We start from the raw sequence: 72,089 nt of genomic DNA, 5'->3' as shown, positions 1-72,089 counted from the left end.
TTGAGAATGTCTTTCAAATACAATTGCCAACCCTATACAAAGAAGAGGGAGGAATATTTATATAATCATGATTCAGTTATGAGTTCTTGTATGGACAACCAGCTGTAGGAGGTTTTCTTTTACAAACTTGTCTTAAACATGACAACTTTTCCAAACAATCAAAACAACTTTTGTTGCTCCAAATGACATTTTTGAGAAACCTAACTTATCTATCCCTCCTAGACACTTAGGAATGTTTAAAAAAACTCATAAAACATTTTTCAATGCTTTCCCAAAGCATTTGTAGGCCTATAAGGCAATTTTCCACTTTTTAGCCTTATTTGGCCTAGAAGCACAAAATTGACAATCCAAGCCCTAAGAAGCAAAACTTGATCTCTCAAGCACAAAATGAGATCAAACACTTATGAAATGACTAAACACAACCTATGAAAACATTTAAAAACTAACAAGACACTTAAGCATGAAAAATGCCAAAAATGAAGAGTATAAGCAAAACTAGGTGCTTCTGCACCATACTCCCCCAAAGACAAAGAAGTCATGTGACTCCTTGAGGTGGAAAAGAAGAAGGAATTCTAGACTTAGAGAACTCAGACTCAGGTACCCAAGTGGCTTCTAAAATTGGTTTATCTTTCCACTTGATGAGATGCTCCATGTACACTTGATGACGAGTCCTCTTGTAAACTCTTGAGTCCAACACTTGTTCAGCTTGAGGAATGGATGGAGGAGGCAAAGGCAGGTCTGCAAGTGACTTGTGAACATCTGAAACTCTATCATCCTCCTTAGGAAGCTGACCCTTGAATGCCACCAAATCTAAAACATTGAAAATAGGAGACAAAGAAAGATCAGTAGGCAAATCAATTTTATATGCATTAGAACCATACTTAACCAATATCTTGCAAGGACCTATCCACCTCATTTAGAGCTTTCTAACAACTCCCTTTTTTAATCTAGACTTGTTCAAATGCACCATCACAAAGTCCCCAACTGAAAATAGAACATCCCTCTTTGATGCATCCACTCTAGCTTTCACTTTTTGTGAGGTATCTCGAAGAGTCTTTTGCTGCATGTTACCAAGATCCCTTAACTCCATGACACCCCATGGGTGCATACCATAAACAATCTCAAAGGGACTCTTACCAGTTGACCTGTTGACACTATCATTATATGCAAATTTTGCCTGATGGATGAGCTGATCCCAAGTTTGGCCATATTCCTTCGTCAAGCACCTTAAGAGGTTTCCAAGAGTCCTATTGACCACCTCAGTTTAGCCATCAGCCTGTGGGTGATAAGTTAAACCAAAATAAAGATTAGTACCCAATCTTTTCCACAATGTCTTCCAAAAATGGCCAAGAAACTTAACATCTCTATCAGAAACAATGGTAGAAGGTAAACCATGGATTCTAATCACTTCCTTGAAAAATAAATAGACTATATGACTAGCATCATGTGTAGTTTTTCAAGGAATGAAGTGTGCCATTTTACTAAATCTATCCACAATCACAAAAATGCTATCAAAACCAACTTTAGTCTTAGGTAAGCCTACCACAAAATCCATGCTAACACATTCCCAAGGCCTTGTAGGAATTGGAAGAGGCTGATAAAGACTAGCATTAGAAGTATTACCTTTTTCTTTCTAACAAACCATACATTGCTCCACATACCTTCTGACATCTCGCTACATTTTAGGCCAATAATAGAAACGTTGCACCAACTCCAATGTCTTGTTGAGACCAAAATGTTCACTCAAACACCCATTGTGCTTTTCTTGAATTAGATTCTCCCTCATTGATATTTTTGGAGCATATAGCTGCCCACCTTTAAACAACAAACCATTTTGCAAACTATAATCAGCATATTCACTATGAAAAGAATTATCAAATGCTTGGAAAACCTTATAGATGGCTGCAAAATCTTCATCATCGAGATACATTCCTTTGAAACACTCTATGCCAATACTCTGAACCTATACTTCCTACACTGTTAGAAGCCTTCTACTCAAATCATCTGATACCTTATTGCATTGTCTGTTCTTGTGCTTAAGAGTAAAAGTGTGTGATTGTAAGTACTCAACCCATTTGACATGCCTATGATTTAACTTATCTTGTGAATTCAAGAAACTCAAAGCTTGATTATCTGTATAAACAACAAACTCCTTTGGAAGAAAATAATGTCTCCACTTTCTAAGTGATTGAACTAAAGCATAGAGTTCCAAATCATAGGAAGAGTACTTCTTCTTAGCATCATTCAATTTTTCACTAAAGAAAGCTACGGGTCTATTCTCCTGACTCAACATTGCACCTACTACAATATTACTAACATCACACTCAATAGTAAATAACTTGTCAAAACTAGGAAGTATAAGCATTGGTTGAGAAGCAACATTGGTTTTCGAAAGTTCAAACCCCTTATTTTCTGCATCTGTCCATTGAAACTTTACCTTAACTCCACCTTTTATAGTATCTATAATACCCTAAAAATGGTCATCTAAACCATCGGCCCCTAATCTTGACAACGTCACCAAGGTCCTAACCAAAGGCAATTAAATAAATCTTGACCGCTCATCATCAATTGATCTTAGCCGTTGGTTTCTTTCTGAATTTTCTATAAATTCAGGTTCATCTCTCATTCAAAAGGAGGCTAGAGAATACATCGTTATTATACTATTTTTTCTCTAGACTCATTGATATATTGCATATTAATTATTTCATATTGATTAAATCATTTAGCTTAATATTGCAAAAATATTGTTAGATTAATATTGCATCCATCTAGCATTCATCATGTTCATATAGATAAAATCCTTCATCTTGATGTTGTCTAGTCACTGGTATTGCTTATAATCTGAGAGCAATCTTATACTCTCATCTTTTAGAAGGCAAGCGATTGATTTGTTATGGTTTATTATTCATTGATTATATATGATTAACCATGCATTTAATGACTTGATTGAAGTGTTATGCTTACAGATACAGGTTCACTTTTCACACACACATTTCTGGCACCCACCGTGGGGCTCAAAACCACAACCACAAGATTTCTAATGCTTCTTGAACAAATTTAATGTTTGGTTTTCATAACTAATAAACATGTGTTAAATTTGCAGATAAAAATATTTATTTTTGTTTGTTCTTCTATGACAGTCAAAAAAGGGTCTCGGTTTGGAGAGCATAACATTTTATTTAATTGTTGGATCTCAACCAATTTTTGATATGTTGTTTAAAACCAAGTTTTATATAGGTACACTGAATGGATTTGCCTAAATATTTTGAGTTTGAAAGTTATGATTGACAGAGTGCAGGACTGTCATTTTACTTATTCTTCTGTGACAGTCAAAAAGGGTCTCGGTTCAGAGGACATAACGTTTTATTGAACCGTTGGATCTAACCCAAATTTTAATATGTTTTGTAAAACTAAGTTTTCCACATTTCTACCAAAGAGATTTTCCAAATTATTTCTGGTTCAAAAGTTAAAAATGACAGAGTGCAGTACTATCAAAAATTGTCATAACTAGGATAGTCATAAAATGAAAATTCTTGTTAGATTAGTTTAATTTATAGTTTACATGATAGAATTTTCTTTTGATGATTTTTTTTTATGTTATTTTGGTAACTAATTTTGGGCTTTTAATTTTTGTAGGACGCTTTTCAAAGAACCTATCAATCAAACATACACTTGCCAAAGAATCAAGAAGAAAATGACTACTGACATATTGGTTTTGCAGGTTGCCTAAGGAGAATCGACTAAACATTGTGTAGTCACATAAATCTGTCCACTTAATTAAATGAATATTTAATATTTATTTGATTATTTAACCATCAATTAATAATTAATTAAATTAATATATTTAATTAATTCATCTTAACCCTCTTCTCCTATTAATTAAATAAATTATTCAATTTATTTGATTTAATTCACTTAACCAAATTCATACCATTAATTAAATAAATAAATCATATTTGTTTAATTAAATCTTCTCTCACATTTAAATAAATTAATATTTATTTAAATCCCCCAAAATCCCACCTCTCACATTTAAATAAATTAATATTTATTTAAATCCCCCAAAATCCCACCTCTCACATTTAAATAAATAAATCATTTATTTAAATCACCTTTATCCTCCACCTACTTGTATTTTCCTACAAAAGCAAGTTGCACAATTATTTTAAATAAATAATTTATTTAAAATCACCTTTATCCTCCACCCACTTGTATTTTCCTACAAAAGCAAGTTGCACAACTATTTTAAATAAATTATTTATTTAAAATCCTATTTATCCTCACCCACTTGAAACCTTTAATGGTTTCCCTTAAAGTATTCAAACTTGATGGCTTTAAAGTCTTCAAACTTGATGGCTTCCTTCTATAGTCTTCTTAAGACTTTAATGGTTTTCCTTAAAGTCTTCAAGCCTTTAATGGTTCCCCTCAAAGTCTTCAAGCATTTTAATGCTTTATCTTCCTTTTTTTTCATTTAAATAAATTAATATTTATTTAAATATTTATCCAAATACAAGTTGCACACATTTATTGAAATAAATGAATTTTTATTTTAATAAAATCCTATTTTCCCTCACCCACCAAATCCACTTGCAAAATCTAATCCCCTTCTAGATTCTTCTAACCCCTTCCTAATTAACTTAATCCATCCCCTAATTATTGTCACATTCCTAAGCAAAATGGAGTCACTTCTCAAAGCCTAAAAGTCTTGGATAACCTTTGAAAGCTTCCAACCTTCAACCACTAAATGGCTCAAAGTCTTTGATAACCATTGAAGGCTTTCAACCTTCAACCACTTAATCCCCAAAGTCTCCAATAACCATTAATGGTTACCTCAAACCCTCCCACATGGTTAAAACATTTGTTTTGACTCAACCTCTACCCAACCCAAGGGTCTCATCAAGCCTTTAATGCTTTGACCATGATTATCTCTTAATCATTTGCACAAAGGTTTATCCTTGCATTAACTCCTAATCCAGTGGGTAATCTTAATTTAGACTTGACCCTTGCCTTCTAGATAACCATGAGGTCTTCTCAGGCCTTTAATGCCTCCAACCTCTTCTCTCAACCCAATCCTATGTTGAAACTTGTCACCATTTTATTGGTGCCAATTGTGCACATGGATCCCCAACTTTCAATCCTAACCCTTGTTAAGATTGCTCAATCTTAACCCTTCATTTCCCTATTTCTTCTATAAATAGAACCCTTCTCCTCAAGCAAAAGGAGAAGCATTTTAGAGTATTGTTGTTATACTGGCATTAGCATAGAGCTTTTTCATAGCATCACTATCTACTCTAGCATAGTATTTAGCTTTTCATTTCATATTTGAAGCTTAGTATTAAATCTCAATCCTCCATAAGCATCCATAGTGCAAAAAGCTGTTGAGAGCTACACTCATTTGGGACTTGGAGAGGAGAGGAACAAGGGAGGAGCAACTATGAGCATCTTGATTAGCTATTTCATTTTATGTTTATATGCTTTCTATTTCATGCTTAATATCTCTCTTGATATGCCTGTTTAGGATAATCTTTTGTTGCTAACACTAACGTTTGTTTCTTGTGCTCTTGTGTGTGTTTCCATCAAACAGATTTTCTAATCCTTTTTGCAGAGCATCATTTGGTGAACCCGACGTGAATCCAAACACCAAAAAGATCAATTTTTTTTTTTACCAATAACATGTTTGAATGTTGAAAATGTCACACAGGTTGCGATTTTGACACTGTTTTGGTGCGTTTGGCATTATTTTGGCGCTATTCCCCCTGTTTCAGTGCTTTTCCCTTCTCTGTCTTTCCCTTTCTTTTAATACGTTTGTGTTAAATAGTGCCTCTGTTCAAACGCAAACTAGCGCTATTGTAACAAAACGTTGTACAAATCACTTTGTAACCAAAAAAAATAAAAAACCAAAAAAAAAAAAAAAAAATTTAGGCTTGTAGAAGCCCACCAAATAGGCGGATTTTACTAACTATTTTTCTCTTTTGTGCAGATTTAAATTAGATTAAAGAGTAGATTTATATTTTTTACTAACTTGTTTTTGAAGTTGGTTTTAAAAATGAATTCACTTTTTATTTCGGTTTAAAATTAACTTCACATTTCAAGTTTGGGCTTTTAAAAAAGAATCACACATTTGTTTGGGGCTCTTAAAAAGAATTTCATTGTTCAAAGGTAAAAAGAACCACAAACTTATACAAAAACAACTTTATTTTTTTTGCAAGTTAGGAAAAAAACTTCGTTTTGGTGCTTAAAATCAACAAGGCAAATTTTATTTCTTGCATCAAGATAAAACTCACAATCCACACTTCCATTTTTGGTGCAAATAAAATTCACAATCAACTTGTCTCATTTTCAAAGCAATTTTACTTCATGCAAACGTGTTTTTCATTAAGTTGACCAGGATTTCAAATTCTAGTTTACTCAAACAATTGCCTTTGAAAATTAAAAAGAACACCATGATTGTTGGAGCAACATCTCCAAATAGTTAGATCACATTGCAATGATAGATTAAAAAGAACAGGTGTTTTTCGTGCTTGGCACACTTGTGCAAAGAGTTGGTCGAGTGGTCCTACTTCTAACACACACTATCCTCTCCCTTGGCTTTCGTGGTCCTAGGTGCAAGAGAAAAGTGTTAGTAACACTCACATTTTATCTTTTTAAGAGAGGCCTGCCAAGGGATCGATACTCTTGGGAACGACCTCGAGCGGTAAATCCTTCGAGCCGCTATAGAAATCAGGTGAGAGCGAAAGCTGTAGCCTTGGGTATAGCTGTTCCTACAGTGTAACTGGCCGAAAGGACAAATGGGCCCCACCACCAGTTACAAGGCTCTTAAGTGAGTCACTGCAGAATGAACTTATGTCCAAAGCCATCGAACATGACTAAACACCTTTAAGTAGTAGCCCACCTGTTCTATTGATTGAGGATATTTGAGGTATAATTTAGTGCAAGAGCATAGATGGTTTTGCTCCCAAGATACTCACCATACATATTTCCTTGAGTAGAAACATAGCTTTTTGAAAAGTCACTTGTGGCTTGATAAAAGTGGTGACTCCCCCATCATAGGGATCATCTATTTGTTATGCTCGTGCAAGACTTAGTATATCACATCCTTACCTGCCACGGCGGGATTCATAAGGTATGTAGTACCAAAGTCGAAGAAATATCAAGATGTGGGCTAAATTTATCACAACTGGCCATTTGACCATAGGGATAAAGAGTGTTTGAAGTGTGTTCGTTTTACAGACCTAGTGCAAATTGAGCCGACTTCAGGCTTTGGAAATACACCTTAAAATAAATCTAAAGGAAGGGTCAAAAACAAGTCCAAGGATTGGGTTGATCTAGACCCATACTTATTTGTGCCTTTGAGGCTACAATCTTGTGTTTGTGTGCTTGCTTTGTTTTCTTGTCAAAGAAAAATCAGAAAATCAATCCCAAAAACAAAGTATTCATCCAACATCTGTCAACACAACCAAAAACATCAAAAACAAGGTACAAACAAACAAAGAATCAAAAATTTATGACCATTCTTCACATCTTGCGAAAGAAGAAGTGTCATCAGAATATCACCTTGAAAAGGAGACCACTAAGCTCAAAGGCTTTGATCAAAAGGAGGAAATTCTTCTATCTCAATAGACAAATCTTTGTCTCACATAGAGTCTTTCTACATCGCATGCGTCTCTATCTTCAAGGTAAAACAAACGAGTTTGATTCAGAATCACTGAACCGCAGAGCTTTTATGCAATATAGAGCTCTGAGTTATCACAAAAATCAAGGAGGAAAGATTAATCCCAACTTCTTCCCAAACATCTGTATCACCTACAACACAGCTCGAGAAGTGCCACCAACGCCTGAAAGGGAAGAGGTAGAGTTTGTCCCATCTGTGACACAGAGTTTTTATTGAAGTTGAAAACAAAAACATCCATCATCTCACTCATACATCATCACTTCATCATCAATCCATCCCAACTCTCAAAACATTAAGAGGTTCTTGTCCCAAGATTCTTTTTTAGATATTGCTTGAAATCAAAACACATCACATCACTTTTTAGATTGTTTCTACATCTAGGATAAGCTCATCCTAAGAGACACATCTACGCAGGTTAAAACTAGTTCATGAGTGAATCCTCTCATTGCTAGGTAGTTAAATCTGTAACACATCTCAGATTTCTCTGCACCTTATCACATCCAAACTTATCAAACAAACAAGCAAATCAAAGAAGGAATTTTGGTTACATCTACCTTAAAGTGCTAGAGATCCACATACAACACAAATCACCAATCATCAATCTTTCATTTCATCACCAACTCATCATCATCTTCAATCAACTTCAAAACAAACTTGCAAACAAAATGGCTCAAACCCGATCACGATCAAGGCAATGAGAAATAGAAATTGAGGAAGAAGAGGACAACCTCAATGAATTTCAAGAAGCACTTGGAGGAAATGTGAATGATGAAAACCCAAGTACTCCCACTCCTTCAACAATCGAAAGGGTTCAGCATAACCCTCATTTTAATAGATTATTTGATGAAATACTAAGGAGCAATGCGGATGCTCACTTCTTCAGACTTGCTCAAGAAGGAGCCAAACTCCCCTCAGACTTTGATCTTGCCCAATTAAGACAAGCATCAGAAAGACAAAGTCACCATGAGGAGGAAAGGCGTAGAGATCCCATCAGATATAACATTCCTCGAGGTAACCCACCACCTCCTCCTCCAAATGAAATAGAGATGTTGCGGCAACAAGTCGAGAATCTCGCCCAACAACTTCATAGTGGTGTTAAGACCAATCAATTTTCACTTAACGACATCTGTCCCTATCCATTTGATAGGAATCTTTATATGCCACCCTTTCCACGCGGGTTTGAAACACCAAAATTCGAAAAATATAGAGGAAAGGGAGATCCCCGCGATCATGTCCGAGAATTTCATTCCGCTTGTCTCGAAGTCGCTTATGAGGACACATACCTAATGCGCCTTTTTCCCCAAAGCTTGGGAGGAACAACCACATCATGGTTTTCCCGACTACCAGGTGGCATAAGAACATTTGAGGAACTCATCCAGAAGTTCCTATCTCATTACTCTTATAATATTGAACGCGACATCACCATGGTTGATCTATGCAACACCAAACAAAAACCAGGTGAATTATTCTCAGTATTCCTGCAACGATGGCGCCAAATGTCTAGCAGACGTTCTCTTCAGTTACCTGAACGAGAACTAGTGGAAATTTTCATTTCCAACTTAAACGAAGAAATGGAATTTCACCTGGATGTCAAAGATACCGATTCTTTTAACGATATGATCACCAAAGGTATAAAGTGTGAACGGGCACTCATCAAAAAAGGACTCATCAAAATCTTTAATGAACCCAAAGATGGTCCTCACCCGCGCTTCAATAGTGATAAACCGAACTTCTGGAACAAGAATAAGAATATCATCAACGATGGAGTTGTGGATGCTCGAACTATCCAAAATGCACAACCTGTGGTTCGATTTGCAGGACAAAATCCTCCACCTCAAAATAACACAAATGTTCTTCCTAATCAAGGTCGCATCACATCTCATGATGAACCAAGACCCCGTCCACAAAAACAAAAACGCACATACACTCCCTTAGGGGAACCCATTGAAACAGTGATGCGACAACTCATTTCTCAGAATTTGATCACTTTACCTAAGTTATCAAACTATGAGCCTCAAGTCAAACCAGCATGGTGGAAAGATACTGAACACTGTGAGTTCCATCAAGGAAGAGGACACAAGACAAGTAATTGTCACCGATTGAAAGATCTCATTCAGGATCTTATTGACCGAGGAGAAATTGAAATTGAAGGGCATGACCCAAAAACAACCAATAATGATCATCAGATGTTCAAGAATCCACTTCCATCGCAAGATCAAAGGGGTCCTTCGACGTCCAGTCGAGGTCCTGATACCACTGATTATACGCAAGCTGCGTATAATTACACTGTAAATCACCTGTATGATGCCAGTGAACAAATTGCAACCATAACCTTCAAAAATCCCACCTCAAATTGCAATGTTGTTACACGTCGTGGCAAGGTCACCATCAAGGCAGCTCCACAAGGCACCACCTCCGTCCCAAAGCAGTACAATCTTGTGGAACAATTAGACAAAACCCCTGCACTTATATCCATTTTGGAGCTTTTGCGTCTGTCACCCTCTCATAAAACAATCTTGGATCAAGCACTCCAAGAGGCGTCAGTCCCTGCAAATCTAAATACGGACCAATTTCAAGCCATGGTTGGAAGTCTAAAGTCATCACCTTGTCTCACTTTTTCTGAAAGTGACAACTCTTCCTTCCAGCAACCTCATAACGCCTCACTCCACATTGAAGGCTTCGTCAACCAACACAGGATCAAGCGAGTCTTGATCGATAATGGAGCAGGCCTAAACATTTGCACACTACAGTTGGTCACAGCATTGGGATATGCAATAGAATCAGTGGATCCTCGTAAGAAGATCACCATCAAGGCCTATGATGATGCAGAGCGTTCATCCAAAGGAGCCGTGGTACTACCAATCCGAGTGGGCCCTGTGGTAAAGCATATCATTTGTCAGGTTCTGGACCTTCCTCTGCCATATAATCTATTATTAGGGAGACCTTGGATACATGACATGCAAGTCGTTCCATCTACCTACCATCAATGTATCAAGTTCCCACATAATGGTGCAGAGATCACAATCCTGGGCGATGCAAATCCCTTTGCATTTTGCCATAATATCAGCCATCAACCAAAAATTATTGTTCCTAATAATAGGGAAGCCATTTCCTCCACATAATATGTAAATCCCGCCTCTCTTGCTAGTTCAAACACCCCTATACCCAAGCAAGAAAAGCTTAAGATGAAAGTCACAGAGGAAGGTCCCGGGGAATATAACTTAAGTCAACTCTTTTGTGTGGGACAAATGCCCACTTCTCCTAGAACACATGGTAAACCACAGCAGTTACTCCAGCAACGACTAATCACGCCAGCATGTGCCTTAACGCCTTTCATCCTTGGAAAGAGTCAAGAGGAAGAAACACAAGATGAGGACCTAGCGGACTGGATCTATAAAGATCCCATCACCACTGACAAACCGCAAGTTACACTTCCTACGGAACAATATGGCAAAGGCCTCCTCATTATGCAAAGAATGGGATATGATGGTCAGAGTGCTTTTGGATACTGCAAACAAGGACGACACGAACCTCTACTACCAGAATTCAAGCCCAAAGGTAATACAGGCCTTGGCTTTGAAAAAGAGATCCTTCCTAAACTCAGATTCAAAGGAAAACCCAGCAAACCATTTTGCCCACCTACTGCAAAGAGGATACCTTTCATAATCAAAGCACCATCAAGCACTATCCCCACTGCCCCCTCAAGGCTCACAACTCCACCATCACCAATGTCACTCATCCCATCAAACGAACCAGTAATCCTATCAGCAACACCATTTGTAGCAGCAACTATATTGGAACCCGCAGCAACATCTATGACACCAGTAATTCCAGTAGAAGCCACTGAGTCACCATTACCGATACTTCCAGTGACAAATCCATTAAACCCCATCACAATTCCTGCAACACCGATCACTACAAGGATACATAAACCAATCACACCTGCCGTGTTTAACTCCAAAGACATCCCAGTATGGTATAGCAATCGGATGCTGGAGAGTGATTCAGAGACTGACTCACATGAGTGGGAATTCGATTCAGTGCAACTTAACACTTCAGATGAGGAAGACACATCACCACCTCCACCCCGCAAAGACATCCCTGTTTACGGAGAAGCACAGATAAAGACCACTTGGGTACCTGAGCTGGAAACATCTTCCACAGACCCTACGTCTCATCCTACGCCTGATTCTGACAGGGAGAGTACCATCAACGACCTTCACCACACCGTCTTAACCCTCACTGATACATCTCCCGCACTTAACTTAATCGATGAAGTAATGCCCATTATCCACCCTGAACTCATTGAATGGAACCAACCAAATCCCCCATGTCTTGACCTCTTCCAGAACAATGAGGCTATCATTGACTTTTTGGAATTAAGGGATAATCTACCAAGCGGGGATCACAAAGCTGGATTCGCCATTGAACTTAATAGCGCAGCATACTTCGGGGCGGATGCCAAACCCTTCAGCTGCAAAAATATAACATTAAAACATGGATCTTCCAGTGAAAACCACACTGTGGCACTGTTTGATCCAACAAAAGTAAAAAGAAAGAGCGTATCCAACGGTGAAAACCTCTCTGAGGCACTTGAGGATGAAGGGTTTGACATTCTCCCTGCTAGTACACAACAGGAACGATCAATGATTCTCATCGAGGAAACCAAAGAATACAATGTGGGGACTCCTGAAAATCCTCATATCATACATCTGGCATCTCTTCTCACTCCAGAGGAACAACCTCAATTTATAGAGTTCTTCCAACAACGTCAGATCAACTTTGCATGGTCATATGCAGACATGCCTGGGCTTGATCCTGATTTAGTCATGCATCATCTCACAGTAGCAAAAGGAGCCAAACCTATCAAGCAGAAGCTTCGTAAGATGCATCCTCAGATTGCCGTGCTAGTCAAAACAGAACTCAAGAAACTCCTGGATGTTGGTTTCATTAGACCAATTGATTATGCAGAATGGATCTCCAATATTGTGCCAGTTGGCAAACCAAAAGGGGGCATCCGCATTTGTACAGACTTCAGAGATCTAAATAAAGCATGTCCTAAGGATGACTTCCCTCTACCAAATATTGACATCATAGTAGATTTGACAGCAGGACATGCCATGCTTTCACTCATGGATGGCTTTTCAGGATACAATCAAATAAAGATCGCACCAGAGGACCAACATAAGACAGCCTTCACATGTCCATGGGGCACATACTGCTGGAATGTAATGCCTTTTGGTCTAAAGAATGCAGGAGCGACCTATCAAAGAGCAATGACCACCATCTTCCATGACATGATGCATACTATAATGGAAGATTATGTGGATGATTTACTAGCAAAATCACTTACTAGAGAAGGACATCTTCACATCTTAGATAAAATCTTTGATAGACTGGAACAATACCATGTTCGACTCAACCCAAAGAAATGTGTCTTCGGAGTGACCTCCGGGAAGCTTCTAGGATACATTGTCTCAAGCGAAGGCATTGAGGTCGATCCAGCAAAGGTTAAGGCAATCATGGACATGCCACCTCCAAGGAATATCAGTCAGCTAAGGACACTACAAGGACGGCTTCAATCCATCCGCAGATTCATTGCACAATTGGCTGATAAGTGTCACCCCTTCACACACCTGCTACACAAGAACATCCGCTTTCAGTGGGATGCCCGATGCCAGCAAGCATTTCAGGCGCTTAAAGACTATCTCATGAATCCACCATTGTTGATGCCACCAGATCCAAGTAGACCGTTGTTACTTTATATCTCAGCGACAAGTACAGCATTAGGTGTATTACTGGCACAACATAATGCAGAAGGCAAAGAGTGTGTTGTATACTACATCTCTCGTACACTGGTTGGCTATGAACTCAATTACACACCTATTGAGCGAGCTTGCCTAGCAGTAATCCTGGTAGCCACTAAATTGCGGCACTATCTGTTGACACACAAGGTACAACTCATCGCAAAGATTGATCCACTCAAGTACTTACTCAGCAAAGCAGCATTGACAGGTCGTTTGGCCAAATGGGTAATGATTCTAAGTGAATTCGACATCGAGTACGTGGACCGTAAAGCTATCAAAGGTCAGGTCATTGCAGATCAATTGGCCGATGCACCACTCATAGGCGATCATCCTCTCATTTCCAATTTTCCAGATGAAGAGATATTCATGATCACAGAAGCACAACCATGGAAGCTATATTTTGATGGTTCATACACTAGGCACGGCTCGGGGGCAGGCATTCTATTTATCACACCTCAAGGTGATAGCATCTCGAAATCTTACAGGCTCACATTTCCATGCACAAACAACATAGCAGAGTATGAGGCCTTGATCACAGGACTCAGATTAGCCATACAATGGAAATTAAAAGAACTGCAAGTATATGGCGATTCCCAACTAGTCATTCGACAAGCAACAGATGAGTATCAGACCAAAGATGATAAACTCATGCCATACAAGCAAATGGTGGACAATCTAAAGACATCATTTACTACAATCACTTTTGAGCAGATACCAAGAGATCAGAATCGAGCTGCTGACGCTATGGCTACCATCGCATCTCTACTAGATCTTCCACAGAATTCAACACGCTACGAGTTCTTGGTAGAACAACTTTGGATCCCCGCTTATGATATCCCCGAATCTGAAATGATATGTTGCCTTGTTGGTTCTGAATCCCCATGGTACGGTGAGTTCTACACCTATCTCCGCGATCACACCCTTCCTCCCAACCAATCAAATAACCAACGTAAAACCTTCATTCGCCAAACTGCTCGATATACCATTATTGCCGAAACCCTATACCGACGCAGTCTTGATGGTACTCTCCTTCGATGTCTAGAACAAGGTGAGATAACAAAGGCTTTGGAAGAGGTACATGAAGGAATTTGCGGGACTCATTCAAGTGGTCCATCACTAGCCAAGAAGATCATGCGAGCTGGATACTATTGGCCATCTATGGAAAAGGATTCCTACTACTTTGTCAGGAAATGCAAGAAATGTCAAGTTCACGGCGACCTGATACATGCACCGGCCCAGGAACTGCAACCAATCACGACACCATGGCCTTTCTGTCAATGGGGTCTTGATCTTGTGGGTAAAATCCATCCATCTTCATCCAATGGCCATAAATTCATTATTACCGCCACCGAATATTTCACCAAGTGGATCGAAGCTGTTCCACTTACCCAAGTCACCGGCAAGCAGATCGCCTCATTCATCCTCAATTACATCATCTATCGGTATGGTGTGCCCATGTCCATTGTCACAGATAACGGTCTTCCTTTCAAAAATCAGGATGTCCGTGAGCTTTGTGAGAAATTTCATATCCAACACCGCTTTTCCACTCCCTATTACCCACAAGGCAATGGTCAGGCCGAAGCATCCAATAAAAACATATTGAGGATCCTAAAGAAGACAGTCAATGATGCCGGTCGTGATTGGCATGTTCAATTGAATCCAGCGCTATGGGCATATCGAACTAGCATTCGAACCCCTACAGGTGCAACTCCTTATTCATTGGTCTATGGTGCAGAAGCTATCTTGCCTATTGAGGTCGAGATACCATCATTAAGGGTTTCCTTGCACAATCTCATTGATGATGACGCATACAGAGTCTCACGCCTTCAGGACTTGGAGCTACTTGATGAGAAGCGACAAGCTGCATACAACCATCTCAAAGCCTATCAGCAGCGCATGAGTAGAAGCTACAATCACCGAGTTAGACCTCGTACATTTGAGGTAGGTGATCTTGTTCTTCGAGAGAATCCTCGCAACCAACCAAACAGAGAACATCAAGGCAAGTTTGAATCAAATTGGCTAGGCCCATATGTTGTCACTGCTGTATTCGGGTCCGGGGCATATCAGTTGGCTACTTCAGAAGGAGAACCGCTTGTAGATCCAATCAATAGCATGCACCTCAAAAGATTTTATACCTAAGGTGTACAGAGCATCAGGCTCCCCTGCCTATCAGAAAATACCAAAAAACATTCAGAAAATGTCCTGAAGAAAATACAAAAACATTCAAAAAAGTAAAGAAAAATCATGCATCCAAACGGTGAACAACCACTCCGGTGGCACCTTGGGTAAGTACGATGGCGAAAACCTGGCAAACAGGCGCCACTCGTAAAGGCTATGGCTCCATTGTCTTTCAGGCTTGTTGCGATCACATTCATACATACACACATCCATCCATCTAACCATGGCTTGTTATTTTATCTGTAATCCAAGAAAGTACTTCATGCGTCTAGCATCCCGCTTTTTCATAAATCATGTCCAACTTGGGGGCAATGCCCTTACAATCTAGATGATGGAAGTGGATTCTACATTACTGGTGATTCATTGGCAAAAACATTCAAAAATGTCTCGCAAAATACAAAAACATTCAAAAATGTCTCGCAAAATACAAAAACATTCAAAAATGTCTCGCAAAATACAAAAACATTCAAAAATGTCTCGCAAAATCCAAAAACATTCAAAAATGACTCTCAAAATACCAAAAACATTCAAAATTGTTTCACAAAATCCAAAAAAACATCGGAAAACCCATCAAAAATCACACAAAAACATGGCAACACCTTGTACATACCCATCTATGCAGATGCAACATAAACATTGACAAACTACTCACACAATGACCATTTACCAATCAACCACACACTCAACATCAACAATCAAACTGTCTTCAACAAGGATGCATCATTCCTTACCGAAACAAAGACAAAAGTGACATTTTCTTTGACAAGAAAATTATGTTAAGCTATCAAATGCTTGGTTGATTTGTGAGTACAATTCATTTGTTTATCTGTATCGGGATCTTTCAGCATTGTTTTGTATCGTTTGCGCATTATTTCCGATGAAGTTCTGGGGCATGTACTAATGGTGTCTACGTGGGAAGTTCACTAAGCTACGTGATCTTATGCCAAATGCAGTCATAGATCATTACGGCTTGCTGACTACAGCGTATACCTTGACCATATGAGCATGAACCATTACCAAGGATCCATATTCTTTATTCTTTATGTATATATTGTTTGTTTACAGGTACACTGCTCATTCTTTGGTTCCTCCTCATCCAATTTGGATAAAGGTTTTTATTTCTTAGTACGGTATGCACTTGTCTCAGGATATGATCAGCCTAAGATCAAGGAGGACGATCCAAGTCATGCATGAATAGAGATAATCCTTGTCTGTTCCGCAAGCAATACTCAGGTCAACTTGATCCATTATATCAAGTTGCTTGTATTAACTTGCTATATCAAAATCCATGTAAGAAATACTCTGGTCATCTTGAATCTTTATGTCAAGTTGCTTGTATTTTCTTACAACATTTTAAAGCTCAATGATGAAAAATAAAGCACCATGGATCATCATTCCATCTCATCTGTATATATTGCATTTCGTTGCATTCCATCCATCCATACATTCATAATAGCTGCATATCATGCATACGTAGTCATAATAATGCATACTCTATTTTACTCATCTTCTTCCATAGGACTCGATCCTAGTCCTCCATATCTTCTATCTAACATCAAATCCCCCCTCCCCCTCCCTATCTTGATCATCAACATCATCCTAATCCCTTCATCGCTTCCCATCCTCACTCATCCACAAAATTAAGCCAGTTACTCTGTCTACACAGATACATCGACTCCCACACACCTAGACTATCAACAGATACTCTGATCAAGTATCTTCGGGTCTCAACAGGTAATCGATTATGGTAATCCTAGACTACATCAGGCATTTATCATAATGACCTAGTCTCAACGGGGCTACCATGATTCCCCACAACCATCCATCACATGCACACACTATCAATTGATTAGCCAATCAAACACAATCCAACGGACAATTACATCAATTGTCTACGTCTCAACGAGTATTTTGCTTCATATACCTTGACTTCATCGGGCAATTACATCAATTGTCTAAGTCACCATCAGGTCACTTTGATTCACTTACTCAGACTTTATCATGTTCAAGCGACCAACTGACATCAACTGTCACGCTTTGACTTGACCGGGGCAATTAAACCGATTGCACCAGATTGTCCAACCAATTTTGATCAATTGTATAGCATCAATCAAAACCCCACACTACATCTGCTATGTATCTCTTGCATGACCTCAGGGTACTCACTGGCTTGTTGTTTCTTCATATTCACTCCATTTTCTCCCATTCTTTCATCATTAGTTCTAATTTCTTCTATTCTACATCCCCTCCACTTTTCATTCTTTTTCGAGAGACCGCCCGATTTTTCAAAAAAAAAAAAAAATTCGGCCCATCCCTCGAGGGGGCATACCACCCATTAAATTTACATTTTATGGGGCATTTCTTCACACCTATTTTTCTTTCTTTGAAACGACGCGATAAACTGCACCGTCTCAAAGAGGGGCAAATGTAGTCACATAAATCTGTCCACTTAATTAAATGAATATTTAATATTTATTTGATTATTTAACCATCAATTAATAATTAATTAAATTAATATATTTAATTAATTCATCTTAACCCTCTTCTCCTATTAATTAAATAAATTATTCAATTTATTTGATTTAATTCACTTAACCAAATTCATACCATTAATTAAATAAATAAATCATATTTGTTTAATTAAATCTTCTCTCACATTTAAATAAATTAATATTTATTTAAATCCCCCAAAATCCCACCTCTCACATTTAAATAAATTAATATTTATTTAAATCCCCCAAAATCCCACCTCTCACATTTAAATAAATAAATCATTTATTTAAATCACCTTTATCCTCCACCTACTTGTATTTTCCTACAAAAGCAAGTTGCACAATTATTTTAAATAAATAATTTATTTAAAATCACCTTTATCCTCCACCCACTTGTATTTTCCTACAAAAGCAAGTTGCACAACTATTTTAAATAAATTATTTATTTAAAATCCTATTTATCCTCACCCACTTGAAACCTTTAATGGTTTCCCTTAAAGTATTCAAACTTGATGGCTTTAAAGTCTTCAAACTTGATGGCTTCCTTCTATAGTCTTCTTAAGACTTTAATGGTTTTCCTTAAAGTCTTCAAGCCTTTAATGGTTCCCCTCAAAGTCTTCAAGCATTTTAATGCTTTATCTTCCTTTTTTTTCATTTAAATAAATTAATATTTATTTAAATATTTATCCAAATACAAGTTGCACACATTTATTGAAATAAATGAATTTTTATTTTAATAAAATCCTATTTTCCCTCACCCACCAAATCCACTTGCAAAATCTAATCCCCTTCTAGATTCTTCTAACCCCTTCCTAATTAACTTAATCCATCCCCTAATTATTGTCACATTCCTAAGCAAAATGGAGTCACTTCTCAAAGCCTAAAAGTCTTGGATAACCTTTGAAAGCTTCCAACCTTCAACCACTAAATGGCTCAAAGTCTTTGATAACCATTGAAGGCTTTCAACCTTCAACCACTTAATCCCCAAAGTCTCCAATAACCATTAATGGTTACCTCAAACCCTCCCACATGGTTAAAACATTTGTTTTGACTCAACCTCTACCCAACCCAAGGGTCTCATCAAGCCTTTAATGCTTTGACCATGATTATCTCTTAATCATTTGCACAAAGGTTTATCCTTGCATTAACTCCTAATCCAGTGGGTAATCTTAATTTAGACTTGACCCTTGCCTTCTAGATAACCATGAGGTCTTCTCAGGCCTTTAATGCCTCCAACCTCTTCTCTCAACCCAATCCTATGTTGAAACTTGTCACCATTTTATTGGTGCCAATTGTGCACATGGATCCCCAACTTTCAATCCTAACCCTTGTTAAGATTGCTCAATCTTAACCCTTCATTTCCCTATTTCTTCTATAAATAGAACCCTTCTCCTCAAGCAAAAGGAGAAGCATTTTAGAGTATTGTTGTTATACTGGCATTAGCATAGAGCTTTTTCATAGCATCACTATCTACTCTAGCATAGTATTTAGCTTTTCATTTCATATTTGAAGCTTAGTATTAAATCTCAATCCTCCATAAGCATCCATAGTGCAAAAAGCTGTTGAGAGCTACACTCATTTGGGACTTGGAGAGGAGAGGAACAAGGGAGGAGCAACTATGAGCATCTTGATTAGCTATTTCATTTTATGTTTATATGCTTTCTATTTCATGCTTAATATCTCTCTTGATATGCCTGTTTAGGATAATCTTTTGTTGCTAACACTAACGTTTGTTTCTTGTGCTCTTGTGTGTGTTTCCATCAAACAGATTTTCTAATCCTTTTTGCAGAGCATCACATTGTGTATTCATTTAGTATTTTCTTAGGCACTTAAATTGCTATCTAGTTAAAGAAAAAATCTGTCTTTTGTGTTTCCAAAAAAATCTAAGAGGTAGGAGATTATGCTCTTGTCTTTTATAGACAATCAGAAATCTAGACCCTCGAAGCTTTTTTCTAAGTTTTGAGATTTGTGTACCTTTAGCGGGCCTGTCACAGTGGGAAAAAGTAATCACCCTATGAGAATGACCCAAGTGAGTATAGCTAGACCTGAGCATTCCAACTCACTATAATAAATAGGCCTGTGGTGATTAAAGTCTCAAAGGATGGGATTATTTGAGTTTTCTCTTTGAGATCTCTCATATCGAGCATTTTGTAGGGCCTCGCGGTCTCAATCACGTTTACGTGACTACAACTTATTTTGGTACCTTGTTGGTCTATAGGCCTCAATCATGCTTGCATGACTTTAAGGGGTAATTTCAAACGGAATTCTTGACTAAGAACTATAAGATAGAAGCTACCCGATTCACCTCCGAAAGGTTGATAATCTTTGTGCAAGAGAGAGAGTAACTCTCCCAAGACACTTGCCATATTGTGCCCTCATTAGCATTTGGAGTCGGCTAATACAGCATTGAGAATCCATTGTGTGAGACTCAATGGCTATATTCTTATTAGCTATTGGGTGTGTACCTAAGTCAGCAAGCAAAGGTTTTCTTCTCTAAGCCAACTTCCATAGGGTTAGCGTGTTGTGATTGAATTATTATATATCTTGCATGTTTTCTATGTTTTCATCCCTAAAAGTAAAACTGAAATACTAAAACTGGAGAAAACAAATGAAACAACAACAAACAAAATCAGTGATAAACTATGTCTGTGTCCAAACTGGTTTCTGTTAGTCATTGAAACATCAATCCTTATTAAAAACTAGTAGTCGTCAGTCATTGAAACTTTGTCTATCAAAATCTCATCTCTGTCCAATCCTTTGTCATATGAATTCTTGATCTTGTCAGTGAAAATAGTCAAAGTTTCCTAGATCAGTTTACGGCAAGCCTAAAATTGTTATCATTTTCCTGAGCATAAACAACCTTGATAGTGTACCTCTGTCGTTGCGTTGCACGATTTTGTCAATCATCTTTAAGCTAGTTCAAACAAACATCTCATCAAACCTAAGTTAACTTAGATAACATCTTACACAGGATAGATCATTCCTGAAACCAGACCAGATCTTAAGTTACTTCCCTCAATCACCATGTTAAACGAACTACTAGCTACAATTTGATCTTGACTTCTGCAACACATCTCGCTCTAGGTCCTGTCGGTTAAAAATGTCTATTCAAACCAAAAGCTCTTCTAATTTTTTTGACAAAAGTAAGAATCTCATGGATACCTTAGCTCCAATTCCCATGGCTACTTATACTCAAATGCTTCAAGATATAAAGAAAAAAATATAAGATATGGAAATCCAACAAAATAGATCAATGACTCCATTTGAAAAACAAATGTATGATATCAAGTGTGAGAAACTTCAAGAAGTGCTAAAACGATTATGTGATTTGTCAAGAAAATACCAACAAATGATTGACAATCAAAAGCCAAATCTCAAACAAGCTCACAAGACACCTTCACCAAGACAAAAAGACATATATTCCCTAGATAGACAGTTTACACCTTTGGGGCAATCTATTGAGTCCGCTTTGGAAGAGCTTATTAAGAACAATCTTATCATATTGCCTACAAAGACCACATGGGGATGGGAATTCATGAGTAAGTATTGTGCATATCATAGACAAAATGAACATAAGACTTCACATTGCATAAAATTAAAACATAAGATTCAAGATCTCATTGATAATGGTGTCATTGAAATTGAAGATCCTAATGACTCACCTAAAGAAAAAAAAGGAACTATTTCTAAGCATAATCAAAATCATGAACCTATGTCTAGCAAGGCTTCATATGTAGCCTCCATCCCTTCCATGATGTCTTCATCTCCTAAAACTTCTCAGCAACAATCCATACCATCTCCTTCAAACAATGAAACTTGTCATGTTGACCCTCAAGGGCTATCTCTTATGGAAATCCAAGTTCCTCTAAAGATTTAAAAATCCCAGATCCTATGCCATCATGCACTCCAATTCCAAGCATACCCACTCCAGAAGGCCCTTTCCAAAATGATTCCCCATCATGCCAAAATATGGAGACCTTCCAAGAATCCCCTATGCCTATGAAAAATCCTATCCCTTCCTTAGAAGTGACTCCATGTCAAGAGGATAATCTGAAAAATGAAAGAATAAGTCATACCATAAATCAAGATCAAGACACCAAAACTCCTCAATCCCATCTAATGATTGAAAAAGATCCTATTTCACTAGAATCCCATGATGATCCCATTATACCTTTCCATTTCTTCCAAGATGATCCCCTCAAAATTGGTGTTATTTTATGCTCAAATCATTTTCATCACTTAAAATTTCCTATCATCATGTACCCTCCCTATCTTTCGATTTCGCTCCCGAGGGGGCATACTCATGACCTTATGATCTCACATCTTCAAATGTCGGGGAAAATTTTCAAATCTTCATTGAAAGTCGAGCAAAAATATTTTTCAACTAAAGAAAATCAAATAAGACCTCATCCCTAGGGGCATTTCAACTTCATCACTTTATATCAAGTCGAGATCTCTCGATCATCTAAATCAAATCAATCTCTAGGGGCATATCAGCTTCATCGATTCATATCAAGCTGATATTTGTCTTTCATCTGAATCAATCTCTTAATGTTAATCAGTTTCATCACTTTTCATCAAGCTGATTATTCATTTAAACTCAATCAAGGGTTTAAAGAGTATCTTCAATCATGCTAAATCTAAGCAGGTGTTACGTTTTATTCATTTCTTGATCAAGCTAAACAGTTTATCTTCATCGTATCTTGATCAATCAAGTTCAAGATCGATTTTTATCATCACTCACTGTATCTAAGTTCAATCAAGTTCTAGATCAGTAAGATCTGCTTCTTGATCAATCAAGTTCAAGTTCGGTATCTTTTGTTTTCTATCGTTCCCAAGTTCAATCAAGTTCTGGAATGGTATCACATTAATCAGACTTTATTCAGCTTTGTCACTTCGAATCAAACTAAACACCTCACTTTTTTATGTAGTTCATGATCAATCAAGTTCAGAACTGGCATCTCCTAGACATCAACTATTCTTTGAACCAAAGTGCTGCTCGCACATTATTTCAAAGAGGGGCAAATGTAATACCCTAAAAATGGTCATCTAAACCATGGGCCCCTAATCTCGACAATGTCACCAAGGTGCTAACCAAAGGCAATTAAATAAATCTTGACCGCTTATCATCAGTTGATCTTAGCCGTTGGTTTCTTTCTGAATTTTCTATAAATTCAGGTTCATCTCTCATTCAAAAGGAGGCTGGAGAATATATTGTTATTATACTATTTTTGCTCTAGACTCATTGATATATTGCATATTAATTATTTCATATTAATTAAATCATTTAGCTTAATATTGCTTAAATCTTGTTAGATCAATATTGCATCCATCTAGCATTCATCATGTTCATATAGATAAAATCCTTCGTCTTGATGCTGTCTAGTCACTGGTATTGCTAAATAATCTGAGAGCAATCTTATACTCGCATCTTTTAGAAGGCAATGGGTCAATTTGTTATGGTTTATTATTCATTGATTATATCTAACTAACCATGCATGTAATGACTTGATTGAAGTGTTGTGTATTGCAGATACAGATATAGGTCCACTTTTCACACGCACAGTATCAAGCATTGGTGCACAAATTTCATTGAACCCTCTGATGAACTTCCTGTAGAACTATGCTAAACCATGAAAACTCTGGACATTACTTGCTGATTTGGGTGTAGGCCAATTTGTGATGGCTTCCACCTTGGTTTTATCCATTTTCAAATCTCCACCTGAGATCACAAAGCCAAGATAAACCAATTCCTGTTTCATAAAATCACACTTTTCCAAATTGATTGTCAGTTGCTCATCATACAATTTGTTCAAAACAATTCTATGATGTTGCAAATGCTCTTCTTTAGCTTTACTGAATATTAGTATGTCATCTAAGTACACCACTACAAATTTACCAGTGAAATCATGCAACACTCCATTCATGAGTCTCATGAATGTACTTGGGGAATTAGAAAGACCAAATGGCATAACTAGCCACTCATAAAGACCCTCATTTGTTTTGAAGGTTGTTTTCCATTCATCACCTTCTTTTATTCTGATATGGTGATAACCACTTTTGAGGTCAATTTTTTGTGAAATACTTGGCACCTCCCAAACAATCCATCAAATCCTCAATCCTTGGAATAGGAAATCTATACCTGATAGTGATTCTATTAATGGCTCTTGAATCTATGCATAATCTCCATGTACCTCCTTTCTTGGGTGCTAAAATGATAGGTACTGCACAAGGACTTATGATTTTTCTTATCAGATTTTGATCTAGGAGTTCTTGCACTTGTCTTGCCACTTCTTTGTTCTGCTCAGGCGTCATCTTATAGGCTTCTTTTTTTGGTAAAGAGGCTCCTGGTATGAAGTCTATCTGATGGCTAATTGCTCTAGGAGATGGTAAGGTTGCAGGTGTTCCATCCCTTATAGTTTATTTAAAGTTATCAAGTATTTGTTGCACTTCTTGTGGTATTTCAACCTTCTTCTCCTTCTTTTCTTCTTTGGGTGTCACTATGAGTGCAAATCCCATTCCTTTACCCTCTTCAAGTGTGTTAATAAACTATTTCTCATTTACTATCAAAACATTCTGATTCTTTGAACTGTTGCCCTCTTCCTCTCCATTTATAGACTGAATTTTGTATGTAATACCATCCTTCTAAAATGAGTAGGAGTTTTTCTCACCATTGTGTATGGCTTTCCTATCAAATTGCTAAGGTCTACCAAAAAGTAGATGGCAAGCATCCATTGGAAGAATATCACATAAGATCTTATCTTGATACCCTCCTATGGTGAATTCTACCCATGTTTGTTCATTGACAAGAACATGTTGCTCCCTATTCAACCATGTGACTCTATAGGGATGTGTGTGAGGGATTCTTTCTAGTTTGAGTTTCCTCACTACTTCTTTTGAAACTATGTTATTTGTGGATCCAGAATCAATGACCACCTTGCATACCTTTCCCATGATCTTGCACTTAATTCTAAACAATGACCTTCTTTGAATAGGTTCCTCCTTGATTGGCTCCTTTATCAAGACTCTTCTCATCATCAAACTCTCACCATCTTCTGATGTTAAGCTCACTTCATGATCTTTGTTGCTTGCTACATTTTCTTGCACATAATTCACTTTCCTTTCACCTTCTTGTGATGAAGTGGGTTTCTCTAGACATCTGTAGGCAGGGTGCCCCAACTTCTGACAGTTGTAGCTTTTCATGGTGGAGAAGTAGGACCATCTTCCTGGTCCACTAGATCTACCTCTACCTAGGTTGCTAGATCCCCTTCCTCTATAGCTGCTCTTGCTATATGAACCCCCACTTTGCTCAATAAGTTTGGATTCTCCTTGGGATCTTTGATCTCCTCTTCCACCATAACTTCCTCTATAGCCTCTACCATCTCTACCCCTACCTCTACCTCTATTACTTTGTTCTTGCTTTCTCTTATTCTTCTCTTCCACTTTGAGTGCTAGTTGATAACACATGTGAACTGTTTGTGGGTATAACAAACTCATCTCTTCTTGTATGTTCCATCTCAGTCCATTCAAATACCTTGCTACTTTTATACTCTCATACTCTACTAACTTGGATCTCATGCATAGTTTTTGAAATTTCTCAGTGTAGCTACTGACATCTAAGTCTTTTTGTCTCAATTTTTGTCTTTTCCTATGTAGTTGGATTTCATAGTCTTCGGGAAGATAGGTTTCTCTAATTTTGGTTATCATTGCTTTCTAGGTGGCTATTGGTTGTTTACCTTCTTTCACCCATTCCTCTTGGATGAACTTCCACCAAGTTAATGTTGCCCCTGTCAACCTTGATTTTTCTACTTTAACCTTTTGTGCTTCAGTTATTCCATCACATTCAAGATGGTTTTCCAGGCCTTCGATCCATTCTTTGAGAGAATCTGGATCCATCTTTCCACTGAAAAGAGCCACTCCCTCTAAGTTTTTACCACTCATGGCTCTCAAAGCCTTCAAGAATGGTTCTTTCTCAAGAACAGGGTCAGGTATGGGAACCTCATCTTCTATTGCCACCATTTTGCCCTTATCTCCAACCTTATCATGGACTTCTTCAGTCTTAACTTCAACTTCAACTAGTTTTGTTGCTAGCTACTCCAACCTCTATCTGAGTGCTCTATTTTCTTTCTTCTTATTAGTCACCATTTTTGCTTCTAAGGATTCTATTGATCCTAAGTCAATTTGTTTTCTCTCTTCACCTGAATCTTACTTGGGCTCTGATACCAATATGATAGGGAGATTGAGTGAGAAGTTTCTCAATAGGTATAAATTGGTTTAATCCATCAAGTGGACCCAAAGGATATGCTTTTTCTTTTTTTTTTAATTTGTGTTTGTAACAACAAACTTCAACACCCACACCTCTTCTCAAACAATCACCCCATTGTGTGTTATGCTCCCTTGCTCAAGCTTATATTCCTCACTGTTACTCAAATCCTTCATCATAGGTCCATTAGGTGTTTCCCAACTGTCCTTCAAGAGTTTGGAAGGTTTTAACATCATTTAGGCAACCGGGTTCACTTTTTAGTAAAACAAGGCTAAAAAGCCTACTAGCCCATGGAGGCCTAATTGGGTGGATTTTTCTTGCATACGGAAATGATGGCCATCACAATCAAGGAACCTAACTTGGGAGGTGTCAACAAGGTCTAAACACAAGTATTTTCATTCTTTTAGCCCCTGAGAAGATAGTATGATGACTGTCCACATTTTTTGGCAAGAAAGTAGGGTTTTGAGAGGGTTTTGCTCATGTAAAAAAAGATGTCACTTCTAAACCACAAACCAAGCCTCAAAATTATTATAGAACCTTTTCCACATCATTTGGAACCATTCTCCAACTCTGCCCTACATGACATTATGTCAAACATTTGCTATGCAAACAAAAAGATGATTGTTTTATTCACTGTCACTACTAATTCACTGTTTTTCTGCACTTTGCAAGGTTAGTACTTCATGAAAACTTCACCAATGCATGTATTAACCTCCAAGAAACATTTTTAGCACTTTTCACAAGATTCCAAAGCATGAATATGTTCATAAAGCAAACTTGGATTCAAAAAGACATTAAATTCCCAAAACTGGGTACTTGCTGCCAGCCACAACTCAACACATTTGCAAGGTGAAATACACACTGTTTGGAGCTCCAAATGCAACTAAAACTCTACGAAGACTAGTGCAAACCTCTACCTCAATTTTGCTCACTCAAATTGGTCTTTGAGCACAAACAAGTTTTGTCTTATTCACATTGCTAGCCAAATCCATCTCCAACTTGCCTAGCATATGCTCAAGAGCACTTCCTTTGCACAACCCTGGCCAAAATATTGAATATTTACATTGTACATGTGCAATAAAACTTGTCTAAGTCCACCCATGGGAGCCCAAACCTGGATTTAGACAAGTTGATGCATTTTGGAGGCCAAAACCCTTGACAGGGCAGTCAAGGAGCAAAGATGAACTATTTAGTACAACCAACTTCCAAATGCAAAACCAATGAAACAATTACATCAAATGCTTTAAATGTACATTGAAATCAATCTCCAGCAAGTATAGTATGGAAGGAAAGTGTCCAGTACGGAGTGTCCCAAGAAAATGAGTTCAACAACCATTAAAAGCCAGAATTTTCATATTTCCAATTGAGAATGTCTTTCAAATACAATTGCCAACCCTATACAAAGAAGAGGGAGGAATATTTAAAGCATTATGATTCAATTATGAGGTCATGTATGGACAACCAGCTATAGGAGGTTTTCTTTTACAAACTTGTCTTAAAAATGACAACTTTTCCAAACAATGAAAACAACTTTTGTTGCTCCAAATGACATTTTTGAGCAAGCTAACTTATCTATCCCTCCTAGACACTTAGTAATGTTTAAAAAAACTCACAAAACATTTTTCAATGCTTTCCCAAATCATTTCTAGGCCTATAAGGCAATTTTCTACTTTTTAGCCTTATTTGGCCTAGAAGCACAAAATTGACAATCCAAGCCCTAAGAAGCAAAACTTGATCTCTCAAGCACAAAATAAGATCAAACACTTATGAAATGACTAAACACAACCTATGACAACATTTCAAAACTAACAAGACACTTAAGCATGAAAAATGCCAAAAATGGAGAGTATAAGCAAAACTAGGTGCTCCTACACCACTAGGGTTTTCAGTTTGCCAATCCAACCTGGGCGATGCAACTGATGATACTCTGTGATGAGTTAGCTAAGAGATGTGAATGATATCGAGGTGCCACATCATCCTTGTGCACGTGAAGGATTTCTTTGAGGATCTTGCATGAGAAGATCGATTGCATTAAATGTCTACCTCGGGAATGAACATTCTTCTTGGTGGTATGAGAAGAAAGTGTGATGAGTTATTGATTCCCATGTGTGGTGAAGAATGAATGATGCAGATTGTCTTGTAATCTATTTAATATTGTACTTCTCTATGCTAAGTGTTTGGACGGTCAGGATTGGACCACTTGTATTGTAAACCTAAGATGCTTAGGGTTTAGGGTTTATGCTACCAACCTAACTGTTGTCTATAAGGTCAATGATGTTTGTTGTTGTAAGTTGTTGGAAAATGTTGTGTGTGTGTATCCGAGTGATGAGATACTTGCCAGACCAGTAAGAGGAAAACTACAGAGTGTGATTGCAGAGTAGAGGAACTGAAAATGATCTGCCTTAGCATATAGTGTTGTTATCATATCAGAGTTTTACCTGTTGTCTTCTAATCATTTCAACAGTTGGAAAATACCTTTACCGGGTAGCTTTAATAGGCTTATTGTAAATCCTTTAACTGGGTGACTCAAGATCATTGAGTTCTTCAAATCCTCTAGCAAGGTAACCTCTAACGGGTCTTCAACCTTTAACAGGGTATATAGCCATCCCTTAACTGGGTGATCTTTAACAGGATCGGTTCCTAGCAGAACCTTATTGTAAAGTCTTTAACTGGACTAGGATCCTGACAGAGCGAGATTCAAAAGAGTTCAAAACAAGCTTGTGGGTATTCATCCCCACCGTGGTTTTTCCCATTTGGGTTTCCATGTGAAAAATCTGTGTGTCATGAGTTATGCATTTTTCATGTCATGATTATGTATTCTTTGTTTGAAAGATTATGCATGCAGAGTTAATAGGTTATGGCATTATTGGTATACCACATGCATATGTTTATGGATAAATTTATTATCAAGTATTGAATGTATTTGAAGTGTTTGGACTTATCAGTATATGTTGTCTGAAGTCTTACTGTGTTTAACCGGTATTGTCATGGTTAAGTTCAGTAATGATGACAACCAGTTGATATTGCTTTAACTTGATAAGTTGTTTGGAAAGTTTTTGTCTGTACTGATTCACCCCCCCCCCCCCTTCTCAGTACCGATTAGCATATTTATTGTTAATCATTATTCATCAAATCCTTGTTTTAGTTCCAAGATGATTTAATGATAACGATGAGTTTGAAATATTTTGTGGATGTTTGATTTCCTGCACTAAAGGGTGGGTATCAAGAAAGTTCTTTTTAGAATTTCTTGTTTGGTTTTCAACAATTAAGATATGAGGTGTAGCAAGGCTTTATAAGCATAAGCTACCTAGCTATGAAAGGATGCACTCATGAACTAGTTTTAACCTATCTAAATACTTAGTAATTCCCCTTAGGATGATGGTATATGTAGATACACACTTAGAGAGTATTATTGTTGATGTGATTAGCAATATCCCAGAAGAACTAAGGACAAAACCTTTATTTGTTGAGAGGAATGAATTTTTGATGTATTTGGAATGAGTGTAAAACCTTGGAATGAATGTGAACCTTGGAATTTCTACTAAGGGACTATGAATGTGATAATTGATTTTGGAAATGATTTTTCAAGTGAGGAAGATGGAAGAAATGACTTTATGATGTTTTGACTTTAGATTGAGAAAGATAGAAGAAATGATTATTTGAAGTGAACGACTTAAGAAAATGTGGGGGGATTATGATGTTTGATTTTTTGAAAGATAGAAGAAATGATTATGATGTTTTGGAATGATTTGAGAAAAGATTTAAGGAAATGTGGAAGAAGTTTGATGACTTGAAATGAATGACTTGAGAAAATGTAGGAATAGGAAATTATTATGAAGTTTGATTTTTGGAAATGATTTGAATTTAATTTGTGGAAGATGAAAGCTTTTTAGACAATGATTGATGGAAGATGGTGAATTTGGAGTATGATTTTGAAATATGAATGAATTTGAAGCATGATTTGGAAGATTAATGACTTATGAAATATGATGAATTTGAAGTATGATTGTGATTTTGTGGAAAGATGAAGTGATTAAAGACGATCTTATATGGAGAGTGACTCAATAAGTGATTTTTGGTTGAGGTAAATATGACAAAGAGATTTTACCACTTTTATTGACAGATTGGGACAAGGCGGATCTTTGTTGAAAGGCATGTGTTTTTAAAGATTCCTCATCAAACTCATGTCCATGACCAGGTAGATAATCGTGAAAATGGTGGAGGAAGGTTCGATGTTTGAACAAGAGTTTGTGGTTTATGTGGAGAAATTTCCTCTTCTTTAAGATCTCTTATTGGCTTGGTTTCTTCTTCTCAAGATAAAAATATATGGATTTCTTGATATTCTTGATGGAATTGAGGATATGATGCATTTGTAAATCTTTGTGTTGTTGTACTTGTTTAGATTGTTGTTAGTGTTACTACTTATTAAGTTGCCATTAGTTTTATGTTCAAAGTCATTCTATATACTCTAGTCGGTTACTACTACCGAAATATTCAGTCGGTAAGCACAGAGCAGTCGGTTATAGAAGAAAGTAGTCACAGAGCCTAGTATACACCAAGCTATCTACCGAGTAACATTCCATGTCTACCGAGCAGCAATAATGATACATCGAGTTGATATACACCGAGTGAAACGTGTTACCAGATTCATTGAACCTAGACACACATGGGAAAATGTGTTACAAGATCGAGGAACAAAGAACCGTTATCACATTGGAAATTGCACTTAAAGATTTTGTATGATTTCAAGCTCATCTATCCAATGAAACATTTTGCATGGTTATTCATTTGATAAATCATGTTTGTAAGATCGAAGCAATGAACAGATCACCGACATAAGAGATCTATATATACAGCATGGATTAAGGATAAAAATATGGAATAACAGAGATGAATGTGTGTGAAGCAAGACATATGTGATAGATAAGAAAGCATAGAGGGATTGCGACTGTCAGAGACACAGAGGTCACCGAGAAGCATTTCAAAGAACAGTCAAAGAACAAAGTAAACAAAAGGGTTTACTGAGTTACTTTATGGGTTACTGAGGTATGTTATAAGAAAGGTAATCTCATTTTGAGCACATAGAATTTGCTATAACATTTCAAATGTAAAGTTGTAGATATTTGTAAAGATTTTATTGTAATATTTTGAAGTTGTAAGAGAAACCTTTAACAAGGTAAAAGACTCTAACAAAGTCTATAAATTGTACAGCCTTTAACCAGGTGCAGCATTTAGAATAAGTGTTGTAAAATCCTTTAGCAAGGTAGATCTAACGATCTCAATACTCCTAACAGGGTAAGCTATCAGAAATAGCTTAACATGTAGCTCTAACCGAGCAACCTTTATTATTGCAGTAGTGAAGTTGTGGGTGCCATCCTCACCGCAGTTTTTCTCTCTAACCAAGAGTTTCTGCGTAACCAAAATATATGTGTTATGGAGTGAATCATGTATGATTGTTATTTATTTGTTTTAGCTTTATGTTATGTTACAGCAGTTTTTGGTTTATGCACAATAGTAAAGATATTGTTGAAGAAAGGATTTGAAATACTAATTCACCCCTCCCCTCTCAGTACATTAGCTTTCCATATTGGGCCTAACAATTGGTATCAGAGCTTCAATCTTGGAAAAGGGTTTAACAGCCTAAAGAGAAAGATCTTATCAATGGAAGGCTATAAACAATCTCGAAGAATTGTGTATCTGCAAGAAGAGTTGGATCATGCTAATCAAGTGATTGCAGACATGCAAAGACAAATGCAAAAATCATTGAAAGTTAGAAGAAGATTATCTGATGATTTGCAGGACTCTCAAGAGTTAGTGGAACAAATTGAGACATCATCTGAGAATAGTATATCTGAAGAGACTGAAGAAATGATTGAAGAACTGAAGGAGAAGAACAAAGCACTGACTGATCAGCTAAAAGTAATGAAAAGAGGACATGAACATGTCAGCACAAAGATGACTGAAAATCTTGATGCATTGAGGACAGCTGAGGATAAAGTAAGAGATCTAGAAAGAGAAAAACAATAGATTGAAGTATTAGTATCTGAAAAGAATGATGAAATCACAAGGTTGACTGGGATTCAACAAAATCTGTCAGATCAATTGGGTTATGCACATCATGAAGCAAATCTGAAAGATGATGAGAATCAAGGATTGAAACTTGAAGTATCAAGGTTGACCAATGAACTTAAATCAAAGAAGAAATCCAAAGAAACACTGAAGAATAGTTATGAAGCATCAAAGATGTTGGATGAGCAACTGAATACAAGAAGACCTAACAAAGTTGCAAGACTCGGTTACAAAGGAAAAGACTCTACCGAGAAGGGAATCCATACTACCGAGAGAGGAGAATCATCAAAGTAAGCTAGAAACAAGAAGAACATCAAAGGAAAGAAGCCTACTTGCAACTACTATGGAAAACAAGGACATACTGCTAATTTGTGCCAAATCAGAAAAGGTAAGCAACCGAATGTCACTAAGTCTAATGGTTATTGTTACAATTGCAATAAATGTGGTCACACATCTAACCAATGTAGGACAAAGTCTGCTAGCAATTATCAGAAGGCAAAATTCAAAGGGTTTTGTAAAAACTACAATAGATATGGACATAGTATCGAGAAGTGTTGGTTTAAGCAAAAGAACTATATATGGTTTGCACACCGAGCAAATACTAGAGGCTACCGAACTCACACAGATCCTTACCGATAGTATTTTGCAGTACCATGGGATTACAATACAAGGATATGGTGTGAATGTTGTGGAAGATATGGACATATAAGTGCCAACTGCTTTATAAGATTTAGAATGAACCACCGAAGATCATGGAGAAATCCTGGTATGGCATGTTTTCATTGTCACAAAGTTGGACACTTGGCTAGAGATTGCAAAGATCAACCTAGAAGAGACATTGAAGAAATAAAAGGCAAATTACAGATGATTTGGAAAAAGAAGGAAATTGTGTTAAATGAAGAAAGCACCTTACCTACCGAGTTAGGTGCACCTATTCCAAATTAATCGGTAAAGGTATGAAGGGACTGCATTCTCTCAAAGGTTAAATCTTAAACAGTTCCTATTTTATCATGTACTTAATTCAAAATCTGCATAATTAAAGATGCATTAGAAAATTTGAAATTTTATCAAGTCTTTTGGAAGCCTGTCAAGTCGGTAAATGCAGGAAGTCTAGCTACATGATAAAAGCATAAAAAGGAAGTGGCACCGAGTGCATTTAATGTTTTCTGACCTAACTACACAGAGCCCGATAAGGTTTATTGTGTACTTAAAGCACTTTGCCTGGTCATTTTACACTTACCAAGTTTTCAAGACAGTAGAGCAAAGCGATTCAAAGGCGATCAAACCACCTCCCGAACGAATTTCAAGGTGTTTACACATCGATCTCAAGCATTTCTTAGAACTAGCTACCGGGAAATATCAGTTGTGATTATCTACTTTATATCTGTTTGACGTTTGAAAGTCTTCAAACCCTAAGGATCTTTTGTTAGTATTTATCTGAAATCTGCAATGGCACCTAAGATCCAAAAGCCTGTTGTTGTTGAGAACATTGAAAAGCCCTCACTGAAATACTCTTTAACTCCCAAAGTTGCATCTGAAACGGATGATAAAACTGCATTTTCACTCATTCTGGATAGAGTTTTATTAGTTGAGGATGTGAGATTCTTCAATAAGTGTCGTGTTGAGGAACTACGTCATGTTGAAATCAAAGACACATATGATGAATTGTGTACCATGGGAAATTGGATAGCAAGTATGAACACATCAAAATCAAGGGATTGACCGAAGCCCTAACCTATCCCCATGTCTTCAAACCCCAATGGGTCAAGTTTGTTCTGAGCAGAGTTCATGATGATTTCATGTGGTTAGCAGAGCAACCATTCAAAATCACCAAGGAAATCAATCATTTGATCACCGGTTACCCTATTTTCAATCATACCCGAGCTCAGAAAATGATATCACAGAAGGAATTAATCAGTTTAACCGGAGTTGAATCTGATTGCAGAGGACTGAAGCTGACCAATGTCATAGATGCAGAGCTAAAGTTTGCCATTAGAGTAATAGGTTATTATTTCTTCCAATTGGCAAGGGAAAATAGTGTACCCTGTGCAGCAGTCGATTTAGCCTATAAAATTGTGAAGAAAGGCATGAAAATTGATTTGTGCGAAGTACTGTTGAAAAACCTGTTTGAGAATCTCAATACCATAAGGAAGCCAAAGAAGAACAATTCGGCTAATACACTAAAGTTTGGATCACTTTTGGTATGCATGTTTTTATATTTTGAAAAATTATTTCCATCAGTCGGTGATGTAGTTTGGGAGCTACACCGACCAATCACCCATCAAATCAATGACTTCATCAAATGACTAGGTGATAACTTTAATGATATTATGGATGATTATTTCAGCAAGTTTCAAGAGAAGATGCATAACAGGTATAGAATTCCACCCCAGTTAGTGGAGAAATACAAGGATGGAATATGCTTTGAAGTAGACACTGACTACTGTTATGTTAATGTTGTGGAACCGAGAACTCAATCTTTGCCACCTATGGGTTATGAGATTGATTTTGACATCTCACAACAACAGATAGATGCTTTTCTCACTTTACCAAGGCATGCTACCGAGCTGAGATACGGTACATATGAAGAAGTGAAAGAAAAGGTTAAGATGAGCATTGTAGTGCCCAAGGCTATAAGGAAGGCAACAAAAATGATCAAGGTATTAACGGAGAAATTTGGAGAAGGTTCTTCCTCCACACCTATCAAGGGCACTCTAGCCATCACCGAGGCGGCTGAAGCCCAAGAGGAAACTATTACATTGAGCACCGAGTTGCCTAAAGGGAAAGTTTTGAAAAGGAAGAAATAGGATACATCAAAGGTATCACCGACTCCTCCAGCAAAGCGACCTAACATAAGAGCATCTACAACATGACCGAGTAAGAAACCAAAGAATGTTGCCGAACCAAAGGTAACAAAAACTTACAAGAAATTTGCTCGGAGACTCATTTTGGCTAAAGAGTCTAGTGACACTGAATCTGAAGATAAAAGTAAATTTCAGATTGTCAAGAGTAAAAAGGAAAATGTACATAGTGTTGAAAATTTTTGTGCTAATCTGAAGCAATATGGTGGATTTGGATCATTCAGATATGTTAAGTATGAATCTAGAAATGATGCAGAAAAGAGACAAATTGAAGAAGCCGTAATCTGCACTCTTTTGAAATTTTGATTGGTCCCATTGGAAGTATCTAATTCTCTTCAAAAAGAATTGTATTCGCATATTGATAACAGGTGGACATATGTCATGGACTCGAAAAAGAAGATGAGAGAAAGAAGTCTGGTACATCTCTTTCCAGACATGTCGGTAGATGAGATCAAAGAACATCTAAAAAACTACCACAAAAACTTCCTAGTCAAGCAAAGAGCCTTAAAATTGATGAATGGACTTTACTTGGATGTAGAGAATGAAACCAAGGAAAAGTAGCAGGAAATCTTTTGAATCAAGAATGCTAGTGAACAAGCTGAAGTTGAAATAGTTGATGTCACCGAGCAAGATCCTGATATCACCAAGCAAGACCCTGCTAACACTATACAAATTGATGAGGATATCATGGACACCGAGGCACTAGAACAATAAATGATAGAAGGGAGTGCTTATGCTCAACTTGCATCCAGTGAGTCAGTTTTGGAACAAGTTCAGCCCTATCCTTCGGTCAATCAACCTGTTTCAACCGAGGCCCCTTAGGATACTGAATAGGGAACAGAGGGTCACAAGTCTACAAAAGGAGAAGCTACTTCTCAAGCCACCGGGGAACAGACCTCTCAAGCTCCTTCTAGCACTAAAAATGTTACAATTGAGACACCAAGCACAGAGGCACCAAAGGACACTACAGAGGCTAAAGAAATTGATAAAAGTGTTGCCTCTACCGAGCAACCTACCGAGGGTCAACAAGCCTCCCAAGCCATTGTCTTAGTTCAACCGATGAAAGCCTCATCTTCTAAAGAAAAGAAAATGAAAAGGCATAGTTTCAAATTAGATTTGTCAAAACCAATAGTGTTGCCAAATGTTGATATATCCAAATTAAAAGGGCAAGCACTCATTGAATTTGGTGAACTATGCAAAGCCAAAGCAGAACAGGAAAAGCAAATGGCTATTCAAAAGAAAAACAAAGTACTTCAAAAGGTGAAAGCACTCTTAACGGATATGCTACCTGAAGCACAGTGACAAAAGATGCCGCCATCCATGTTCAACTGGATGAACTCCTAACCAAGATAGAGAAATTTGGAGTAGATGCATCTGAATATTTGAGAAAATTGAAGGACAAGGAGCTCACTGCTAAAATGATTGAAGAGGTACAGAAAGCTATTGCTATTAGCAAAGTTAAACTTGTTAAATTTATTGTTGAGTTGTCCCCTCAACTCAAGCACATTATTTATTTTAGAAACTTTGTACATTCTCTTTATTCATTAAAGATATTAAAAATAAAACAGAAGTGATTGAGAAAGAGATCACCGATCTCTCAAATAAGTTGACCACTGAGCCCAATTCTATTCAGCAATTCTATACAAAGTTACAAAAGCTCATGGCTCAACAATTGGAACTTAGGAATGAAGAGCACCAAATAAGGATGGACATTATGACACTTCAAACATTATTCATTCCACACCTGTCCTCCGTCCAAGAGAAAATCAACAAAGCTACCTCCCTATCCACTCAGCAAGAGGGAAGCACTTTAGATAGACTCATTTCACTGTTAGCTGACATTACAGCTCAAAATTCACTCATGGACAGTGTCAAGGATGCCCTCTCTGCCGCTCTCACCAATGCAAAGAAAAAGTATAAATCCATTTTTGACCAGTTTCCACCACCGAATGGTAACTAATTTTGATGTTTGTCAAAAAGGGGGAGTGTAGTAAACAGGGGGAGTATACCGAGCAGAACAGAATATCCAAATGCACAGTTAATTTTGACAGTGAACCGAGCAGTGACAACCAAGCAGTTAATACAAAACATTGATCACCGAGCATGCAAAATCAGAATTTTGTACAATATATTGATAAGGGGAGTATATCTAAATATACCATTTTATTGATTAATGTATATACTGTCAATTTTGTCAAAATTTTGTAAGTATATAGATTTTTGAGTTATGACTTTGAAAAAGTAGTTTTGTCAAACATCTCAACTAATGTCAAAAGGGGAGATTGTTACAACTTATTAAATTGCCATTAGTTTTATGTTCAAAGTCATTCTATATACTCTAGTTAGTTACTACTACCGAAATATTCAGTCGGTAAGCACAGAGCAGTCGGTTATAGAAGAAAGTAGTCACAGAGCCTAGTATACACCGAGCTGTCTACCGAGTAACATTCCATGTCTACCGAGCAGCAATAATGATACACTGAGTTGATATACACCAAGTGAAATGTGTTCCCAAATTCATTGAACCTAGATACACATGGGAAAACATGTTACAAGAGCGAGGAACAAAGAATCATTATCACATTGGAAATTGCACTTAAAGATTTTGTATGATTTTGAGGTCATCTATCCAATGAAACATTTTGCATGGTTATTCATTCGATAAATCATGTTTGTAAGATCGAAGCAATGAACAAATCACCAACATAAGAGATATATATATATATAGGATGGATTAAGGATAAAAATATGGAATAACAGAGATGAATGTGTGTGAAGCAAGACATATGTGATAGATAAGAAAGCACAGAGGGATTGTGACTGTCAGGGACACAGAGGTCACTGAGAAGCATTTCAGAGAACAGTCAAAGAACAAAGTAAATAGAAGGGTTTACCGAGTTACTTTATGGGTTACCGAGGTATGCTATAAGCAAGGTAATCTCATTTTGAGCACATAGAATCTGCTATAACATTTCAAATGTAAAGTTGCAGATATTTGTAAAGATTTTATTGTAATATTTTGAAGTTGTAAGAGAAACCTTTAACAAGGTAAAAGACTCTAACAAAGTCTATAAATTGTAAATCCTTTAACCAGGTGCAGCATTTAGAATAAGTGTTGTAAAATCCTTTAGCAAGGTAGATCTAACGATCTCAATACTCCTAACAGGGTAAGCTATCAAAAATAGTTGAACATGTAGCTCTAACCGAGCAACCTTTATTATTGTAGTAGTGAAGTTGTGGGTGCCATCCCCACCGTAGTTTTTCTCTCTAACCAAGAGTTTCTACGTAACCAAAATATATGTGTTATGGAGTGAATCATGTATGATTGTTATTTATTTGTTTTAGCTTTATGTTATGTTACAGCAGTTTTTGGTTTATGCATAACAATAAAGATATTGTTGAAGAAAGGATTTGAAGTACTGATTCACCCCTCCCCTCTCAGTACATTAGCTTTCCATGTTTGGCCTAATAATTGGGGTGTACCTTTGGTTCAAACATTTGATGATCTCTTTGACAAGAAGACACGGCAAGCACACAAGCACATATAAATACTTTTTTTTATTTTGACAACTGTTGATAAAATGTGTATGTTTTATGATCTTTTCAAATCCACTCGAGGATATTTTCAAATCCCCTTTTGTTTTCATAGGTGTAGACACCCAAAATTGTCATGTCTAATTAAATAAATATTTTTATTTATTTAATTATCTAAGCCTAATTCTTCTATTAATTAAATAAATTTTTATTTATTTAATTAATTCATTTATCCTCTTCTAGCCTTATTTCTCATTTAAATAAATACATTTATTTATTTAAATTATCCCTTTCTTAAATTAAATAAATATTTTATTTATTTAATTATCCTACTTCTTCTATTAATTAAATAAATCTTTATTTATTTAATTAATTCATTATCTTTTTCTACACATGACACATGTCATTCATCTCTTATTTCTTACACTACCTACCTCTTTCATTATTTTGGTATTTCTTATACCTACCCTCTAATCCTAGCCGACCTCTCTTTTTACACCTCTCAATCTTAACTCTCCATTTCTTATTGTGTCTTCTATTTAAGGAGATGCTTTCTTCATTGTCAAACCCTAATGACACATCCTAATGACTGATTTTGGAGTACTTGGCTACACTACAATTCCACTTGCAACCACATTCCGTTCTTTGTTGAGCTCTTGTGCATACAAAAATCTGAGAGCAAGTATATCAAGCAAGATCAATGGAGATAGGAAGAATGGAGATCAAAACCCTATTGGGCATGTGATGGTATAATCTTTGTGATTTTTGAGTTATTTGCATTGTCTTAGGTTATCTTCATATGTTATGGTGGATCTTTGTTCATTGTTAGGCTAGGGTTTAGTGGTTGAATCCATTTTAGTCTTTCAATATTGTTGTTATTGTTATCCATTTTCACCATATACATTTTGGCACGCCCGGTGGGACTCTTGTCCCTTTGCATTTAACATTTTTGTTGCAGATTTCACATTTTTGAAGTTGCAGATCGGACGATTTCGATGACATTTCAGGTTTTTTCCGCGTCTGCGAGTGTTCGGACCGCGTTTTCGTATTTCAGAGGCGTCTGCGATATCTTGGATCGCGTCTGTGTTTCTGTCATTTTCTATTTTTGCAGGTTTCTGAAAGTCGTGTCTGTGATTCCGAATCGCGTCTGTGCATAATATTATCGCGTCTGTAACAGAAAGAAGCGTCTGTGTTCTGTGACCGCATCTGTGAATCACAGAACCGCGTCTGTGTCGGACAGACGCGTCTGTGTCTGGTATAACAGCGTCTGTGCATTCTGTTTTGCAAATTTTTCAAGTTTTTCAATTCGGGTTTTTGGATTTTGTATTTGGGGTTTCAGATCTGGTTTATTTTCGGATAACTTTTGCAGATCTAGCTAACCTGATTTGTGCAGCTTGCTTTGGAGACAAATACGTTTTTGTTGAAGGCCCCTTTTCACAAAGTCTTTTGGGTTTTCTAAAATTTACCTAACTTGTGTTCTTGCAGGAAGGGGTTATCATTTGAAACAACCCAAACTACTAACAATTTTGTTGCAGGGCCTTAGCTAGGGTTTTGTAATTTTTATTGTGTGCCTTGTTTCATAGCTTAGCAAACACTTCAATTGGTGCACTAAAATTGAATCATTGTCTTTTGTGTCTTGAGCAATAGGCTCTTTTTGTTTATTCTTTAGAGGGCCTGTCTTCCCGTGTGGTCATTAGGACTACTAGTGAGAAGAGAACGACCCAAGTGGTAGCAAAAGAAAAGCCATCTTCTTCCAAGCCACTATAATCAAATGTATTCATGGTGAAAACTATGAATAACGTGTGCTGATTAGTTCATACCGACACTATGTCTCCCCATAAACCCGTTTGATCAAATTTATTTGATCATTTGTAGGGCGTAACCCCTACCGGCTGGGAGCCTTCTGTATTTACAGAGCTGAAAGTGCCGCATGTATGGCCACACGAGCGGATGCCCTTACTAGCACCTCTTTGTTTTAGATGCCCAAATCCTTCTAGTTGTTGAGGCAGGAGGTCGGACCTCTGGTAGCGGCCCACACACATACGGTTCTTAGTAGAGATACAAAGTTCGCCATGGGGAGTTTTCATGGGGACTGATGCTTGGCTGACCCGAGAAGTGAGTGCCGAGGGTGGAGCCAGTGAGGTCAAGCATCTAAGTATCCACTCTGAATAGCGTAGCCTCGGGGGTAAAACCCCATGTGGGATCAACAACTATTGTCTTGGCCAGCCATAAGAATTGTGCTTGACTTATGATAAACATTCAAACAATCAAGACAAAACAGCAAAACATTGTGTCTTTTGTGTCTTCAAGTGTATGCAAAAACTTTTTACATCAAACAACACACTTTCTTGGAGTTATTTTGGAGTCTAAACACTAGCAAACATTGAGTCATCAACACTGTGTCCTCTTGTCACGAAAAACAGTCGAACAATCAGATTTGGTCACAACAAAACAACTTCACAGATAGGAAAGATTGCACTAAGGTTACAGAAACGCATCTGTGTCTGTTCAGAACGCGTCTGTGTCGGATAAACGCGTCTGTGAAGTACAGAATAGCGTCTGTGTTTTTTCTCAGCGTCTGTGTCGAACAGAGACACGTCTGTGTCTGGGAATCGCGTCTGTGAAGTATACAGGCACGTCTGTGTCCACAATTGCAAAAAACTGTTACAGTCCCGGCAAACATCAACAAGGAAATCTCAGAATCACGTCTGCGTTAAACAGATTAGCGTCTGTGTCTTAAAACCGCGTCTGTGAAGTATACAGAGGCGTCTGTGTCAGGATTTGAAAATTTTAACAGTCAAACAAACAAAGAAATCAGTTTCGGCATACTTGAGCTTCCTAGGTTGTCTCTTCAGATTTCATCTAGCATTCAGCCTGTTCTAAGGTCTCACATAGTCCATCATTGCTTCACATCTCATTTTACATTCACAATTGTCTAAACTTGAGTCAAAAGGTCACTTGCTTGTCCTCATCATACTTTGTCAACACACTACATGCTACTACACTTTGCTAAGTGGTCCCTCATCAAGGTTTCTTACCTTTGGGTCTCATTTGGTCTTACTTAGAGTCAAGGTCAGCTTACCTCATCAAGAGAAACTATCCTCTCTTTGGAAGTCACACCTACTCTACTCCTTACATACTTGGTCTTACACTTTGGACATTGCAAGTACACCTCAAGATTCATTTACACTCCATACAACTCTTGGTCTTCCATACTCTTGTCATATTTTCCGTCTAGTCTCTCACATATTGCCAAACACCTAGTTCATGGTTGAAACCCGCCTTCAAAAATCTAGGAGAATAGTCAAAGAAGCTCAAGAATCCGTAAACATGAGTTCTTATGAGTATGACAATGATGTCTTCTACAATCCTGAGCACACTACATTACCAGACATGAATGTTTATAGACACAATCCAAATGTGGAAAGCGCAAACGCTATAAACAACAATACTACACACAATGACACCATGGACAATTCTTCAATACTTTCAGCAGACATACAAGAATCTATAATGGATCCTCAATTCAATAGATTGGTTGAAGAGATAATGAGGAGAGATCGTCAATATTTCCTAAACATGATGGCACAAAGTGGAGCTAAAATACCACATGATTTTGACTTATCTCAACTTATGGAAAGTAGACCTTCACAACAAACTCAACCTAACAGTGGAGGACCAAATAATATGATGCCGGAGTCACCATCAGTTTTGCTTCAGAAACCAGCAATCCCACATACACAAGCTCAAATGCATGATACTTACATTCAAAGACCATCATGGAGGCCCTATGCTCAAACACATGCTCAAGATATGGGTCACCCAAGACAAATGGATACTCAAGGATTTCCTCAAAATTTTGACACAAGGAGACCTCATGTCAAAATTGGGGGCAACACAATGGAAAATGAAAGACCTGTTGAATATGGTTTATATGCACAAAACAGATATGGGATCCCTCAACAAGAAGTTATGCCAAGTGCTCCATACATGTCGCAACAATATAGACCTCCATATGGACATGTTTACGATCAGTATCATCCATACATGCAACAAGCTCCTCCTCAAATGGGTGTTTCAAACATGGGATATGCTACAAGAAATCCATCTCCTCCCAAAAATAATTTGGAGCAGCAAATTAGAGATCTACAAAAGAAAGTGGAGGACATGAGTACATCTAAACCCACATATACTATGAGAGATATATGCCCTTATCCATTTGATAAGAGCATTCCAATGCCTCTGTTTCCTCTACATTTTGTGACACCAAAATTTGACAAATATAGAGGGAGAGGAGACCCCAAGGCACATATAAGACAATTCTTCACAGCTTGCATTGAGGTAGCGGCAGAAGAAACATACTTGATGAGGTTGTTCCCACAGAGCTTAGGTGACCAAGCTATGGAATGGTTTTCTCAATTACCTCCTGGTATTAAGTCATGGGGCAACTTGCCAGAAGCATTCATTCAGCATTTTTCTTACAACATTGAAACAGATGTCTCAGTTACTACCTTGTGCAATACGAAACAAAAAGAAGGAGAATCTTTCGCAACATTTTTACAGAGATGGAGAAACTTAGCTAGCAGATGCTCTGGTGAGATCCCGCAAAAACAAATGGTGGAGATGTTCACACAAAATGTTAACAAGGCTATTGGCTATGATCTCAGAAAAGCTTGTTTGTCTACATTCAAGGATGTCATTGAAAAGGGCCTAGCAACAGAAAAGGTCTTAATTGAACAAGGAGTTATCAAACTATTCAAAGAAAACAAAGAGGACTTCAAAGGAAAGGACAAACCAAAATTTTGGAACAAGAACAAGAACACGGTTAATGATGGTGTTGTTGATGCCAACACAGTAAGACCAAAGTTCGTCTTTTCTGGATCAAGTTCTACCGACAATCAAGTGAACAATCAAACGGCTGCTAAACCATGAAGGAAGTACACTCCATTGGGAGAACCACTTGAATCAGTATTCAAAAAGCTTGTAGCAAACAAAGTGATCACAGTTCCAGACTTTCCTCCATATGAACCAAAGGTAAAACCGAATTGGTGGAATGATGATGAATATTGCGAGTTTCATAAGAGCAAGGGTCATAAGACAAGTAATTTCCATCGATTGAAAAACATTGTACAAGATCTCATTGATAGAGGAGATATTGAGATTGAGGGACATTCATCTAATCAAGAGCATGAGGTGTTTAAGGAACCATTCCCAAAACATGACAAGGGAAAAGGCAAAGTCACAGATGATCAAGCCAATTACACCAGAGCATCTTACAATTATGATTCCACTATTAATCACATCTCAATGGACAATCATATCTCTACCATTACTATCAAAAATAAAAATCCTGAGAATTCTTCTCAAAGACCCAAAATTGTCCTAAAAGGTGTGGGATCTTCGTCCACATCTACCTCTGAATGTCATGTTACAACCCGTCGAGGTAAGATCACATTGCCAGGTACCTCTACTAAGAATACCAATCTTCCGTCAACTAAGCATGAGTACGACCTTGTAGAGCAATTAGGGAAAACACCCGCACTCATCTCTATTCTTGAGCTCTTACGTATATCTCCTGCACATAAAGCTATCCTTGACAAAACCTTGAGAGATACTGCTGTCCCTACTGATCTGAACATGGACCAGTTTCAAGCCATGGTGGGATATTTATCCGTTCCACACTCCCTCACATTCACAGAAGCCGATGACGCCTCCATAAGTCAGCCTCATAATGCACCTCTACATATTGAAGCCTTCATACATAAACACCGAATAAAACGAGTCCTGATAGATGGAGGAGCAGGTCTTAATATTTGTACATTGAGCACCATCAGACAATTGGGATATTCTGACAAAGCTGTAAATTCTACAAACCAAATCACTATTAAGGCTTATGATGATGAAGAGCGTTCGTCCAAGGGCACGGTCATCTTACCACTAAGAATAGGGCCAGTCACAAAGGACGTGGTTTGTCAAGTCCTGGATCTAGACCTCACGTATAACATATTGTTAGGACGTCCGTGGATTCATGAAATGAGGGCAGTCCCATCAACATACCACCAATGCATTAACTTTCCTCATAATGGAGTCGAGGTAACGGTCAATGGTGATCCAAATCCATTTATATATTGCAATAACTTGAGATCGCATACTGAGACTATCATTCCCAGCAATCGTGAGGCTACTCCTTCTTCAGCGTATATTGATCCTGAGTCATTAAAGCCCTCGACATCCAAACAAGGTGAACTTAGAGCCAAGTTTCAAGACAAAGGCATGGGAGAATACACTCTGAATCAAACAATGTTCTTACGACAAGTCATGACCTCTCCCAAGGAATATGGGAGGCCACAGCCTAATAAGCAAATCTCCATCATGCTACTCAAATGGGATCCTACCGTCTTTCAAAAATGGGGCGAACTAGAGGAAGAAGATTTATATAAAATGCTATATAAGGACGCTGAAGAGGATATACATGACCAAATTATAATACCCTGTGAGAACTATGGCAAAGGTTTCAAAATTCTACAAAGATTCGGGTATGATGGAAAGAGTCCTCTTGGACTACGCAAAGAAGGTGTCATGGAACCTTTACAACCTGAGCTAACTACAAGAAGGGAACGCTCCAAGGGGCTTGGTTTTCTAAACCCCAAGATTCACAATAAAAGAACAAAACAGATATGGCGAGTCAAAGTGGCTGAAGTCCAACAAGAAGATGAAAATTCAGAGTTGGTCAAACACCAACCCATAAGGATCCCGCACAAGCTTCGTTTCAAGGCCCTAGGTCAAGATCACGTAGGATGAGGACACCTGTCCCTGAGGGTGCTACTAGTAATGATAATTTGGACTCACTCATGATCGAAACTGATGAGGAGAGTGCCATTGACGACCTCGATGACTACCTTGACATACCTGAATATAACCACATCTTCACTATTAGCCTTGCGAACTCTGAAAACACTAAAGACCTTCCCCTCGTTCACCCCCAACTCATTGACTGGGATCAGGATGGACCAGCACAGCTTGATACATTTCAGAATGACGAAGCTATAGTCGATTATCTTGGCATTCGCGATGATCTTCCTCTTGGAGACCATAAAGAAGGATACGCCATAGAGCTTAATAACATGGCATACTTTGGTGAGGGTGTCGGGTCTTCTAGTCGCAAAAATGTGAAAATAAAAACAAAACAAGGGTCTTATGGCGAAAACCACACTGTGGCGCTATCTGACTCTAAAAAAGTAAAAAGAAAGGACGTATCTGAGGGTGAAAACCTCTCTGAGGCGCCCGAAGATGGAAGGCTTGACATTCTCCCAGCATCATACGAGGAAAAATCATCCATGTTGGTAGAAGAGACTATAAAGACAAACATTGGTACAACAGAGGTTCCACATAACATATTTTTGGCTCAATCATTGACAGAGGCTGAGAAAGCAAGGTTCATAAGCTTCTTTAAAGAACGACAAGTCAACTTCGCATGGTCTTATGCTGATATGCCTGGACTAGACCCCGATTTAGTAATGCATCATTTAACAGTCAAACCGGGGGCAAAACCAGTAAAACAGAAATTGAGGAAAATGCATCCACAAGTGGCATTATTAGTCAAGGCAGAGCTGGAGAAATTACTGGATGTCGGATTCATACGCCCAATTGATTATCCTGAATGGATTTCCAACTTAGTACCTGTTAGCAAACCAGATCGCAGCATCCGAATATGTACAGACTTCAGGGATATCAACAAGGCTTGTCCGAAGGATGATTTCCCATTACCAAACATTGATTTAATTGTTGATCTCACAGCAGGCCATGAGATGTTATCTTTAATGGACGGATTCTCGGGATATAATCAGATCAGGATTGCACCTGAAGATCAACATAAAACATCATTTACTTGTCCATGGGGAACCTTCTGCTGGAATGTCATGCCCTTTGGGCTGAAAAATGCAGGTGCTACGTATCAACGAGCTATGACTACTATCTTCCATGATCTCATGCATGTAAAGGTGGAAGATTATGTTGATGACCTTTTGGTTAAATCAATAGACAGAAATACACACTTGGACATACTTTCAGTTGCTTTTGATCGCTTGGAAAAGTACAAGGTAAGGCTAAATCCTAAGAAATGTGTCTTTGGAGTAACCTCCGGGAAGCTCCTAGGATTCATTGTGTCTAAAAGAGGTATAGAAGCTGATCCAGCAAAAGTCAAGGCTATCTTGGACATGCCACCACCCAAGAATATCAGTCAACTTCGGTCTTTACAAGGGAGACTCCAGTCCATACGAAGGTTCATAGCACAACTTGCAGATAAGTGCAATCCTTTCCAGCACCTGCTACACAAAAACATCAAGTTCAAATGGGATGAGAACTGTCAACAGGCTTTTCAGGCACTCAAAGACTATCTTTTGAACCCGCCAGTTTTGATGCCACCAATGCCAGATCAACCATTGCTACTTTACATATCAGCTACTCCAACAGCACTGGGGGCACTCCTAGCACAGCAAATACCTGACGGCAAGGAAAAAGCAGTCTACTATATCAGTCGCACATTGGTGGGATATGAGCTAAACTACACTCCAATTGAGCGTGCATGTCTCACCGTGGTCTTTGCTTCACAAAAATTATGACATTATATGCTCACTCACAAGACTAAGTTGATTGCCAGAATTGATCCACTAAAATATCTTCTCAACAAAGCTACACTTACTGGGCGGCTGGCCAAGTGGGTAATGATTTTGAGTGAATTCGACATTGAATACGTGGACAAAAAAGCCATAAAAGGACAAGCCATCGCAGATCAACTGGCAGATGCTCCCATGATAGATGATGTTCCTCTACAGTCAGAATTTCCAGATGAGTCCATTCTAACAATATCACCTGCAAAGTCATGGCAACTATACTTTGATGGCTCATACACATAGCATGGGGCAGGAGCGGGTATACTCTTTATAACTCCTCAAGGCGATTCTATACCAAAGTCATACCGCCTATCATTTCCTTGCACCAACAATATAGCGGAATACGAGGCATTAACAACTGGGTTAAGAATTGCAGTTCAGTGGAAGATCCAAGACCTTCGTGTTTTTGGGGATTCTCAACTTGTCATCCGTCAAGCAACTGATGATTATCAAACAAAGGATGAAAAGCTAATGCCTTACAAACAACTGGTAGATGATTTGAAACAGCACTTTGCAAAGATAGAGTTTGAGCAGATACCAAGAGAACAGAATCACGCTGCTGATGCCATGGCTACAATTGCTTCGCTCATTGATCTACCGCAAAATGAGACCTGCTATGAGTTCCTGGTTGACAACCTGCTGATTCCATCATATGAGATCACTCCTACGGAAATGATATGTGTTGTTGGTCCTGAATCCCAGTTATATGGTTCCATATTCACATACCTTCGCGACAATATCTTACCTCCCGACCTATCAAACAACCAACGCCGCACTTTCATTCGCCAATCCTCCCGATACGTTATCCTAGCTGATATCCTATACCGATGAGGTCTAGATGGCACCCTTCTTAGATGTCTAGAGAGTGATGAAGCTCAGATTGCATTACGAGAAGTACACGAAGGGATATGTGGCCCGCATACTAGTGGTCCTACCTTGGCCAAGAAACTCATCAGGACTGGATACTACTGGCCTACTATGGAAAAAGATGCATATCAGTTTGTCAAGAAGTGTAAGCAGTGTCAAATTCATGGAGACCTTATACATGCACCAGCACAAGAACTACAGCCACTTGCATCTTCGTGGCCCTTTTGTCAGTGGGGACTCGATCTCATAGGCAAGATTCACCCTCCTTCTTCCAATGGACATAAATTCATTATCACAGCCACAGAGTATTTCACAAAGTGGATTGAAGCTGTGCCTCTCACACAAGTTACTGGGAAACAAATCGCTACTTTCATCCTGAACTACATCATTTGCCGATACGGGATTCCTACTTCCATTATCACCGATAACGGGCGTCCTTTCAAGAACCAAGATGTTCGTGAACTATGTGAGCGCTTCCATATCTCTCACCGTTTCTCCACACCATACTACCCCCAAGGTAATGGCCAAGCTGAGGCGTCTAACAAAACAATTCTCAAAATCCTTAAAAAGACAGTCGACGATGCTGGCCGTAACTGGCATGTCCAACTCAATCCCGCACTTTGGGCCTATCGTACCAGTGTCCGCACACCTACAGGAGCTACACCCTACTCACTTGTCTACGGCGCTGAAGCCATCTTGCCTATTGAGGTCGAGCTACCTTCTTTACGGGTCTCCTTGAGAAACATAATCAACGATGAAGACTACAGGGTCTCCCGCTTACAAGAACTAGAACTGCTGGAGGAACGACGACACACTGCTTTTAATCATCTCAAGGCTTACCAACAAAGAATGAGTCGCAGTTACAATCACAAGGTCAAGCCTCGCACATTTGAGGTAGGTGACTTAGTCCTCAGAGAGAACCCCAAAAATCAGCAAGACAGAGATAAGAAGGGCAAATTTGAACCAAATTGGCTTGGTCCTTACATAATCACAGCAGCATATGGATCTGGGGCATATCAGCTCTCTACTACAGAAGGTGAACCTTTGGAGGATCCTATCAACAGCATGCACCTTCGCAGGTTCTACACATAGCTTTTCAGAGCATCTTAACGCAAAAATACAAAAAAATCAAAAAATTTCAAAAATACAAAAAAAATAAAAATAAAAATAAAAAAAAATCGTTACTTGGTGAAAACCTGGCAAACAGGCGCCTTGTGACAACAAAAAAATTGAAAAATCGAGAAAAGTAAAGAGAAATAATTTCGTCCAACGGTTAAAACCACTTCGGTGGCGCCCTGGGCAAGTACCATGGTGAAAACTGGGTCACCAGCGCCATGCGTAGGGACTTTGCTCCTCCCTCCTTCAGGATTCTCTTTCATCCTTTCACATTGCACACACTCACAACCTATTCACTCACAATAAACTTACCCATTCCCATCATGGCTTGTTATTGATCTACCTAAGATTGGTTAGCCATCCATAACCCTCCCTTTTCACTCCCTTTTCTATCCATAATAAATCAGATCCTATCTGTGACTACGGCTAATTCCTACGTCTAGTAATGGGTATGGAACTAAGAACATCACATGTTTCGAGGAGTACAGTTTCTTCCAGTTTCCTTCAAGTCTATCCGCGCACAATCCGCAATAAAGCAACATCTGCATCGTCAGTCCGCAATAAAGTTTCGTCTTCTCCGCAATAAGGTATCAGTTTCATGGATTCAGTCAGTTTCAAATGAGACACAGCAGCAACAATGGGCTTCAACAAAATCAAATCTTTCAACAGACTCAGACAACATATGGTTCAGTGCTATCTATCCTTTTTGTGAAAGTAAACATTGTGACCACAATCAAAATAAGACTTAAACAAGTGACAAGAGACACTAAACTTGAGGACTACAGTGGATGTTGGTGTCGAGTCTTGGTTTTCTTTTGATTTTATCTTTTTGGTGACATGTCTTTTAGCTTTTCCAGGATGTCTTTGACTAGAGATTCTATCTCCAGGATGTCTTTGACTAGAAAGGCGAGGATGGGGTATCGTCACCTATTTGCATTTGCTGTCTGTGGATTGTCTTTTAGTAATGCTATGAATTGTCCAAGGATATGAGGACACTGTGAGTCTAATATGAACTGGGGCATTCCTTGTTTGTGACTGTCTTATCTCCATGCAAACAGGTACAATGACTTTCTGGGCCGAACAAATGCCTCGATTGTCATAACCTATTCTGCCATAATAAAGCTCAATGATGATAACGCACAAGAAGCTCTTTCACATTCATATCTTCTGTCTTCCATCCCCCTTTCTTGATTGACTTCCATTGTCCTTCTCGAGTCCGCGTAGCCCGCTATCACATGACTGAGTATAATGACACACCAAAAACATTTGCATTTCATATAGTTACACCTGCATCACCACATATAAGCATTTCATACATACATATAGATATCACAATTGCATCACATCCTGCATACAACACATGTTAGCACATCTCACATTTTCATTATGTAAATAATCATTTGCATTATCATATTCATTTGCATTACATACATTCACATTTGCATCATGCATCTCATATAAAACATAAAAAGAACAAAAATATATTGCATTACATCATATAAGCATCCATATCATAAAACATGTATCACATAAGAACATTTCATCACATAAGGTACACATGCATATAGCTGCCGCAAAAAATGGTGACTCATCTCATATATAATCAAAAAGTGTCATGATACAATGATGTCAAAAGAATCATATGGCTACAAAAGAATCACCCGCAGGTGTCTACAATACAACAATGATACATATACTGATACAATGGGAGCCCACTATAGCTATGAGGAACTCCCTCCCTCAGAGCCGCCTGGCCTCGATGGAGTCTGAGCTGTAGATGGACCCGCCCCTGGATCCCCCTGTCTCTCTGGTGGTGGTGGAGGCCCCATGACCCCACCGCTGGATGCTTGTCTCCTGCGGCTCCCTCCCGTAGCCGTCGCTATGCGCGACGATCTATGGAAGCTCCTAGCCCGCTGATCTGCTGGCACGGCTGCATAGTATAGATCCCTCCAGTAGGCGATCTCCTCTCTGGCTCACAGAACATATGCGTAGCCTGCCTCTGCATCCTCTGTTGCTCGCCTACCTGCCCTCAGAGCTGTCTCGGCCTCTGTGTATCTCTGGATGGCCTGATCCCTCTCCCGCTCTGTGTCTCGGACCCTAATCCTGAGGTGGTTCCTCTCTCGAACCAAATCCTCAATCTCATCTGCCTGGCCCTGGCAGATCTCCCACAGCCTCACCACCTCATCCTCCTCAGAGTCTCCGCTCTCCGCCTCTGCCTGTGGCTCCTCCTCTACAGGTGCCTGTCCCTCAACCTCTGCCTGCACACCCTGTCTACCAGCTGCCTCTCTAGAATATAGGGCGTCCGCCCCATCAGATACCTGCTCCTAAACACATATGGTAGCTCCAAGGCATCGTCCTCCCACTCCTCGCACCCCAAGTACGGCCTCTAGATCACCATGTCAATATCATCAATAACTCTCCTCCAGTGCTCCAATCTCCCAATCCGAGGCTGGGATGTAATCATGGCATACAAGTGCACGAAACTCTGTCCCTGTCCTCTGCCTCTGAAGTGAATCGGCCATGTGATGGGAAGGTGCTCATAGGCCCACACCTGCAAGAGAGTAACGCCGTAGCCCAAACCCACTGATCCGTGGTATACAAACTGATGCAACTCATAATACAAATGTGCTAGGACACATGGCCCCCATGCATACCTCGTGTGCTCTGCCATCAGCGTCTCCAAGGCCCCTCCCCAGCCCACTGCTAATCCTCGTGTGGCCCTGTCTGGACACAAATATCCATTGATGACTCCCCCAACAACTGCCGGCAATGCTAATCCTGTGGCAGTCATGGTGTCCCAGGCTACATGACCTGCTCGCATCTCCAACTCAGGATCCTGAAAAACTCGTCTCAATGCCTCCCTGTCACCATCTCGGTCGTAGGGAATCAACTCTCCATCAATAGGAACATGCAGAATCCTATATACATCCTCTAATGTGACTGTCATCTCACCCATCGGCAGGTGAAACGTGCATGTCTCTGAGTGCCATCTCTCGGCCAACGCAATCAGCAACCCCATGTTTGCCCGAAACTCAGGCACATAGAGCATATGTGTGAGACCCATCTCCTCAATGGAAATCATGTCCTGAATCGACAACTCTGGTCGCAGTCTCTGAGTCGACGGGAATCTCTCCCGTGACTCCAGCATCGGCAAATACTCCTGCAGTCAAGCACAACTCAATAATGTCAGTTATCGTGGCATTCACTGTTTATCACAAAATGCTACTTGCTACCTCAATGCATCTGGTTATCTATCCTAGTGACACTCACTGTTCATCACAAAGTGTTGCTATCTACCCTAAGTAGTGCTCCCTGTTCATCACAAAGTGCTGCCTATCTTGGTGCTCCCTGTTCATCACAAAGTGCCTGGATCTATCCTAATCTTTCTAGAGGACCTGCTTGAGTGTATCCTCTCAGCAACTTATCCAATCGACAGCGTATGTTCATCACAGAACTGCCGATTTGACCTAAAAGACTAAAACCATGCATTTAAACACACAAACGCACTTTTACAACACACACGCGCTTTTAACTCATAAACGCGCTTATAGACTGCACAAACGCGCTTCTGCGACACAGACGCGCTTTCTGAACACAAACGTGCCTATGCCAGACACAAACGCGACCAGGGAACACAGACGTCCCTACATTACATAAACGCTACTAAAAAGCACACACGCTGCTGCATTTCACAAACGCGTCTGCATTCAACATAAACGCGGTTCCAGGCATAGACGCGCCTGGACCCGACACAGACGCGCCTGTTGGACACAGACGCGCCTGGCGCTGACACAGACGCGGTTGCGCGTTTTTGCACTTTTAAAATATCCTATTCCTAGCGCATTTATTTCTCCTAACATGCATTTATGACAAACCTCGAAATGCGTGAAAGTACGAGGAGGTTTTGTGGTACTTACCGGCTCTCCTGCATCGGCTGGTCGCTGGAATCGGCGGACACGGTCGAATCTATGAATGAATGCCATCGCTGCTGACTGCTGCTGCTCTTTTCTCGCTCTGCACTGTGATCTTCTCAGGGTGTGGATGACAATGAGGATGTCTTTTGCCCGTGGTCTATCTTATAGCCTAGCCTAGCCCTCGTCTTCATTTCCCGAGTCAGTATTTCTCATCCCGTGACTTTGTCACTTTATCTGATCAGTCCATTCTATCTCGTCTTTCTTATCGAGAGATTGTCTGCACTCTTTTCAGACATTTGAGGGGGCATATAATTCCCATCTTGGGGCAACTCTGTATCAGTTCATCTTATCTTCTTTGAAACAACGCGACAAGCCGCATTGTCTCAAAGAGGGGCAAAATGTAGACACCCAAAATTGTCATGTCTAATTAAATAAATATTTTTATTTATTTAATTATCTAAGCCTAATTCTTCTATTAATTAAATAAATTTTTATTTATTTAATTAATTCATTTATCCTCTTCTAGCCTTATTTCTCATTTAAATAAATACATTTATTTATTTAAATTATCCCTTTCTTAAATTAAATAAATATTTTATTTATTTAATTATCCTACTTCTTCTATTAATTAAATAAATCTTTATTTATTTAATTAATTCATTATCTTTTTCTACACATGACACATGTCATTCATCTCTTATTTCCTACACTACCTACCTCTTTCATTATTTTGGTATTTCTTATACCTACCCTCTAATCCTAGCCAACCTCTCTTTTTACACCTCTCAATCTTAACTCTCCATTTCTTATTGTGTCTTCTATTTAAGGAGATGCTTTCTTCATTGTCAAACCCTAATGACACATCCTAATGACTGATTTTGGAGTACTTGGCTACACTACAATTCCACTTGCAACCACATTCTGTTCTTTGTTGAGCTCTTGTGCATACAAAAATCTGAGAGCAAGTATATCAAGCAAGATCAATGGAGATAGGAAGAATGGAGATCAAAACCCTATTGGGCATGTGATGGTATAATCTTTGTGATTTTTGAGTTATTTGCATTGTCTTAGGTTATCTTCATATGTTATGGTGGATCTTTGTTCATTGTTAGGCTAGGGTTTAGTGGTTGAATCCATTTTAGTCTTTCAATATTGTTGTTATTGTTATCCATTTTCACCATATACAATAGGTTTTGAACAAACAAAAGACAAATAAGATAGACTCTACTATAGTCAAAAGGTCATTCCTAATATCAATATCCCACACTTGATACTCCATCAACTCAAACAACCCTGTCACACCCTAAGGTGCGCCCATTTTTTTTGCCTTTGACCAAAATTTGAACCAAAGAAATTTACTCCTCAATTGGATCATTTTCTTGGGAGATACATGGTGAGTGTCTTAGGGGAGGATTCTTCCCAACCCTTGATATTACAAATGTTTGGATAACTGACTTAGTATGCCTTATACTCTTAAAGCTTTTAATAAGGCTTTCGTTCAGTCTTCAGTGATAAACTCCCTTGGGAGGCTTCCCAACCTTTAGAAAAAAGGCTTTATGTATCGCAAGGATACTGGGGGAAGGCTAATCGTTGAGCAAAACCATTAAAAATTATTTTCATCACATCCACATTTGATTATAGTGGGTTGGTATACTTGGCATTAGTCGTTCCCCACTTAGGTCCTTCCCCTCTCACCAGCCTTATGGGATTCTCGAGAGAGAAGGCCTGCTAAAGGTTGTATCCCATTTGCAAAAAATGAAAGAAAGTCGAAAAGAGTGAGCTTGGAATTTTTATCACCCAATTAAGGGGAGAGCATATGCCTATCACTTTCAAATCACAATGAACACTTGTTCATTTTATCCAGTTATTGCAATATTGTCTAAATGCTACTTGGAGATGTTGCTCCAACAAACATGGGGTTCTTTTTATCCAAGATAGCAAAAATGAGTTTGTTCTTTTTAACCAACAATTGCAATATTCTAAACCTTTTCAAAAAAACTTGGAAATAAAACCTAGTCAACAAAATAAAGTCGTGTAGCAAATAACAATGTGATTTGTTCTTTTTACCTTGCAAATGAAATGTGAGATGTTCTTTTTAACCCCTTTGTAACAAAAACAAGAAGTGAGGTTCCTTTTAAACACCAAAGACAAATGGAGTTCTTTTTAAGTTTGCACCAAAGAGAAAATGGGGTTCTTTTTAGCTTTGCAACAAAAAAAAAAAAAGTTTGTCTTGTTCTTTTAATCCCTTTATAGCAAAAAGTAAAGATGAAATTTTTTTTAAACACCAAAGAAAAAATGGAGTTCTTTTTAAGTTTGCACCAAAGTGAAAATGAGGTTCTTTTTAGATCCCTTTGTAAAAAGAAAATTTGTGGAAAGAAAGCAAAAACTATGCTAACTCCTTGGAACTTGCAACAAATGTTAAGACTTGTAAAAACCTCTCAAAAAGTTAGTCCATATGGTGGGTTCACAAGCCTAAATTTTTCATTTTTGTTACAATTTTGATCTCTTTGCCCAATACAAAAGCGATAATCTGGTGGAAACCCAAAAGCACTAACAGATAAACAAAAGTGCTATATTGAACTAAAAGCACTATAAAGGACAACAAAATCTCATTTTATGCCACAAGCACTAAAACAGGCAACAAAAGTGCTACAGTGATAGTCTAGACATGGCGCAAAGTCCAGAACAAAGGAGCTATATCGGGCATCGAAAGCGCTAAAGCGCTACCTGTGCGTGAAAAACCTGCAAGTTTCAAAAGGATTAGTTAAAATGTTAACTTTTTGTGTTGGATTCACGTCGGGTTCACCAAAATGATGCATGGAAAAGGGGACAAACAAAAGAACCAAAGAGTTAGTGTTGTTAGTCTCAACCAAAAACCAAATAAACACAAGTTCTTAAAACCTTCCAATACATACCAAAAGAGATTAAAAAACATACAAAAGAAGCTTAACACAATGAAAAGAAGGGAGAAGAGACTCCCTAAGATTCTCCCATGATACTCTTTGTTGTTCTTCCTTTGTTCTTCTCCTCTCCAAGATCCAAATGTGTGTGTGTATCTCTCAGCCTTAGCATTAAACCATGGATGCCAAATGGAGGATTGAAATGGTTGAAAATAAAACACTAATGCTATACAAATGCTTAACTAGTGTTGCTATGAGAAATGCTTAAGTGTCTATGCTAATTCTAGTACAGTAACAATGCTCTATTGCTTCCTCCTTTTCTTGAGGAATGAAGCTCTATCTATAAGGAAAATAGTGGATTGGAGGGTCAAGATTGGTCTGGTTTGTCGAGGGCTAAGATTGCATGATTCATGATCCATGTGATTGTTTTCAACCCAATCTCATGATGACAAGTGTCAACATGAGTTGTCTTGAGAGAAGAGGGAATGAGCAATTAATGCCTGAGGGGACATGAGGGTAACCTCATGTGGTTGGGGTTATAGGATAAAGCTTTTATCCAAGGGTAAATATTTTATCCAATGGGTAAACTTTTGTGCAATGTTTACCCATGGTTAATCCTTGACTAAAGGGTCAAGACCCATGTGGGTTAGTGATCCGAATTATGGATTCGAATGACAACACCTAGGTGAGAACCTGCGGTATTGTAAATTTTGTTACATGAATGAGAGAGCTTAGAATTGAAGCAAGCCAAAAAGTATTGTATTCAATTCGAAAATCCAACATATAGTAGTCCAAGGGATTCCAAGGGTCACCAACAACTCCTTGAGAATCGAAAAACCAGTAGTAATATCAGGTTTATTTACATAAAAAATCTAAAACTATGTAATTTTTTTAAAAAACTATATAAAATTTTTCCTAACTTTAACTAGGCATAACTTTCTGCACAAGACTTGAAATTACGAGTCATTTAACTCATTGGAAAGGTCTCCAAGAGTTGTAGGCGAGATTTTGAAAGAACATACTTTCAAGGACTAAAAATGCCCTGAAGGCCTTCAAAAATGCCATTTACTAATGTCTAGAAAAACTAAAAAAAATATGAAAATATTTTTTCAACTATTTAAAATTTTCTTCTGATCAGTTAGTGTGTTGAAGAAGTAATGCATTTAAGACTCTGTAAGAGTCCTTTATGTGTGAGATGATGGGTTGGGGGTTAAGTTGGGATTAGGCTAATTTAGAAGGGGTTAGAAGAATCTAGAAGGAGGTTAATGAGAAAGTAGGTTTGGAAAGTGGGTGAGGATAAATAGGCTTTTTAATTAAATGTTTTATTTAATTAAAATAGGGAGTGCAACTTGCATTTGTAGGAGAATGTAAGTGGATGGGGGGTTTTAAATAAATATTGATTTATTTAAATGGGGATTTGGTTTGTGATTTTTAAATAAATATTTAATTTATTTAACTCAGTGGAAAGGGGAATTAAATTAATATATTAATTTATTTAATAGATGGGACTATAGTTGGTAATTAAATAAATTTATTAAATTTATTTAACTAGAATAGAAGAATAGGCTAAGGTGAATTAATTAAATATAAACTTAATTAATAGAGGAATATTAGTGCATTAAATAAACATTAAATATTTATTTAATTCGTGGACAAATTTATGTGTCTAGAGTTGACATTTATCTGCAAGCTAAGCAATAAAATGTTTGACAAATTGTAGCTTTCCTTGGAGACTATGCAGATTCTTCAATGTCTTAGGAGGGGGCATTTCTAGGATTGCCTTGACTTTCTTAGGATCAACTTCTAAAGCATGCTCGAAAACTACGAAAACTAGGAGTTTGCTTAATGTAACTCCAAATACACACTTTTTAGGATTGAGGCGCAACTTGTGCTTAGCCAGACATTCAAAAATCTATTCAAGGATTGCTAGATGTTCTGCTCTAGTTTTTTATTTGTCTAGGATGCCATCTACAAAATCCTCCAGTATTTTATGCATGAGATCATGGAATATTATTGTCATAGCATGCTAGTATGTAGCGCCTACACTTTTTAGACCAAAAGGTATGACTTGATAACAAAAAGTGCCTCAAGGAGTAGTAAACATTGTTTTATGATGATCATACTCTGCAATTTTTATCTGGGTGTAATCAAAAAAACCATCCATAAGGGAAAGCATTTCATGTCCCCTTGTTAAATCAACTAGGATATTAGTGTTGGGAAATGGAAAATCATCTTTAGGACATGCTTTGTTGAGATCTCTGAAATCTGTACAAACTTGAACAGCTTCATTGGGTTTACAAAGAGGTACCATGTTAGAAATCCATTATGAATAATCAATTGGTCAGATAAATTTGACTTCTAAAAATTTCTCCAATTCTACTTTGATCGATAATAAAATCTAAGGATGCATCATTTGAAGCTTTTTCTTAATAGGTTTAACTTTTGGATCAACAATCGGGTGATGTACAACAAGCTCAGGATCAAGCCCAGGCATGTCTGCATAAGACCATGCAAAATTAATAGGCCACCTGTGAAGAATTAGAAGGAAAACTTGGAACTCTTCATCAGATAAAGATGTTGCTACATAAGTAATTCTAGGACTCTCTATAGTTCCCAGATTAAATTATCTTATCTCATTAATAAGGATTGAGGATTTATTAGGAACCTGTATGTCAATGAGAGAAAGAGGGGAATCCTCATCTTCTAGTGCTTCAAAGAGTTTTTCACTAGAAGATACACCCTTTGTTTTTACTTTTTTAGAATCTATAGGTGCCTTTGAAAGGCTTTCATCTATAGACAATTGATTTTTCAATTCTTTTTTATTTTTGTAGTTAAGGATCCCCCTTCCCCAAAGTAACCTTGAGGATCCAACTTATAGACTGTATTCAAAGTTGGATGATAATACGGTGCACACTTGGTTGCTCCCAAAAATTGTAAGCGAATGCCATCACTCTAGATTGTATCAAGGTGTGCAACAGTTTGACCCCAATCAATGAGTTCAGGATGGTGAAGGGGAAGGTCAATCAAGAGAATATATGTGTCAAAGAACGTGGATGTGCCAAAGGATGAGAAGCTATCCATATCATCGTACGCTTGTTTGACAGCCTCCTCAGGTATGTCTTTGATATCAACTAAAATATTTTCATTGTATACAAAAGTGCCTACCAAATTTGAGGCTTCATGAGAAGAATGTCCAAAACCAAGCCCTTGATGACAAATATTTGGAACTAGATCAACAGGTCTTTTGATTCCCTATTTTTCTTGTCCTAGTCCTCCACCTTGGTAATACCATTTCTTGGTAGCCAATTTATGTGCTATTGGGTATTTTTCTTTGAAGTGATTAAGGTGAGTATCATTGTCTACATCAACATCACTAAAAAGCCATTGATTAAGACCTCATGATTAAGTTCACCAGGAGATTATAATTTAGTATAACCAAACATTCTGACCACAGGTTCTTTCTTCTTTTTCTCTTTGGTAGGTTTCACATGGGTATGAGGATTTAGAGGTAATGCACCCACTACAAGGGTTCCTTGTAAAGCATATTCACCACAGTCATCATCAATGATCTTGAGTTTAAAAAAAGGTAGATGAAATGGATTTTATTTCTTTAGGAGTAGTGAGTATGGATTCAGGGTCAACATATGAGGTTGATGGAGTAGTTTGAGGGATTCCATCATTAATACCTAGATAATGATGGGAATATGGGGAAGATGCTTCAAGAGCACAACAATACTCAAATGGTTGAGTATCACCACGACTAGTATTTTCACAGCCTTGATATGAAATTTTAAAAATTGGTGGTAAGTGCATGAAACAACCTGCATACCATGAATCCATGGACGACCAAGAAGGATGTTGAATGGAAGATCAAGATCAACAATGTCGCAAAGAGTATCCTATGTTATTGGGACCACTTGAATTAGAAGATTGATCATCCCTATTGAGCTTCTCTTTGCATTATCATATGCGTTGATGGTGATGCATTGATGATGCAAATCCATGATAGTATACCCTACTTGTGTAACATATTTCAAAGTACAAAGATTGAGGGCATAACCATTATCAATCAAGACTCACTTTACTTTGTAATGCTTGATAATGGCTTCGATATTAAGTAGAAAAATATGATTGGGATCAGGAACCATGACATCAGACTGGGTGAACTGAGATGATATGTGGTGGATAAATGTGCTACCAAAGCTTGGAATTATGTCATATCCATGTTGTTAGGCACATGATTTTCTTGCAATGAACGGTTAAAAATCTCCCGATGAATAGGTGAAGCTTTCAACAAATCTAAAATGGAGATCACTAAAGGGATCTTCCCTAAGTGCTCAAGAATTTTATATTGTGTAGACATATGAACTATAAGTATGGTGGGAGGTGGAGCTCCAAGAACTATCATGCAAGCTTTTATAATGGTTGCAGCACACTGGGTATTGGCTCTTTGACACAAATCATATTGACATGGTCTTCTACCTAGGTAATACAACCTATTATACCACCATAGTTAAACGAAACTTTTATATAGCTAATGATATTGGTTGTACAAGATTAACCTGCATTTGATGTACTAGCCTCTCCTTAATGTTTAGGAAGGGCATCCTTATACATACCTAGCTTCACATTAGGTGACTTTCCTGTAGTAGGATCAACATCAATTTTCCCTTAGTCAATAAGGTCTTGGACTAGATGTTTATGTTGGATATTGTTGGCATATGATGAACCGGCATGATGATATGATGATAATGTATGTTTTCATTGATGTCAATAAGTGCAAGTGAACCGGTATGTAGATTGGAAGAAGATGGTGAGCCGGTATGAAGAGATGTAGTGAACCAGTGTTGGGGTTTCACTAAGTGTGACTACCAGTTGGTAGTCTCGAGTCTAGGGTTGTTGGTTTGGCAATCCAGCTTGTGTGATGCAACCAAAGACATCCTATGATAAGTTAGCTAAGAGATGAGGATGAGATCGAGGTGCCACGTTAGGTTTGTGCGCGTGAAGGATTTCCTTGAGGATCTTACATGTGAAGATCAATTGCATTAAATGTCTACCTCGAGAATGATCATTCTTCTTAGTGGTATGAGAAGAGAGTGTGATGGGTTACTGATTCCCATGTGTGGTGAAGAATGGACGATGCATATTGTCTTGTGATATGTTTGAGATTGTATTTCTCTATGCAAAGTGTTTGGACGGTCAAGATTGGACCGCTTGTATTGTAAACCTAAATGCTTAGGCTTTAGGGTTTATGCTATCGACCTAATTGTTGTCTATAAGGTCAATGATGTTTCTTATTGTTTGTGTTGGAAAATGTTGTGTGTGTGTGTATCTGAGTGATGAGATACTTGCCAGACCAATAAGAGGAAAACTGCAGAGTGTGATTGCAGAGTAGAGGAAATGAAAAGGATCTGCCTTGGCATGTAGTGTTGTTATTAGATCAGATTTTTTACTAGTTGTCTTCTAACCATTTCAACAGTTGGAAAATCCCTTTACCGAATAGCTTTAATAGGCTTATTGTAAATTCTTTAATCGGGTGACTCAAGATCATTGAGTTCTTCAAATCCTCTAGCGGGATAACCTTTAGCAGGGTTTCAACCTTTAACAGGGTATATAGCCATCCCTTAACCGAGTGATCTTTAACAGGATCGGTTCCTAACAGAACCTTATTGTAAAGTCTTTAACCGGACTAGGCTCCTAACAGAGCAAGCTTCAAAAGAGTTCAAAACAAGCTTGTGGGTATTCATCCCCACCATGGTTTTTCCCATTTGGGTTTCCACATGAAAAATCTGTGTGTCATTAGTTGTGCATTTTTCATGTGATGATTAAGTATTCTTTGTTTGAGTGATTATGCATGCAGAGCTAATAGGTTATGGTATTACTAGTATACCACATGCATATGTCTATAGGTGAAGTTGTTGTCAAGTATTGAATGTATTTGAAGTGTTCAGACTTATCGATTTATGTTGTCTGATGGCTTATTGTGTTTAACCGGTATTGCCATGGTTAAGTTCAGTGATAAAGACAACTGATTGGTATTGTTTTAACTGGATAAGTTATTGAGAAAGTTTTTGTCTGTACTGATTCACCCCCCCCCCTCTCAATACCAATTAGAGTATTTGTTGTTCATCATTATTCATCAATTTAAGCTTCATGCACTTATTCTTTGCATGACCCTTGACATGGTGGTAAGCACAATACTCATTCTCTTTATACCAATCAAGCTTGGGTTTAGACTCATCAAATGGTATTGTTTGTAGATACATGACCATATTATGTTGCTCCATACACTTGAAAATGACATCCAAAGGTTCCCCCATAGCCATAAATTGACGTCATGAATTTTTATAAGTTGTTTATTGAGGAGGATCTTGAGAAACAGTGATGGCATTGGTATGATTAGCTTGCATATTTGATGTTGGTGATTGAAGATTATGATGAGCATGAGGTAGTGGAATGACATGTATTGTTGGTGACGGATTGGTATATGATTGTTGATTAGAGTATGCTTACGTAGGTGGTGATTTGGCAACCACAACCATTTGAACTGTCTTAGAATCAGTAACACCATCTCCTACAACATTCTTGTTTTTGTTCCAATATCATTTCCTACCACTACTTGGTTTGTCAGAAGGTACTTTGTAAAGCTTGATGATTCCTTCATCAATCAAATCTTGTTCTATTGATGGTCCCTTGGACAAGATATCTTTGAATGTAGTTGCACAATTTAAGTGAATGTGAAATGTAAGCTTTGGGTGTAAATTACTAATGAATATTGGAACCAATTGAGCGTCAGGTACCATACAAGGGAGACAACCAGTGAGGGCTCTCCATCTTTGAATATAATACAAAAAGCTCTCTTCTTCTTTCTATTTGGCCTGACAAAGATCAAGCATGGACATGTCCTTTTATATATTGTAATGATAATAAGCCAAAAATCTCTCTAATAAGTCTATGAATGTAGTGATGACGCCAAATGGCAATTTAGAAAACCATTCTAAAGATGGACCACTAAGACTCTTAGGGAAGCGTCGTAGGAGATAATTATCATAATATGCAATTTCTTGACAAGCCATATAAAATTCCTTGATGTGATGAGGTGGATCACCTTTCCCCTTGTATTTATCAAATTTTAGCATTTCAAAATGTTTGGGGAATGGCATTGATTTTTTGGACTTATCAAATGGATATGGACAAAGCTCATCAAATTTGAAAACCTTCTTAGGATTAATATCTTGTAAAGTTTTAAGAGTTGCCTTCATTTCTTCCCATTCAGTATTAAGTGGGAATGATTTGGGAGATAGTGTAGATGATTGATAAAGTGGTTTTTGATATGCCATTTGAGATGGGCAAACATAGCTTATTGTTGTTATGGATATTGATAGCCTGGCATATTCTAATAAACTGGAACATTTTGTTGAGCGAAATGTGTTTGTTGTTGTTGATATTAATTTGGTTGTTACTGTTGAATTTGAGGTGGTTGTCAATAAGTCTCCACATTTTGATGTGAAGGAATGTATTGTCATTGATATGGCACATTTTGAGGTTATTGAATTTGAGGAACAGTACCTTGCAAATAACTACCTCCAACATAGCTTGTATGAGATACATTGGGTTATGGCGTATTAAATGATGGAGGATTTTGAGGAATACCACCTAGCAATTGTTACACATTTGGAACAATATAAGATGAAGATGGCGCTTGCAAGTAACTGAATCATGTTTGTGAGACAATAGGTGGCACAGCTACTTGAGGTTGATGTTGAAATTTACTAACAATCTATGGCATGGATTGTACAGGCGGAGACACGAATGATGTTAGCACTATATAACTCATGCTCCCAATCATGGCATGTGTACTAGCTAGTGGAGAATAACATGGAATTCCTATAGTCTAAGTTGGTGTTTGTGTGGAAGATAAATTCAATGGTCTTGTGACTAGACTGGTGAAAGAACATGTATGCACGATGCTAGAAATCATGGGCGTTTGAGCAACCATGGGTATTGAAGTATTAAGTTGTGTAGATTGTATATTATTGGGTGCATTATAGATGACTCCCCCCGAGGCTAGAGATGGCATAGGACTTAAGGAAGGATCGTAAAAAGGTTGATAATGTCTTGCCATCGTGTCCCAAGGTGGCAATTCTATAGATGTAGGTGGGATAATTTTGTTGTGGTGGTGTTACTGACACTTGGAGTAAGAGTGTTACTAATAAGGATTATTTTAAATGTATCTACTATTGGGATGGCTCTTGTAGATTAGTAATTATGGTCCTATCAAGTGACACAATGGTCATACCTTGGGCAACCATATTAGTAAAGATTAGATGCTTGTGTTTTTCAATGATTTCATCGACCATTTGAGCATTTTCTGGATTTGAAATAAATTGATCGACAAGGTTGACTGGAACATCAGCCTCATCTGGTTGATTAACATCAGTGACAATTGGGTTAAGTGGATCAAAACTGACAACGACACTTTCTGGTACAGTGGGGTTAACACCCAAATCAGGATTCAGCTGCAGATCAAATGTCCCTACTCCTAACTAAGAAGATTTTTGTTCCATTTCTTGTCTAGACTGAGATCAAGTGGCAAAAGGCATGAACTAAGCTAAAGTCAAAGATTTGTATTAATTTATTGATTGTCACACAGATGAACAAGATGATTGATTATGATGATTTGGTACTTAAATCGCAAATGGATAATCTATTTGAACAATGCAACTTGAAACTACTCAAGAGGATACACTGAAGTAATAAGGTAAATTATGGACTACGACCTTTGGCTTGAAGTAACAACACCACGATGATGTAAAATAAGCTCTAAACTCGATATAGTCCAAAGAGCTAGTGATAATAGTTGCTAAAAACAGGGTGTGATTTGCAATTTAGGATGTGAGACCAAAGATGATAAAAATAATAGCTTTTAATGTGATTTGATTTGATGTGATGAACTTGGAAAAATATCGATGCTTGGATTAAATATTTTATTGACTGAAAGATCAATCCATGACTTTAGGAACAAAAGTATGACAATGATAAGATGGTGATAATGCAAGCTAACTGATGATAATGATGGCGTAAATCAAAATGGTGACCAAGATAATGATTTGAGAGCTAGGATGATCAAGATGATGGGATAAATCAAGACCTTGGTAAGCGATAATAATGACACAAATAGATGTGAATCAAATTTAATCAACTGGAAAACCCATGAAAACAAAATAACATATCAAATTTTGGGAAAATTTGGGCAGAATAATTAGACAATATGCAATCTCATCAATTCTTCGAGAAATATTTTCGTTTCAATAGGTGATCCTGCCATTTCAACCAGTGATCTCGGGGTTACTATAAACTAGTAAACTGAATAAACAGAGCAATCCCGCTATTACAAAGGACTAGTAAAATTGAAACAAGTGATGATGATCATGCCTTTTTAACAAGCGATCATGTTATTTCTAAAGTGGTAAAAGTTATGTTGAATAGAGTGTTCTCACCATTTTCAAAAGACTGATAGAAGGACACATACAAAGCAATCCCATTGTTTTATAGATGATCTTGTTGTTTCTAGACTAGGTAAATTTGATGAAAATGTCAAGTTTTGGACTACAAATTTGATATTTCTAGGTGACTCTTTTGAACTTGATTTTTGATAAAAAGATAAAAGTGACACCAATCATAGAAAGCACACAAGTATAATAAAAGCATTCACATCATGTACTTCCTAGGCTAGTAAAGGACAATATTTGTTGGATCCCACTTTGGAAATTAATCTATAGCCACACTTATTCATATTGGATATCATAAAAGTTTGGTAACATTTTCTCCCCTCCATAGCACACACTTCTTGGGCACACCAGACTTTGAATTCCTAAAGATCCAAAAATCTAAAAAGAATTTGATATCTCAATAATGAACTACGAGATTGTGGGTAGCTTCAAAGGTTCGACCTCTTGCGCCAACAAATAGAAGGTTGTTTGGCAACTAAAACATATTTGGTTCATAGTGGGGGTACTTATGGGGTAATATGGTGGTTATACATGCGGTGGCTAGATCATTTAAGAGATATCCTAGCCTGTAGAACATAGGTTTTTATGCATTTGTCACATAAGCCCCAAGGGGTTTTGACTTTCATCAAGATCATGAAGGTATTTGCATGTAGATACTAAGAAAAACTATCAATATAACACGATGACATCAGTTATTTATGGCTTTCACCAAAATCATGAATATTTATATAGAGGACCAAAAGAGTACCGCTTGCGTCGTTCCCTCTCACCCTGCCTTATTAGCTACTCAGGAGGCAGGACCTTCTACCTAAAAAGTAAAGATCGAGTGTCATTAACACATTTCTCTTGCACCCAGGACCATGAGAGACAAGGGAGAGGATAGCATGTATTAATAGTAGGCCCACTCTACATGTACAAGCATGCCAAACATGAAAGACAATTGTTCTTTCCTTTTAGAAAATTGAAGTGTGCCACTAATTTAATCCATGAAAACACAATATGAACTTAAAAAGCATTAAATAAAGAAGTGTTTTCAAAAGGGGCACTCCTCTTTGGTAGCCCTGCAATAAATAAGTTAAGATTTCAAGCTTTGGGGTCTTCAAAAAATGATATGGCTACACAAATGTTAGCCAACATAGTCAAACAACACACATTAGCAGGTCAGAAAGAAACTATGAATATTTTAATTTTGGGGAAAATGACAAAATGAAAAACATAGAGCGATCCCACTATTTCTTAGAGTAATCCTACCACTTCTACCCACAATTCTGCTATTTCACTAACAATCCCACCATTTTACTGTTAAACAAATATTTGACAAAAAACATATATGACATATAAACCCAGAAAGGCAATCCCGCTATTTCTTAAAGCTATCATGCCACTTCTAAATGTGATCCCGCTATTTTTAAATTCAATCCCGCCACTTTACTGGTAAATGAAATTCAACTGAACATAGAAAATAAATGCAAAATTTAAAACACGGAAAAACATACTTGCCCAAGACGGTTGGAACGCATTCCTGCTATTTCTCCAAGCAATCCCGCCATTTCTATAAATTGGGTTTTCAAAAAAACAAACCTTCATCGAAGCACAAATCCACCTAAATTGCCACTTTTTTTTCCTGCAAGTACTAAAAATCTATCAAAAAGCACAATAAAACAACACAAAACATGAGATTGGACTTGTGAAATGAGGTACAATCAGGCATGCTAGAAATGTATGTAGAAAATTATGAATGTAAACTAAAGAGACTAAAAAGATAAACTAAACAATCAACAGACACACATTTCAATCACACTCAAGATTAGGATGCTAAGTAGGAAGAAAACTAGATAAACAACACAAAAGCAATTAAAGTGCAAAATCTATATTCCTCCTTTGATTTGATAGTCCCCTAATTTGAAGTGTGTTTGCTATAAGGTAGATACTTGATTATGCTCCATGATAGTGAATGCAAGATTTGATTAAGCTAAAATGAGATGCAAAGATGGTTGCTAAATGGATGTGAATGTGCAAAAGGGGTATGTGCACAAAGATGGTGGTCAGAAAAGTGGACACCACCCAAAAAAAACATGGAAAAACAAGAAGCGCGTATGCGGTTATAAAATTTGAAATCATCGCGTATGCACTCAGGTCCGTTGTTCCCGAGTCTAGAAAAGGTAGCGCGTACGCGCTGCTTTTAGGAAAGTGAGCATGTACATGCTACCATTAGGAAAATGAGCATGTACATGCTACTTTTAGGAAAATGAGCATGTACGCGCTAATAAGCCCTAAAGGACCCCATACGCAGTACCTGTCAAAAAAAGTTTTTTTAAAAAAACTGGGTCTTATTTTCCCATGACAATCACGTTTTTTCCCCATTTTCTCCGCCAAACCGCGAACGGGTGCCTCTTTTCTCCTCTTGACACTATGGATCAAGGTTAGTTTTTGTTAATTTTTGTTTTTCTTTCCCGTTTGTTCAATTTGTTTTACGTTTTGAATTTAATTTCATTAATTTTGATTAGTTTTTTCATTTTTGGTTTCAAAAACTAGATTCTGTTAATCCACAACAAAATGCACCTCCTGAAAACCCACAAGATACACCCCCAATTCCTCCTTTTGACCACACACCTGAAATACATGAGCAATTAATTAATCAGTTAAGGCAAAATATGTCTAAAATCAATAGACTGATTGATAAATTGAAAACATCCGAACTTGAGCATCATAAATCCCTCACCACTAACCTAGAAAAATTAGCTAGAGGTGCCATAGTTGTTTCCACACAAATTACAAAATGGGGAAACTTTAGGGATAGGTGTCATCCATACTATGTTGATGGTTTATCATACAAGGGAGTGAAAAATAAAAATATTAGTAAACAACAAATATGTGCCCTTTTTATTGATCCTAAAATTGGTCAGTCATTACCTCTTAATGCAAAGAGGTTTCTCATACATTGGTGTACCAATGTGCAGATGAAGAATATTTTTTGGCAGAGGTGGTGGATGGTCTTTGATGATCCACCTTGTAATAATTCTGAGGTGCCATTGTATTTTTTGAGAAAAGTATACTGTGAGTTTGTGCTCAATGTGCGGCCAAACTATTTTGACATGAGAGAGTTCCATGGTAGAGGTAGTGGCTCTGCCCAAGATAGACCTAGAGCCCATAGGCGAGTAGCCCTAGAGAGTCGTTACCCCCTAGCACCCAAACCCAAGGTGAATTAGCTTGTCCCAGTAGAGTTGAAAGAGTCGATGGAGCTACAAACTCTTCAAGTGGCCACAGCATTGACTGGTGCCATCATCCAGCATGGAACGTCGTTAGCACACCCTATTATACTGGCTGATGAACCATTAGTTGCTCCAGGTGGCAACAAAGAGCCCATTCAACATATGTGTGTTAGTTGCTTGGGGATATGCTCGGGGATAGATGATGCGGCTGGTGCAGATGGATCCACATCTCATCCATGCACGTTTTATGGGAGTAGATGTTAGGCCCGGGCGGTTGAGGATTTCGCGCTGACAAATGAGTTGATGGACATGTTGTTTGCCAATCAGCGACAGACACATGTGTGTTGATTTGAATTCATAGCATTTTATTTATCAGTCACTTTAAATTTGTAATTACATAAATGAATTTTCATTTATACATAGATTTAAATTGAGACAAATAATATGCATTTTAGGATGCAACAGCGGTATCCCATACTCCTCCCCCAGTTACTACAACTGCAACTTCGATGCATGAGGTATAAATTTTGTAACTTGTTAAAATAGAATAGTACACTTTGAATTCAAAATATTACAAGATATACTAACTATCTTTAATACTTGGTCCAATTTTTGGTTTGTAGGTGTTGACGAGGGACCAAATGTCCTAGATTGATGACTTCATGCTCTCAACGATCGATTTTGGCCTATAAGGCTATACGGTATCATATTTTGTACAACCCTTTTTATGTATTGTTTTGATGGAATATGCAAGTCATTTCATTTTAGATTTTTTAAATTATGTTTAATTTATTATCTGTACTAATAGCTCATGTTAATTTTATGTTTTTAGGGCACCCCCTCAGCGTCTAGGGCTCGTCCGAAGAAAAAGAATATCTCGAAGATGCCAAAACGTGTGAAGAAGGTAATTGAACACATTTTTAGTTGTACAATTGTTTGAAAATGTTGAAATCAAGTATTAGTTGGGGTTTGTAGATTGATTAGTGTTTTTTGTCTATTTTACATGTACAACGGCCATTGAGCTTTGTGGATAGGTTGAATGCACCTGATTCGCCTGTGAATCAAGAGAGGGCGGAGGTATGTATCTCTACTTTATTTTCTTGATTTCATGATTATATGCACGCGTACATGTGAACTTGTGATGTATTATAATCTTATATTTTTTTCATACAACAAATATCCATACCTATTTTGTCAATGGCGAACCCTCCTCCTTGCACTGAAGAAGCATATCAGGATCCGGTACACTTTTGTTTGATATGTAAAATTAATTGTTTTCAACCTTCAATACTTATCATTATATTAATTGTATTTAATCTTTGTACATTTTTTGTATAGGTAATAGTGACCGTTTCTACATCGATGGTGAGCCATCCTTAGTCCATTGGAGAAGCATTTAAGGCACAGGTACGTCATTGTTCTCTATATTATAGCTTTTAAGTGTTTTTGATATATTTATGTTAGTACATTGTATTAATTGTACATTTAATCTACAATAGACTCCTTCACGATACGGCCATAACGTGGATCCATTTAAGTATGTCTTCAAGAAAACTCCTAAGAGTGACAAGGAGAGGAGAGCGAAGACATTAGCTCTTGGATCAGCCGATGAGGTAATCTACATTTCAATTGCAAAGGAATTAAAGTTAAATGCATAGTTATGATGTCAATTGTGAACTATTTTCTACAAAAGAATTCTAACTTGGCTTTTGAATTGTGGTTTTGCAGCCATCTATAGAGCCACGTACTGCGCCGAAGAGGCTTGATTTTGATGATCCACCAAAAGTTTAGGATCATATAGTGTTAGTTTTGGTCATAGAATGACCAATACATGTAGATATATTCTACATTTTTATTGTATATTGATTTGGACATGGCATATGCCACATTTTTGTAATACTTGTATTGACTTGGCAGACATGCCTTTTTTTGATATATATAAATGTTGATATTCGATCCAATAAATGTGTCTAAGTGCATTATCTTGTATTCGTTGTATTTTGTGTTTGTCCTTTTATAAAGTTAATTGATCATTTGCCTATGTAATCAACAATATGAATATAAACAACAAAAAATTATGATATAAAACATTGCAATCATGGAATATGATTTGATAAAATTTCTAAAATATTGAATTAACCCTACAAAACTCCTTGTATTCAGTTCATTATTATGTATTTGTTGTATTTGGTGGCTGCCCTTTTATAAATTTAAATGAATATTTGCCTATCTAATCAACAATATGAATATAAACAACAAAAATCAACAATATGAATATAAACAACAATATGTGTTTGGTGTGAGAGCACCCTCACGCTCGCAATTGTTAGATTTTGGTTGTTGTGTGCACAAACCGACGTTACAAGCACATTTGGGTGGGTAGGTTTATGCTAGTAATGCTCCTCTCATGCATCCCAAAGCACTGGAACGTCGAGAGTCATACCGTACCGGCACGATCTCTCAAGTGCCCTAAGTCCAAAAAATTGTTAAACTTTGATGGACTATTTCTTCCAATCCAGGACACATATGATTGATTCGTTTGAACCTATGGGGTCATGTGAGGCTCCTCTAAAATGGCCTATCTCATTTTTTGATGACTCGGAGCCATTTTCAATTGGTAGCATTTTTTCGCCTGCTGCAAAAATGGTCAGTTGCATGCAATGCAAAGTTTCAAGATTGGCTAGAATTGATTCGATTCATCATGTACACAAACCAACGTCATGAGAACATCTGGGTGGACATTTTTATGCTAGGCATGCTCCTCTCTTGCATCCTAAAGTGTCGGAATCTCGAGAGTCATACCCTACCGGCGTGATCTCGCAAGTGCCCTGAGTCCAAGAAATTGTCAAACTTTGATAGACTGTTTCTTCCAATCCAAGACACATATGATCGATATATTTGAACCTATGGGGTTGCGTGAGACAACTCTACAATGGCCTATCTTGGTTTTTGATGAATCAGAGTCATTTTCAATTGGTAGCATTTTTTGCCTGCTGCAAAAATCGTCAGTTGCATGCAAT

Source organism: Cryptomeria japonica, chromosome 4, assembly GCF_030272615.1.
Source record: "Cryptomeria japonica chromosome 4, Sugi_1.0, whole genome shotgun sequence".
In the NCBI taxonomy this organism is placed as follows: Eukaryota; Viridiplantae; Streptophyta; class Pinopsida; order Cupressales; family Cupressaceae; genus Cryptomeria; species Cryptomeria japonica.
The sequence above is the reverse complement of the archived record's forward strand: the minus strand, read 5'-3'. Positions refer to the sequence as shown.